The 72,089-nt window shown below is 34.5% G+C and overlaps 1 long non-coding RNA gene across 1 annotated transcript; it reads left to right on the top strand.

Annotated features, from left to right (window-relative positions):
- The first annotated feature begins 15,972 nt into the window (after positions 1-15,972).
- On the top strand, positions 15,973-48,725 carry LOC141275769 (uncharacterized). Its single transcript, XR_012324058.1, has 4 exons — positions 15,973-16,024; positions 28,124-28,253; positions 46,041-46,237; positions 48,452-48,725. It is a non-coding gene; the product is annotated as an uncharacterized lncRNA (long non-coding RNA).
- Positions 48,726-72,089: the final 23,364 nt, after the last annotated feature.

Raw genomic sequence — 72,089 nt, forward strand, 5'->3', positions numbered from 1 at the left:
GCAGTTTCTGTAATTTGCTTGGAAACTGAGTAGTGTGTTATGTGTGAGAAAGCTACTGAATTAAGGGTAGAAGTAAAATTTCAGATTTCACAATCATTGCTGATATAGCTCTAATAACTATACCTAAAATCACTGATATACCTCAATGTAATTCAACAACTGGATTGTGGTTGATAATCCAAGGAATAAAAATGTTGAACAAAATTACTCTAGCCCCATATAATTACTAATATTTTAGTGAGGCTAAAGTCCTGTTAAATACTGGTTAGGAGCACATTATATATATATGGAAGTAGGTACACATTCTCAGTCACAAATATAAAGACACTCACATAAGTAAGTGTCTTAGGTCGGAGGAATTCCCATCAAGTATAATGTGTAAAAAAGCTCACTCTTTATATGTTGTACTTCTCATTTATACTTGCAAATATTATTAAATAACTTTTTCACACTAGAGTGTGAGTTCCCTGAAGGTAAGGACATTGTCTGGTTCCAAAATTCTCATTGTCCTAAATACAGGAAGTGATTAATAAAAATATCTGTTCTCTAACTAGTCATTATTCTCCATAGCAATTTGTTTCCTTTTATTTACAATCTCTGTGAGTACTGAAACTGAATATGTTCATCTTTTTGCATTGTCTACTAGGACAATCAGAATTGGCTGGATATATGAATCACCTCTGGCAAAGAATAGAATATCTTATTATTTGTATTTGGTACACTTTCTCCTTGCCTTTTAATTTCTACCTTATTGCCTCTGCTTTATTTCTTCACCACTATGCCTCTTTAATGCAATCATTTAATGCACACACTCCCAATATTCTTTGTGGAATGAAGTACAGGTACATAGAAACATGAATAAAACAAATATACAAGCAGCAAATGATTTTAGTAAGTTCACCCTTGGTAGCATACAAATACAAAATGGTCTTATTTCTCTTCAGTCACTGGTTTCAACTAAACTATATTCTGTTCCTTAAAGACATCTTTGGAATACCTCATTTCCTCTCAGTCATGGTTAGTGATTTAAAAAATCTATCCCAGGGCTTCCCTGATGGCACAATGTTTGAGAGTCTGCCTGCCGATGCAGGGGACACGGGTTCGTGCCCCGGTCCAGGAAGATCCCACATGCCACGGAGTGGTTGGGCCCATGAGCCATAGCCGCGGGGCCTGTGCTCTGCAACGGGACAGGCAACAGCAGTGAGAGGCCCGCGTACCACCAAAAAAAAAAAAAAAAAAAAATCTATCCCAGCACAATCTAATTCAAGATTTTCGTTATCTATTTATCTTCCACATTCTCCCTTTTCCCACCCTCAGTACTGGCCTAGGCTTTGTCTGCGGTCCTTGGAGTGGAGAGGTGATAGAGCCTCATTGTTACTTTTTCTCTTTCCTCCCTCTTCTAGATCCCTTTCTCTTCTTGTGTTTTGGAGTCTGGGTGGAGGGAAGGAAGGGGAGGGGGCAAGCATCCTTAATCGGCCCTGCTGAAGTCCTTTTTTTGGCTATGCCCTGACAGTGCCCTCTGGTGTCAGGTGTGTGAGTTCTCCAGCAGGTCCAGCAGGAGTCCTGCCACATTTATGGTTTTAACTGAATGGAAGGTCGACTTAAATGCGATCTCTTACATTAGCTCGCAGCTCCTGCTCCTGGCAGCTTAGTGGCAATAAACTAAGTTGAGGTTGTCATAAGCTAGCTCAAGCTCAGCTGTCCACAGTACCATCTGTTAACTGAATACTCTTGTATTCTGGATGTATCACTGTAGGGGAGGAAAATTCTTTCCTCTACTCATCTTAAAGTTCAACTCTGGCTCTGTAACAAAAGACAGATTAATGAAAAGCATATAAATTTCAGTCTTAAGTTACAAGGAAGCCCTCTTAAGGAAATGAAGACCCAAAGAAGTGGCAAAATTTAAACGCTTTTAAAATAGGTTGAACAAAGAGAGGCAATTGTGGAAAAGTAACTAAAACGTATGGGGAGGCTAAAGGAAGGTAAGAATCATTTTCACAAGGTCTGTTTGTATAAAATTCTCTTAGTCTTAACATCCCTTCCCTGATAATAAGAATGTTTCTTTTCTCCTAGTATACAGAGGGCATATTTCATATGAGAGTTTTATCTCCTGTTTTCAGGAAGAAAAAAGGAGATGAGAACACTCTTCTTGCAGCTGCTGTCTTTCAAGTGCCTTTAGCTCAAAATGATTCTTGTACTGAAGTGACATACTTTGGAGTAGCATATTCTGCCACCTTTCGTCACATATCCCCACCACCAACTCAGATTTTTTTCTTGAATTCCTTTTTGTCCGCCTTGAATAGGGCTGGAGACAGAGCAACAACAGGCTACAAAAGCTTATGGGAAAATAATGTGGAAAACCCCAAATTCTATGAGAAACTCTTTGTGAGGCCCCTTCTCTTAGTTTCAAGAAAGAGAGAGGAAAGTTACCAAGAACCCAGGTTGCCCAGCAGTTTGCTTCTCCATTAGCTTGTCACTTTCTCTTTCAGGGTTGACCTTAAATTACTGGAAAGTAAGTGATGCTATCAGGGCTTGTTCTACTACTCCTTAGTCATTTCTGCACAGGAATGCCAAGGCACCCTGATGGCTATCTTTTGGATATGGAGGTAGGTAGTGACTTTTGTGATCAGCTTTGCAATTTCACTAAATATTTTGTATTTTATATTTCAATTTTATATACTTTATATTTGTTGAAATTCTGTAATTTAACATTCTGTTAAACTTTAAAGACATGCAAAATTAATATGGACTATATTGTATATGACCTAAAATGTAATCAAAGTCAGTGCTTAGGAGAGAAATTAAGTTAGAAATCATAAAGCTGACTTCCTGCTTAGATTTTTCAGATGAAACTTAAATTGAATTAAAGAAAAAACTGAAAGGAGAAAAACAAACAAATGTCTCCCTTGACCCCACAGCTCTTCTCATCACTATTTCTTTACTCTCATTCACAGCTGTAATTCTATACAGGTTACTAATTATGCTGTCTTCAGTTTTTCCACATATAAATATTTCCATTTATTGATAATTTTTATAAAATGTAAAGGAGCCTAAAGAGACTAACATTAGAGTCCATTAGGTCATTTTAAATATGAAAGTAACAAAACTTTGCAACTAAAGTTGAAGTACACTTTGAACCATACACACTGACCCATTCAAAACTACTCTGTTAATACTAAAGTTACCATAATCCTAAATTCGTTGTGCATCCATCCTGGGTTTTTTTTTACAATTTACATAGAATATATATATATATATATATATATATATATATATATATAAAATTGTATTATAGTTTGGGGTGTTTTTAATTGGATTATAGATATCTGAATTCCATAACTGTCCTTCTCTTGGGAGTATATTTTGGCATAAATATGTTGGCATAAATAAGTTAGGCAACAATAGACAACTGACACACCACCTATTAATATTTATTTCAAATCATTATTAATCTGCTCCAACTGTTGTAAGTTTCCCAACCAAAACTGTTTATTAATAAATCTGGTCTAAGCAAGTATATGGTATAATCCTTGACTGGAAACAGGTTTGTAATAATCACTAAGAATGACATTATTGGCATCCTGAAAAAAAAATAATGGGATTATTAGGAGTGGATATTACTCTGGTTATGTAGGCAATTTTCTTAGAGATACTAAATCATTAAGGTATTTGTATTTGGGGCTTCCCTGGTGGTGCAGTGGCTAAGAATCTGCCTGCCAATGCAGGGGACCCGGGTTCGAGCCCTGGTCCAGGAAGATCCCACATGCCGCAGAGCAACTAAGCCCATGCGCCACACCTACTGAGCCTGCGCCCTAGAGCCTGTGCTCTGCAACAAGAGAAGCCACTGTGATGAGAAGCCTGTGCACTGCAACGATGAGTAGCCCCTGCTCGCTGCAACTAGAGAAAGCCCTCGCGCAGCAATTTAGACCCAACGCAGCCAAAAATAAATAAAATAAATTTATAAAGAAATAAAAAGTAAAAAAAAAAGATATTTGTATTTACTTTGAAATAATTATTTAAAGATGTAGATAAAGCAAATACAGAAAAAGTTATAATTGTTAAATTTGGATGTGATGCAGCATTATACCATTTTATATACTTTTACTGTTTGAATTTTTCCTTAATGTTTTTTAAAATGTGCTGTCCCTCCTTCTATTGAAAATGATCTTCACTGCTTATAAATCCTGAGACACAGGCTAGTTTCTGTATTTTCAAACTGGAACATACTCATAAGGTGGCTCCATCCAAACTCAAATACAAATGGCTTATCATGAAATGCCAAGAACTAAGAGTGAATAAAATGACACATTTAACTTCCTTTTGTCTCTGATAGTAAAATATCTTTATCTTAAATTTCAATTCCTTGTATTCAAATGGAAGATTAAATCATATACATCAACTTCTGTTGCTTCCGTAGGTCTAATTTATTATGTTGTTCCCTTCCCCTATCCCAAATAAATTATGTTCGTGGTCCAATCAGACATAATGGACCTTATTCTCAGTGCTTTCAAATCATCAAATACCTATACAGATCTTCATATACACTGGATTTGGGTTAAAAAATACAATGTGATAGGGATAATATTTATCTCATATGCTTACACTAAGCATGAAATGTGATATGCGTTGAAAGTTTAGCCTAGTGTTTGGAATATAAAATGAACACTAACAAAGTAAAGTTATTATTTTCATGGTTAATTCTATAGAATTACTATGTGATCATTTGATTCATTTAAACAAATATTAATTGAATAATGACTATGTGCAGGTATTACTCCATATTCTGTTGCAAAATTTTGTAGTAATAGAAAGCTATGTCCTTAATACAGTTTCATAAATATCTATATATTAAACAGGATGTAGTAAGTTTAGAATAATGTGCCAATAAAGTATCATGAGGTTGTATTTGAGAAAAGACATTCCCAGAGCTCCATTCTGAACTGACTGCTTCTTTACCTAACTTTCTTCACCTCTTGGCTAAAGTGCCTCTGTCTTAGAGTATGTATTTTATTTGGTCATTCATTGACCATGTCTTAGTCATCTTTGATTCCCTAAAGCGTTGCATACAGAGCACAGGTGTTTCAATCCCAGGTGAGGAAGACAAGACTTTCTAAGTCCAAGTAACTATTTATTTTCTTGTCTATAGAACAAAATGGTTACACTAGGTGATTGTTAAGATGCTCCCGTGATCTAAGATTCTATTATATCTAAGAAATTGGAAAAAGCTGTAGTAAATGGAATAATCTTTAATAGCAAAGATGTGAAACTTGCCTCTACTCACTGATATATGGGTCACATTTATAGAGTCCCTTATGCCTTACCAATAAGATGAAGATAGACCCCAGAATGTTTCTTTGTTTTTGTTTGTTTGTTTTGTTTTCAGGATTAAATGACTTAAGTATTTGTGAAAGCAATTTGTAAACTATGTGATGTCAAGCCGATATTAAATCACATTAGTGTTGTTATAATGACATCTAGGAAAAGAGTAAAAGTAGACAGGAAATTGTGGGTATTATAGAGAAACCATGAGCTTGGCCAAGCCAACAAGCGTTATGCTTCTTTCCCAAGCGTAACTCTGGGAAAGAAGGCCTGAAATGTGTTACCTGTTGTAGAAGGCCTTGAATCCCAGGGTATAGAATTTTATGTAAGTGTGTAAAGGTTAATATTTTTTGGTTTGGTTTAGGGTAGATATAATCAGAGCTGAGGATAAAAATTATTAAGATGACAGTCATACACTTAGCAGGGCTGATTGGGAAAAGGAAACAAGAAAACTATAAGGACCTCTGGAGAAACAGAAATGTTCAGCAAGCACATGCATGTAGAAAAAATAAAAACTGAACTAAAATTTTGAAACTAGATAGGATTGAAAATTATTTTTACAATCTGACAATGAAAAATATCCTGGCCATTTTACAATCTGATAATGGAGTGAATGTAAGATTTACCAAAAGTTATGAATTATTATAATTTTATTGAACCTACATGAATGGATTATTAATTTTATATGATTAGAAAGGTATAATCATGGAAAATTAATTAATGGATTTCACTCTACTGATAGCATTCTCTAAACAAAGAAGCAAAACAGCTAGTATGCATAAATGAGCATTCTAAGTTCCAAGCCACAGTGACAAAATATAAATTCTACTGGTTTCTGAAAACTCATTAACTTGTATTTGATATTCTTCTATTTGTTTACTGAGGAACTGGACATCCCGCAGCATACTTAAAACTATGCTTTCTATTACTCAGCAAAGATCCAACAAAATCAGGCTTAGCCATTTCTAGAAAACAAAGTCACTTAAAAATAATTGTGAAATTGAAGAGGAGAACCGTCTTACTATTCACAGGATGCAAATTAGCGCTTGTAGTAATTTAACTGGTTAACCAGGAAAAATTATTTGTTTGGAATATTCTCATAAAATCCTATTATTTTTAAATATCCTTGCCTTGAGCAAATGTTATCTTTGAAAATATGCTTTTAAGTCACAAGATATTTCCATCACACAATTTTATGCCAAAGCTTTTTAGTGATTTTTTTAAAAACCTGTTTCTTGTCTCCCTCATTGAACAGTTTATATTCAGGTTATTCACTGTTTATATTGTCTTGCAGTTTTTCTTATTTTAGGCCTTTTTTTTCCCTGAGCTGCCCCAAAACACTGATGAAGATACTTAACTTTTCATCTATATCCATTGTAATTCAAAATAAATAAAATTAGATTCCAAACATTGCTTCTGAAATGCTATTTAAGAATTTTTTCATAAAGCTATAAACTAGTATTTATTCTTCACTGTTTGGTGACTCACATTGATTTCTTAATATACAACTTGTAGGTTAATAAAAAAAATTATACCTGAAAATGTTTTCAATATATCTTAAGTCAGTTTATGATATGGTTTAATTTTTAATAGATAATCATAATCTATGCAATTCAAGATTATTCAGAGCCACTTCCTTTTGGAAATTCAATCTTTGTCAATAACTGCTCAATCAATATTCTCCTGCCTTCCACGAATTTTATCTTCTTCCCAGGTGATATTTGGACTTAGGAGGCCTAAATAATACCAAAGATTTGGGGATATGTAGTGTTATTTTTGCTCACTGGCTTTTACTGACCCTATTAGATCTCACCTTTTTCTACTTGCCCCCTCTTCACTCAACTCTACCCACATTGGCCTCCATGCTCTTCTTTGTATCCTCTTAGCATACCCCTCCTCCTCCAGGGCCTTTGCATTTACTGTTTTCATGTTTCTTCCGCCAGATAACAAGTGACTTACTCTCGCACTGCCCGTAGGTTTCTCCTCAATTGTCATTTTATTAGTGAGGCTTTCCCCAAACAGGTTATAGGATACAAGAGCAAATGCTCCCTCCCCCAGCACCCTTACATCAGGATTTATTTTATTCCATACCACTCACCAAGATCTGGTGTTTTATCTAGTTACTTATCTGTCTATGGGTCAGCCTTCCCCCAAGGATGTAAGCTCCATGAAGACAGAAAACTTTAGTCCTGTTCTTTACTATATGCTTAGCACCTAGAAAAGTTTCTGGCACATAGTATGTGCTCAATAAACACTTGTTGAAAAAAAATGACTGAACAAGGAAGAAATTATAAATGAAAAGGATTTGACATGACTTTTGTTTCCACTACATCTGCTGTTTATATCCACAGACGTTGCCTCTTTATTTCCTCTTCCATAACATTTGCTCTCCACTTGGCTTCTGTGTCTTTCAGTTGTTCTGGACTGAATCATATGTGTTACCATTGTGCTCTAGGGAGGCAAAAATTTTTCAATGCCGATTTCCAGGTCCATGCTGCATCAGGGCTTCTGTAATTTTTAATAGATAATCACAATCTATGCAATTAAAGATTATTCAGAGCCACTTCCTTTTGGAAATTCAATCTTGGTCAATAACTGCTCAATCTGTAAGAGTCTTGCTCTCTTTTCAGGATAAATCTTGGGAAATTTACTCCTCTTCTCTGAGGTCTCCCCTGAAGAAGCTGCTGCTTACCTCACAAATCTCTCACATATAATCCCTCTGTACATCATCATCTAGATTCTCTTATCTTTTGCCATCCTTTTTAAAACTCTTGGTCAGAAAGAATTCATATCTTATCTCTTAGTAGGGAGAAAATATAGGTTGTCAGCGAATATTCTTTTCAATTCTCTGCTCTGAATTATGTGGATCTCTCCCTCTCTATTCAAAGCTCTGTGCTTCAGACCTTGCTTCCAGTCTATTTCTGTGACCTTGAGTTTCATGAGATATCCTCTGTGTCATTATAATACAATAAAACTATTTATTATTTATACTTATCAGTATAATGAATAATTAGTATAATGAATACTATTTATCAATTTATTAATAAAACAATATAATAAAATAAAAACCATATGTATCTCCTCCCAGAGATTTTTGTCACTTGCAGCCTAGAGTACTAGACACTATGGAAGTGTAAGTTATTAAGAGATAATGTCTTTTAACAACATTAAACTTAAATATCATTTAAGCAAATTATGAGTGCTTCTGCATGGCTTACCACATGACTGCAGGTTTAAAAAGCAACTACCATATTTAAAAAACAACCTCCAAGGTCGATTGTCTAATTCTTAATTACAACTTTAATGCATGTGTAATCTTGGGCATACTACTTGTGCTTTGATATATTCATCTGTAAACTGGGATTTTTTTTTATGGTATCTACTTCTTAAAGCTTGTTCAAAGACTGAAATATATGTGTAACAATCTTAGCATGGTACCTGGCACATTATAAGTGTACTATAGATGTCAGTTATTACTAACTGCTGAATATATATATAATATTATATATATATGATATTATATAAGAAATAAATATATACATATGCTTGAGAAAAATTTCAGAATTTTTAGAACTCCTATTCCTCCTTCTGTTGGAGCACTCACCACTGGGGTAGTCCTTAGGGGGACACTGAGCCTGAGCCACATTTTTCTTGGTCTTTTTGACCCTCAACATAAACAGGCACACAGTAATACACATCCAAAGTCAATTTAATAAGCAGGAATTGGGCTTCCCTGGTGGTGCAGTGGTTGAGAGTCCACCCACCGACGCAGGGAACACGGGTTCGTGCCCTGGTCCGGGAGGATCCCACATGCCGCGGAGCGGCTGGGCCCGTGAGCCATGGCCGCTGAGCCTGCGCGTCCGGAGCCCGTGCTCCGCAACGGGAGAGGCCACAACAGTGAGAGGCCCACGTACCACCAAAAAAAAAAAAAAAAAAAAAAAAAAAAAAAAAAGCAGCAATTATAAGAGGTACATTTAAAATCAAATTTCTGACACATACGTAATTAAAATCAAAGGTTAAAAGCTAACTATCTGTATAAAGGCTCGTGATGCTCTCTTAGCTCCAAAATTTAGATCATCTGCCCCCCTACCCTCACCCCTGCCCCAAATGCACTGCTTCTTCAAAGACTGGGGCCTAAACTGATCATCTGATTGCACTGTAGCCTCTGAAAGTCTCAGCATTATTATTTTTTGATAAAAATATTGTACTTAAGTTACCTTGTAAAAATGTATAAAACACCATGATGAAAATCTGTAAAATCTCCTACGCCTTATATCCTAGACAATAATTACACCTCATGATCAGCACATTGGAGGGAAAGGCAGAGGATAGGGACAAGTTTGACTATGTCTTTTTATGGTTGGGGCCTAGCGGGCAGTAGTGAATTTACTGCATCCAGACCATTCTTCAGTTATCTTGCGTTACAAATACAAATATGTTAACTACTACAGAAAGTCTTGTAAAAAAAAAAAAAAAAAAAAAGCATTTTTGTCTATGTATTGTGGGCATTGTTCCCACTGAAGATTATTAAAAGAAAGTCTAAGTTGCAATCTTTTTAAACTGGCCCCACATAAACATCAGAAAAGAGTGGCAAGGTTATCAGTAAGAAACAAGTCTCAGCAAATGGCACTCCAGAGATCCTCCTAAAATCTCTAGCTTGAGCTTCAATGAAATCAAACAGTTAATGGCAGTGCCATCACTGCCTCCTCTGAGCCAAACAGACCTATTTCAGAACTGCGACAGATGTGTGTATACCGGGAGGAGAGGGATGGCATCTGTGCTGTGCAGCACTGTATATTTTCCTTTGAAAACCTGAGTGTGGTCTGATTCTGACTCTGTTATGTTTTTGTGTTATGGCGCTCTGTCGACACTAGAGCACAATATTTGGAAAGCTATTGTTTCCACAGCTTGCGCTGATTTATGCTTCATTCTGTTCAGAGGCCTTTGTAGTAGCTCAAACCTGAATGTCATGTGTAGCAATGTACTACAGGATTGTTTCTCACTCCTTTAAGCCACATGCTATTAGATGATCTAAGATTGTTTTGTTAACTGGACTTGGATTATCATTTACAGAAGAAGTTTCAAGAGATTCAAATAAATGAAGGGAATTCCATCTAAAGCTGTAGGTATGAATGCATCTAATCTTCTCTAGCCTGGCAAAATAATAAAAGAATTGTGAAAGAGTATAAAACTTCTCTTAACAACATGTTCTTTGGGGCAGGGTTTAATGAAATACATGATTTCAAAACTATTTTCACCCTAAAAATAAATTAACTTTCTAAAAATAAATTAACTTCCTATAATGTTAGTCAATTTTCTTTCCTTCTTAGAGACGGTTACAAAAAAAATTATGCACAAATTTTTTTAGAAGCAAAGATAACACATTTTCTACACTTAAAAACATTACTTTGAAGCTAACAGGGAGGCAAGGAACCATCTAGACAAAGTCCTCAATTTCCAAAGGCTCATATTTTACAGAATTTACCAGTGTAAAAATCACACCCTCTCAATAATCTCTAATGAATTCAGGCAGTAAAATCAGTCATTTTACTGCTGTGATTGACTCTGCTTAAAGATTATTTCTATGAACCAAGACAGTCAATCCATAATTATCAATGCCATCTTTGTAAAAGGTGCTTTTCTGACCAAGCCCTACAGTCCTGCTTAGGGGATTCTGCGTGCACAAATCCAGAGAATCGCTTTTCTCTTCAGCTAAATCACCAGCTTTCAATTTTAGCTTTCCAAATATTTCTCTTATATGGCTGGCTATTTTATTTAATACCAGAATCTTTTATTGCCTTATGATCATACATTTTTCTTTATGCATGCGGCATATAGCGGTAATTAATAAAAATGTGTTGATTGAACAAAATCAGGTGCATACATGGTCAGTGAACTAAGACGAAATGTTACATGGTAGGTGATTTGTTGTGATCTCATGATATACCCAATGATAGTAGTTGAAATAATTTCCTGTGCCTAAGATGGAGCTGCTTTTGCCTGGGTACTATGTCAACAAACCAAAATTAGATAACTTGTGTGTCCCTGTAAATGCTCTGCTTGACCAGAAACACGGTATATCCAGTCAACCAATCCCCAAATGCCAGGCCAACTCAGGGCCTTCTCACCCCAAAGTTGACTATGTGGCAACAGCCACTTAAGATATTTTCTATTTTTCTCTTCCTTGTTCTTTACTTCTAAGAGCTTGCTGCCTTCTGCCCCATTTGCAGTTCTCCTAAAGGAGACCATCCATTTCTTTAATCATTTTTAACATAGTATTACACTCCAAATACTATACTCAAAACAAACTGCTTCCAATTTGATTTTATTGAACTGGGCTGAATACCTTTCATGAAAATATCAATAGTAGGATAGTCTGGATGGTTCTGAGGGAGAGTCATAGGAGAACTATTCATTAATAACCTGCATAGTCAACATGTGTATTTTATTCCATGTTCTAACTTAAAATTATCAAGATATTGTAAATTCAGCTTTGTTTTTATACAGTAACTTAACATGTTAACATTTTAATTCACTAAGTTTTTTAAAAAGTTAATTTATTGTCAGTGTATTAATGAGTAAGTTAGTATATGTGAAATAATAATGCAAAAATAATCACTACTAAATATTTACAACTATGCTAAAAATATTTAAATCCCTAAAATTAAAAGTTTAAAATGGTATGTCTCAATTTTCACATTTGATCAATATTCACATCTTAAAGGTTTTTTTAAGTATCTATACCATATATTGAATACAGAAAACATTAATTATCGAATATGTTCCATGTCTTTGTTCCTCCTTCCTACACAAGGTCAGGAAGAAAATCCTGGCTTGTGTATTAAAATGGCCAATCAAAAGCCTGGGGGAGGGCTTCCCTGGTGGCGCAGTGGTTGAGAGTCCGCCTGCCGATGCAGGGGACACGGGTTCGTGCCCCGGTCCGGGAAGATCCCACATGCCGTGGAGCGCCTGGGCCCGTGAGCCATGGCCACAGAGCCTTCGCGTCCGGAGCCTGTGCTCCGCAACAGGAGAGGCCACAACAGTGAGAGGCCCGCGTACAGCAAAAAAAAAAAAAAAAAAAAATGTCTGGGGAATATGAACATGGAGATTTATTGAACTAAACCAGTGGAAAGCAGCAGCCATAGTACATCAGTCTTACAACAACAATTAAAACATAATGTTTATAAATCTTTACAAGCCTTACAAATAAATGTGTTAAAACATTCCCACCATAAAAGGCAGTTAAGTCTTTTATGAAATGCAATCCTCTGTAAATGAGAGATCAGCAACAATAAAACAAGTTTAAAGTTGCCTTTACTTTATAATCCATTGGTTCTAATCTAATCTTAATGCCTTCCACCTGCTCCACAAACTGGGCGAAGCTTCTGCCTGTATTTGAGAACAATGAAACTTAATTTTTATGTTTTCTTCTTTGTAAGTTTTTAAGTCTAGTCTCCTGATAAATAAATGAATCTCCCTGTGCTGCACTTTCTTTGACTAATGAAAGCTTTTAATTTATATGAAATGTTTGGTTCATTTAAAAAGAAACAAAGTGGTTTAATTATGAGCATTTTTTTTAATTTCCCTCTCAATATTTTCAATAGTTTGAGCTTTTGTAAAATAAATATGTATCATGATTAAAAGTCAACCCAAACTGCTCTAAAAAGTAAAGTCTGTTAAAAAGTCAACCCAACTTTACATTGAAACTCAAAATTTAAATTTTAATTGAAAGTATAAAAAAAACTAATACAATATTGAATTCTGCCCACAATAAACACTTCTGTATAACTCAAGAGAAGGGAGTTTACTTTCTGTTCTGACAATGATTAAACTCTCAGGGTCTGAACCATGACAGGCTAATCCATGATCCAAGGAGGAAGATGAGAGATAGCTGGAGCTATCTACTACACCTGTAGATTGCTCTATTTCTTTGTCATTTTTTTGTGCCATGCATTTGAAACTCTATAATTATTGCACACAAGTATTGGATTGCCACATCTTTTTGATAAATTGATCCCTTTTCTGTTATTAAATGTCTCTCATTACTCTGTTACACATCTTGTTATAAAGTTTGCTTTTTTAGCTTTTAATATAGAATACTTCAGCTACCTTATGATTAGTATTTGCATGGTATATATTTTCATGTTTTAACTTTTAACCTTTTTGCGTCTTTATAATGCGGATTTCTTGTAGACAGCACATAAGTTGCATTTTTATCCAATCTGGCAAAGTGTCTTTTAATTGGAGTGTTTGGGTTATTTGCATTTAATGTAATTATTGACATGGTTGCTTTAAATTTATGATCTATGTGTTTGCTATTTTTCTAATCATTTCTGTTGTTCTGTATTTCCTCTGGCATTTCTTCTGAATGTACAGGTAATTTTAAGTCTCTCTTCTCAGACTCACTGGAAGTGGAATATCTTCCCATCCTTTGTGAGCTCTGGGAACCATTTATCCTGCAGCTCTCAGTCATTTTTGCCCATTCATGCAATTTCACCCTACATAAGTGTAACTTCATTTTCAGCAATAGATTCAAAGAGAATGCATATGCAGATCTTTGGAGATCTTTCTCTGAAGAGTTTCCTCCTCTCTGGTGTTCTGTCCCATAAATTCTAGGTACCTCTGCTGTCCTGAAATTGAATTTCTGTCTAATTCAGAAAGACCACTGTGTTCTGCTTCAATAACTATACTTGCATCAGAGTCTAGAAAATATCTTTAAGCAGGAAGGCAGGTGATTAGAGACCTTATCTTGTTTGTTTCCTACTCTTGGGGATCACAGTCCTGTGCTACCTGTTTTGTGGTATCTGAAAAAAATTGTTGTGTATATTTTGTATAGTTTTCTAGCTACCTAGTTTTAATACTTTACCATGGCTAGTAGAGGGAGTTCTCATTAACCATTCTGCAACAAGAACCTATGTAATGCATGTTACTAATAATTTTAAGATAATGATTACGCAAAGGAAAAATAGTACTGAAAAAATGAAGTAACAACTGAATAAGTTTTCAAAAGAACATTAACATAAGCAAAATTAGCCTATTATAAGTCAAGATGCTGGTTATCTTATGCAGTTAGTGGCAAGAAGGAAGCATGAGTGGATTTACTATGGTGCTGGTAATCTCTTCTTTTATCTGTGTGCTGATTACATGAGTACATTCATTTTGTGCAAAAGTCACTGAGTTGCACACTTTGAATATGTGAATTATATATACATGTGTACACATGCATATGTGTATATTACACATGCATATAATATGTGTATATTACACTATACAAATGACTAGAGAAAAAGTAAATTTAAAGGCCTTGCAGTGTATATGGAAAGAAATGGAAAAGAGATACACCACTAGTAAGTATATAACATTAAATGGCTGAAAGTATTTTGAGAAAAGTAACACGAAATTTCAGTTACTGAAATAATATATTAATAGAAAATTCAAATAGACACTGGAACTCATTAAGGGCTAAGGAAATGAATCAAGAGGACAGTGAGTTGCTATGACAAACTGTAAAATAGTCTACACACTTCAGTAAACTTTAAAAAGCATGTTGGAAGCACCTAAATAGAAATATTAATGGAGTAAGAACAGAGAGCAAGGACAATCTAAGGCATTTAAAATTAATCAGTTTATTGTGCAGGTGACATTTCTAGTCAGTAAAGGATGACTATGCACAAAAAAAAGAGTGACAGTGACCTGAAACATACACAGAATATTCTCAGATATGTAAGTTTTTAATTATTATTTCCCTTCCAGTATGTAGTTAGTTTTATTACTAGTGTGTGTGTGGGAGAAGAGTTTATTTCCAAGTTTACAGGCCCACTGAATTGAAGCCATGGCTCTTTTTATTCTATTGCAATATTTACTTCCATATTTTCATCTAGAGAAATTCTTTATACAATAGAAATATTTATCCTTTGGTTACAAAATATGTTGTTACTAATTTTTAGGTTTTTTTTTAATTGTACATATCAAGTTTAAGTGTGTAGGTATAGATATGTATGGTATTATATTTCAATATTTTGTATTCATCAATATTTTCACTCATAGTATCATTATTTTTTATCTCAATCATGCATCTGTGATCTAAATTTTATTCTTTTATGCTTTTATTTCTTAATACCTACATTTAACATTTTAAGCAATCTGGCATTTAGCTAGCTAATATAAGATGTGAAGTAATGATATAACCTTTTTTTCTTTTTTTCAGGATGCTTTTCATACTAAATGGGTTACAGTTTGAGGTAGTTTCCTAAAATGTAGAGGCCACCTGCAATATTACAGCCTAGCACCTTTTCTTTAGAAGGTAGTTAACATGTGCAGGTTCTGTGGAATTTCTACACAAAGATTCCTGGATGTAAAATCATTGCTATTTTTTTTTCTTATTTTGATTGTTTAAACCATGGCATTTTCCTTATCCTTCAAATGTTTTTGGAGTTTCTTCCAATGATCTCCCTGCTACATCACAGTGACTCTCCTCCATAAAAGAGGGGAAGTACCAGTCAGTGACCTCCTCTAACTTCTAACCTACTATTTTCTTACTTTAATAGGGGTTCTTTAAAATTTCAGGCTTCTGTGTAACATCTTCCCTTCTTGTCAGCAATATTAAATGCTATTTTTTTTGTTTCCTCCTCTTTTATATTTTTCCATCTTTAGTGATTGCTGTTTCCTGGGTACCTGGATACACCACTAATGGAGTCCAATTGAGGTAATATTTTTAGATTTATTTAATTACACCACGTCATCACAGTAGTATAGAAAGCAAATATAATTTTCATCTGCTATTGTAGTGTATTACTGAATTACAAACATATCCAGTAATTATTTCATTAGCTATTATTAGATAACTTTCTTTAACTTTGCATTTTGTAAATTTTCAGCTTATGGAGGAGTTGCAAGAATGGTTCAGACAGCCCCCATGGACCATTCATCCAGCTTCTGCTAATGTTAACATTTCACATAACCATTCTGTATTTATCAAAACTAAGAGAGTAACATTGGTACAATACTACTAACTAAACTACAAACTTTATTTGGTTTTCACTGGTTTTTCCACTGATGTTCTTTTTCTGTTTTAGGATCCAATCAAGGAGTCCACATTGCACTGTAATCAAAGCACAGTTCTCAATTCTGTGAAGTCTCTTATATCTTTGTCTTTCATGACCTTTCTTTCTTTTTTTTTATACTTTACTTAATCTAATTGTAACTAGGGATTTTGACTTATCAGCTCATTTTGCATATCTGTACATAAAAATAAACTGAATTTTTCTCAGGATGAGAGCTAAGCATTAAATTTAAGTTTCTGGCCACACCTCATGGCATGTGGGACCCTAGTTCCCCGACCAGGGATCAAACCCACATCTCCTGCATTGGAAGGCAGAGTCTTAACTACTGGACCACCGGGGAAGTCCTTAAGAATTAAATTTAAAACTCACACATTTTGACAGGATGCCATGCTTCCTTATTTTATTTTGACCATTGTTACTATATAAGCAGTCTTTCTTTCCCCCACCCTTTTTTGCCTTTCCATTCCTTGTACTCAATTTCAGTAGCTTTAATTAGCTTAGGATTTTTGTATGGTTTTAATAGTATTATTGTATCTGGTGTTTTTATTGTATGTAGCTTCAAACACATCTAAAAGTAGGTAAGTTGTAAATAAGTAGTTAATAGAAAAATTGGCCAGTACTGTAAGAGCTAGAGAATAAGAAGTTGGGAAAGGTTAAAAGGAATAAAGGATATCTCTCAAAGCCTATCTATTTCTAGCCTCCCCAGAAAAGCTAGGTAGCTGGGTTTCTGTTACAAACAGCTCTAGTTCGTTGGTTTACGTATAAAGACAATATATTCACAACAAGTAAGTAGATGGTTTTTATTTTTTTAATTCATTGTTCCACAGAACATATTCACTGATATAACCATACTTAAAATATATTTCTCTCTTATTCAAAAGGTATAAATATAAAACTATCTCATCTGCATTTAAAAGGTGATCTTTTTATCAAATTAGGAAAAAATCTTGTACATTTTAATACATATATTTATGATTGCAGCTTTTAGATCATTTGCATTACTTTCTTCCTTCTATATTTAATATGAAACTACAGTCTGTAAATTGTATTGAAATAACAGAACATATACAAGCACGTGTTAATATTCAGTCTTGCAAAGTAAATGTCAACGATATATTGTAAAGGTCAACGATATATCATGAGATGTGAATTAATCAGTTGAAATTGAGTTGTTATAGGGAAGATACTAACTTACTGTGGACTGCTAGATGGTGTCAAATAAAATATTTAAACAGTTCTAAAAATTCTTTAAAATCAAAAGTAAAGCTTGTGTTTGAATATGTGAAATCTTTGAAAGGATTTCTGAACTGTCTGCCCCAAGAATTAAAGGATTAAGAATACTTAAAAAGCATTTCTTGGAACTTCCCTGGTGGCGCAGTGGTCATGAATCCGCCTGCCAAGGCAGGGTACACGGGTTCGATCCCTGGTCTGGGAAGATCCCACATGCCGCAGAGCAACTAAGCCCGTGCGCCACAACTACTGAGTCTGAGCTCTAAAGCCTGCATGCCCCAACTACTGAGCCCACGCGCCGCACCTACTGAAGCCTGAGCACTCTAGGGCCTGCGTGCCACAACTACTGAGCCTGTGTGCTGCAACTACTGAAGCCTGTGCACCTAGAGCTAGAGCCCACGCTCTGCAACAAGAGAAGCCACTGCAATGAGAAGCGCATGTACCACAACGAAGAGTAGCCCCTGCTCACCACAACTAGAGAAAAAAAGCCCACATGCAGCAATGAAGACTCAATGCAGCCAAAAAACAAAGAATACTTTAAAATCATTTCTTAAAATATAAAAATAAAAGTAGAGAATACTAATAAGATAAATCAGAAACTGGCACAGCAATTAAACTCTTCTTGCCAGCCTGCAGTGTTTTCACTGAATTATTATAAACAGAATAGTCTATTCATCCATGTTTAAAAAAAGAAATACTATGCCTTAAAAATTAAGAAAGGTATCACAACAGTCTGCTACTTTTAACAATGTCCATACGTAAAAACAAACAAACAGTGCAATGTATGAGAATTACTATGCCAGGATTACTTTAAGTGTCTACATTTTCATAAAATTATTCATGGGCTTTCAAAAACTAGTGCCTATTTAGTCCAATTCCAGTTACTCCAATTAAGACCAGAAGGGTTAATGAAAACACAAGTTTACAAAGTATAACAGAAAGATCAGAACTCTATTTTAACTATAATTGTCATAATGTCTTTCCACTATGTCAGGTTTTACTTAGTGTTTGCCATGAAACACAGAAATATGCATATAGGTTATTTCTATTATTAGTTTGAAGTATGAAATGCAAGTTAAGTACATGGGCCCTAACATATACAGTCTGGGTTCAATCCTATTTGTTCCAATTTAGCTGTGTGATCTTAAGTAAATTAACCTAAATCTTCCTAATTTTCTCACCTGAGAAATGGGCATGACCATGGTACTTACCTCATTGCTCAGTTTTGGTGATTAAATTATAAAATATGTGTAATGTCCTTAGCATGCTTCATAAAACAATTTAAACATACAATACATAATATGGTAGTAAAAATAATGTAAATGAAAATAGTCACCAAAATTTTTTTTAGCAAATAAATCTTTACATTGATCTTGAGAAAAATTTAAATGAAATAGAAATAATGGCAAATAGATTAAACTGTCAAAATCACATAAACTGGCTCAATAGTAGTAGCAAATTTGACATGTTGCAAGTGTATCGTATTCGAGGTAGAGTATATGTAACCTCACTCAATACAAAAAGCAAAGCTTAATTGGCATTCAATACATAAATAAACAATTTTATAATGAACTAATTGATAGGTATATTAAGGTTCTCCAGAGAAACAAAACCACTGCAATGTGTTGTGTGTGTGTATATGTATGTGTATGCGAAATAGAGAGAGACAGAGAGAGAGAAAGAGAAAGAGATTTTAAGGAATTAGCTCATTCAATTGTCTGGGCTAGTCCCAAATCTTCAGGGTAGGCCATCAGGCTAGAGACCCAGGGAAGAGTTAGTGTTACAGCTTGAGTCAAAAGACAGTCTGTAAGCAGTGTTCCCTCTTCCTTGGGGACCTTAAAGTGTTTTCTATTAAGCCTTTCAACTGACTGGATGAGGCCCACCCATATTATGGAGGGCTATCAGCTTTAAAGTCTACTGATTTAAATTTTAATCTCATCTAAAAAAAAAATCTTTACAGAAATATACAGACAAAATACCTGGGTACTGTGATGTACTCAAATTAACATACAGAATAAGTCATCACAATAGGTCAACCCAAAATTGCTCTTTAGCAATACTCATTCATTTCTGAAGCTAGAAAACTGATCACCTTCTCCTTCTCCTCTTGCCTTTATGAATACATAACCCCCTTGCCGCCTTCCTTCCCCTTCACCCATTATATCCAAGAAATAAGTAAGTTCCCTTGGCTGTAAACTCTCCCACAAAGATTGCCCGAAAAATATTTTCATCAAATAAATTTGAGTTTATTAAACTTACATCAGCAAGGAAGAATGCCACCTTGAGTCTCAATAGTCTCAGAAGAGTCAAGTTATTTAGGAGTTATTTAAGAGTCAAGGTATTTACAGAGTTGGGGTCTAGGTTGAAGGTGAAAGTAATTATTGGTCTACAGAATTACTTTCCTGGTAAAGAATTTTCTGGAATAAATCGTTAAGTAATGTTGACACAAGTGGTCTGGATTTTCAGTTCAGTTATGTCTCCTTTACATTCTCTTTCTTTTCTGCCCCTAGTCATCATCTACATTTCTTCCTCCTCTCCCCTGGATGCTTAAAAATGCTTATGTAGGGACTTCTAACCTCCCATTCAAACCTACTTCTACAATATTTTCTCCAATTTTTTTGAAGAAAAGTAAAAAATGCCAAACTTATCCTGCAATTCTCACAGTAAATTCATTGACTGTCTCTAGTCTCCAAGTCACCAGAAATAAAAATCCAAACTCATGACAATAGTCCTCATTGTTTGACCTGGTTTATTTCTTCAATATCTTCCCCAGCCAAACATCTACATATGATCTTCGCCCTAGCCATGACAAACTTACAATTTCCCCAAACTCCATGTTAATTTCAGGGAGATTTACTTTTGGGATCCCACTACTTTTCCCCAAAATAATGACTTTTTCCCACCTGAATAACTACTAAACCTTTAAAGCCTACTATAAGCCTCTCCTCCTCTTATGAAACATTTCTTTGATTAACCCCCATCAGTTAATTTCAGACAGATTTGCCTTTGGGATCTTGCTAGTTTTCTCTGTAATAATGCCTTATAGTTTTCCCTATAATAATGCCTTTTTTTTTCCCCCACCTGAATAACTACTAATCCTTTAAAAGCCTACTATAAGTATCTCTTCCTCTATTAAACATTTTTTTGATTAACCCTATCAGAGTTGATCAATCCATTGTTTGCTTTACTATTGCATCTAGGGCATAGGTCTTTTAGCTGTTACATGTAATTATTTATGTTCAACATATTTATTTTATTCTATTTAGACTGACAGCATCCTGAAGTACACAGCTCTGTATTTCTCTTTCTGTCCTCAGTCTAGCATGTATTTGGCAAAGAGTAGGCACAAAATATTTGTTGAATAAATTATCAAAGGGATCTTTATAAAAACAAATTTAATAGAGTGAATTCTTTTACTGGTAGAAGGTCTCTAAAACACATTTATCAGTAACAAGATAACGCAGATATATGTGAGTACATCTGTATTTTGGGGATGAAAGTGATCAAATCTATCCATTATATTCACTCTTCAAGGTCTATACTTTTATCATATCATATTCATATTTCCATTTTATATTGGAAGATAAACTAGAAAACAATTGTTTCAATATGTTATATAACACATTATTCTGTCCAAAAGAAGAAAAATCTTCCCAGATGTAGGGGAAGTTCGAGACTTTCCTTTAAAGAAAATCTAGATTACAAAGCATACTAATGAAGCCTGATATAAATTCAGATATTTTGATAACCTATCATATGCTAGAGTTCTAATTGTATGTTTCATATAATCTTAAGGGTCAACTTGAATTTATAAACAATTGATTAGTCTATATCATTGAGTGTTTACTATTTGTCAGGACTGCAGCTCTGTGCTTTGCAAGATGTATCTATCAACAAAACATCTAAAAAGCTTCCTCAAAAGTAATCTTTAGATATATTTACTGTGTCTGTGTCTATGTGTCTGTGTGTATATGTGCATTGATGTTGGGTGTAGACAAAGAGTACAGCTGACCTTTGAAGAACTTGGGGGTTAGCATCGCCAACCCCAAACACAGTGAAAAATCCACATACAAGTCTGCAGTCAGCTTTCTATATCCATGGCTCTGCATCCACGAATTCAACCAGCTGCAGATTGTACAGTACTGTAGTGTGGATTTATTTAAACAGATCAGCTTACAAGTGAAACTGTACATTTCAAACTGCTGTTCAAGTGTAAACTGTATATTGTGAAAGAGTTAGAAACATGCAATAAAGGAAAGAATGACCTGAGGAAATTAAGCCTAGTTATAATCCTTTTAACTTATAAAATTTTAATTGAGTTATAATTCATATACATAATTAGTTTCAGGTGTACAAAATAGTGATTTGATGTTTTTATAAATTACTAAGTAATCACCATATATATATATGGTATGTTATATATAATGTATACAGACACAATGCAATATTACTCAGCCATAAAAAATAACGAAATATTGCCACTTGCAGCAACATGGATGGGCCTAGAGAATACTATCCTTGGTGAAATAAGTCAGACAGAAAAAGACAAATATTATATCACTTATATGTGGAATCTAAAAGATGATACAAATAAACGTATATACAAAACAGAGACAGATTCACAGACATAGAAAACAAACTTTTGGTTAAGAAAGAGGAGAGGGAGAGGAGGAGCAACAGATTAGGGGTATGGTATTAACACATGCAAACTACTATATATAAAACAGATAAGCAACAAGGACTTACTGTATAACCAGGGAATTATACCCATTACCTTGTAATAACCAATAATGAAATATAATCTGCAAAAATACCGAATCACTATTTTGTACACCTGAAACTAACACAATATCATAAATCAACTACATTTCAATGTTTAAAAATGATGAGAGATTTAAATTTAAAAGAAAAAAAATTATCACAATAAGATCAGTTACCATCAGTCATCATACAAAGTTGTTACAGTATTACTGACCTTATTCCCTATAGGTACATTATATCCCGTGATCTATTTATTTTGTAGCTGGAAATGTGTACCTCTTAATCCCTTCATCTATTTTGACCAACACTCCATCCACCTCCACTCTGGCAAACACCAGTTTTTTCTCTGTATCTGAGTCTCTTTTAGCTTTGTTTTATTTTCTTTGTTTTCTTTTTTAGATTCCATATAAGAGACACCATATGGTATTTGTTTTCTCTCTCTCTCTTCACCTTCTGGGACCCCAATAGTGCATATGTTGTTATGCTTGATGTTGTCCCAGAAGTCCCTTAAACTTGCCTCATTTTTTAAAAATCATTTCTTCTTCTTGCTCTTCTGATTGATTTTCACTAACTTCCAGATCACTGATGCATCCTTCTATTTGCTGTTGATGTCCTTGTAGTGTATTTTTAAGTTATTTTATTCTTCACTTCTGATTGGTTCTTTCTTATACTTTTTAAGTCTTTGTTGAAGTTCTCACTGAGTCCCTCCATTCCTCTCTGGAGTTTAGTAATCATCCTTATGACCATTTATTTGAACACTTCATCAGGTGAATTACTTATCTTTCATTAGGGCTTTTTTCAGGGTTTTTTGTTCTTTTGTTTGAAAACTATTTCTCCGTCTCCTCATTTTGTTTGACTGAGGGCTCCCATAGAGGGCTCTGAGGGCTCCCATAGAGGGCTCCCATAGAGGGCTCCAGCAGTGCCCTGTCCAACTGGCAGAAACTCTAGGGTTTGTAAATGGATTTCCTTCTTGTATAGTCTAGGTTCCCTTTAAACTGCTGGGGGTTTTGTTTTGTTTGGGATTTTTTAAATTTTTTTTTTCTGTGTCCCAGGGCAGGTAGTCTGCACTCTAGCCCCTCAGCTATATGCCTCCCTACTGCAGGTCACTGCATTGAGGTGGGGTTTCCATGGATACCATGTCTCCATCTTTTCTACCTGTTTCTATGTGTCCTTCTATATGCAATAGCTGTTCAATCAGCTCTCGAGTCTCCTTCAGGAGGAATTGTTCCATACATAGGTGTAGATTCAGTGTGTCCATGGGAGGAGATGAACTCAGGGTCTTCCTACACTCCATCTTAGACCCCTCTCTAATCATTTTTAAACATTAGGGATTTCTTGTATATGTGACAGCCTTGAACTTTTTTCACTGCCATCTCACATTTTAAGAGATACTGTTAAAAAACATACTCCCCAGTTATTTCCAGGCATCAGAAAACTACATTTAAGTGAAACAGTAAAGTATAAAAAGATTATTTCTAAGTTTTTCCAGAAATTCAGGCCTAGTTTCATTAGGATCTACATGAGAGTAATGAAAGTGAGACTGGAAAAGAAGAAGTGCAATTTATACATATTGTAAATGATAACCAGCAGTTCCTTGGGGGCTGAAAGTGAAGGAGGCATTAACTATGAATTTCAGCATTTGATCTGGAATACTGGCATAACACCTACAGCATTTACCAAAATTATATAAGAAAAAAATCCCTTTTGTGAGGGAAAATGCTGACTTTGTTTTTGATATTATGAATCTGAGGTGACAAAGATCCTGCATTAGAGTTTTCTATTGTCAAAAATGAAAATAAGACTGAAGGTTAATTAGTAGTAGTAGCACATGCAAAAAATATTTCTATAAATGCACAGTCTGAAAACGTGAGAGAATATTTCTCACAGAAAGAAGAATAGGAAAAGAACAAAAGACCATGCCTTTGGTCTTACAAGATTCCCATGATTGGGATCAAGGTGAAGAGGAGGAGGTGGTGAAGAGAAAAAGAAGTGTTTAGATAAGAGGAGAAACAGGGTACTGCATTGTCAGTGAAACAGTAACATAATAATACTTAGGTACTAATATAGGACTTAAATTCAGTTCAAAATTTTCTCAATTAAGAAACGTGTGTGTGTGTGTGTGTGTGTGTGTGTGTGTGTGTGTGTGTGTGTGTGTGTGTGTGTGTGTGTGTGTGTGTGTGTGTGTGTGTGTATATTAGGGCAGTTAAGATTTCTATTCTCATATTTCTATAAGATTAGACCTGAAAAATAATCCACATTAAGAAACACAGGTTTAAGAACAGTGAGCTTTTATAAACACGAGTGTTTATAAATCATGCTTATTTTCCACTCTTGTGTAAAAGTAGAAGGTAAAATAAAAGCCAAAAAGATGGAATGTGTTTATGGAAGGGTAAAAATACCAATGTGTATTACAGAGAAAGTACCAATGTGTAATAGAAAAGTACCCATGTGTAATAACTCTGATACCAAATTATCTCAGGAACATAGTGAGTTTCTATACCACCTGAAGCAAATGCTTTTGGATGAACTATCTGACTAAAAACCTAATATTCATATTTGTATATTTCCATGAAAATTTGATATTTAAAATGAGGAAGAGTGGTAAAAAAAAGCTCATTGACTTTCTTCTCTAAACCTGACCAAACTATTAACGAGCAATCAGAAAACTGGTCTAAAAACCATTGGTCAATAGAAGAAGTGAAAGTGGTTTTAAACCAAAGCAGAGCAAAACGTGACAAAGTTGATAACTCTTACATAAAAGTTTTGCTCTAACAATTCAGCTAATTCCCTGGCTATATCAACTGTTACTTATTGGGCATTTACTGTATACAAGACACTTTGCTGGGCACTGTGTGGCTTACAGTGAGTGGCATTTCATTCACAGTCCCTTCCACAAGAAATTTACAGCCACATTGAAAAATAAGCCAAAGGCATTTATAAATGTCAAGGATTTAAATCTAGAAGGAAGTTTAGTGGACATCTATTAAAATTATTTTCAGAAGTCTCAAAAATATTAAGTACAATAGATTCTTAACTACTTGCAGAGTTGGGCTTATTTTTATATGATCTTCCTTTTCGTTAAGAACATTTAAAAATAAATTATGAGTTAACAGTATTAATAATACTAAAAGTAACAACACAATATGTATTCTAAGATGACACATGATTAACTCCTAAGGTAATAATATGTAAAACCAGTGCTGTTAGTTTAGGAAAGGAAAAAGAAAACATAATAAAAAACCTTCAGTGCAATAATGAAGATATAGGTTTGGGTCATTTTTGAGTTGGATGAAATTTCACATTTTACCTTTCAAATTCATTATTGTTTGCTGTTAAATTATGAATAAAACTTAAATGGAAAATCAAATCATAAAATGCAACTGAAGATAAAGAATTTGTCATTAAATCAGTCCAAACTTATATCAAGAATACAAAGATTTTTGAGCAGATAAAAATTTTGTACAACAGTATTTTAAACAGTCTTTCACACATGCAGGGAAACATCCCCGTTCAGGGATGTGTGCTTTTATCACAAAGAGTTAGACCATAAGCTTAGTCCACATGCCTTGTACCTCTCCATACTTGTACATACATTATTTGGTATTTAAGTAGCACTTTTTTGTGATGAATTCAATGTGGTCATTAAACCTTATTCAGTTTTGAGAAGCAGCTTCCATTTTTGGAAGGTTTGTGCAAAGCTCACAATCTTGTTAGGCATCTGGAGAGAGTGACACAGAAAAACTGAAGAATATGATAGAAATATTATTAAACATTCTGTCTCACTGGGGTCAGAACTTTTTTCTCATCTACACAGTATATACCAAACAGATGGAGTGTGAAAACAAATCTGTGCTGTGGGTGGCCTTATCTTTTCAGCCAAAACAATCCATATATACCCACAAAAGACATGTATCCAATAAGTCCTCTGAAAAAACTATTTCAGGGATTTTCCTCAAAATATTTGTCTAATTTCTTTCTAACATTCAACAACTTTTCAAAATAATCTAATTCTGGAAACTACTGTTTTAAAAAAGAAAATACTGGCAAAATATTCAGCCTTATTTATATTATTAAAAACATACTGCCATCTAAGTGTCCAACAACAGAATAGCTAAGGAATTTATGTTTCATGAAATTGACAGACTTAGCCAACTATCAAAATAGGGTTATGAAGAAAAATGGAATAGTGTTTGTCCTGTAATATTAGGTAGGAGAAGTATATATATGATTTTACGTATATTGTGATTATAACTGTGAAAGACATACATGGAATTATAGGAAAGCTAGAACTATGATAAAAAAAGAAACTGTTGGCTTCAGTATAATTTTTTTCTTTACAAACATAGTTTATGTTGCCATAGTCTTCTCTGTATTATAACCGAAACTATAGTTAAATTTTATTTTTTTTTATTTTAAAAAACATTTGGCTTTTGTCTCAGCTCCTCCGTTATTTTTCTGATCACAGCTCTTGTACCACAATGAGCTGACCTAAGTAAAGTGAATAACATGTGAGTGGATTTTAAGCCTGTTAACACTTTGTCTTCCAACTGGACTATTGTTTACGAGTTATGCTTGTCAAGATCTCTAGTTCATTAGAGTGTTTTGCAAAGACTACTTGTTACAAACAATTAAAAATATTTAATGCCTCAAGAAATGTCATTGTAATTTGCAAAAGGCAGTTACTGGAAAAAACAGATCTCATATGAAATTTTAATTATAAGACTGATACAAAGTTCCAAACAAATGTCATCTATTATGCTGTTGGCCTTTTTATGGCCTTCAGATGTAGCGATTCAATAATTTATTTAGTAAGGGATGTTTGCAAAATTCTGCAAGAGACATTAGGAAGAATGTGAAATAATATCAAGCTTTTGTATAAATTTGATTTTGTACAACATTAATAAATAAAGCCAAATTTTTGTTTGTTTTTCAAACAACTTTTTTCAAAAGTGTCAAGGAAATGATACCTTGGAGGGCTTATTCATCTCATATAAATGGACTGCCATGTAATTAAACCAAGATTACAGTATAAATAAGTGCTTTTTATTCTAGTATGTTCATGCTTCCTCTCAAAAGAAAAAATAAAATACAGAACCTGTGTAGTCCCAGGACCTTCACCCACTGGTGTTAGTTCCATGAATTCCATGAATATGTCATGTTACATGGCAAAAGGGACTTTAGAGATGCAATTTAAATTACTAATCAGTTGATCATAAAATAGGGAAATATGAATTATCCAGTGGACCTAATCTAATCATATGGACCCTTAAAAGTAGAGACCTTTCTCTGGCTAGTAGGAGAAGGAAAAAGAGAGATTAAAAGCATGGAAAGGATTTATCTCCTGTGGCTTATTTGACAGTCAGGAGGACCACATGGAAAGCATGAGGAGGAAATGAATTATGCCAACAATCATTGACTTTGGAGGTGGACTACAAGACCCAGATGAAAACTGCAACCCTGGCTGGCACACTGATTTTAGCCTGTTAAGATCCCGAATAGAGAGTCCAGTCAAGCTTCTTTAAACTTTTCACCTACAGAAATGTGGGATAATCAATGGGTATTGTTTTAAGCCATTATATTTTTGATAAATTGTGGTAATGGCAGAAATAGGAGTTAATACAGTACCTGTCCTCCTGAGCTTGCATAAGGAAAATGGAAAAGTAAAGAAAGTTATACAATTAAATTTAATTAACCTATACCTTATTTTTCTCTATGATTCTTACTCTTGTTGTTTCCCTTTCTTTCTGAAGTCATCAGAGGACAACTGGCAGTATTATAGTCCCCCAACCAAGGACAGTTCTCTCAAGATAAATGCACCTGCTGAAAATCAACCCCATCAAAACTTTCTTTTTCTTTAAGTCTGGCACACTAGAGAGAAAGGTAAGAATTGCTTCTCAGATTTTTCCGGTTGTATTTCCATTTCAGATTTGGATACATGAAGAAACGTCTCAAAAGTAATGAATCTGAAATGAGGTGTTAAAATTCGGGAACATGATTCTATTGCCCACCGTATCAAACACACTGCTATTCTGCCCTCTTAAAGGAGTAGTTATCCATGAAATCCTCTCTATGCATATCTTTAATATGAAATCATGATCATGTATAATTGTCTGAAGTCAAATAAATAAATATTTATTTATTATTTTTATTTTATTTAAAAATTATTTTTTAAATAATTTTATTTATTATTTTTATTTAAGAATTATTTTATTTATTTATTTATTTGGCTGTGTTTAGTCTTGGTTGCTATGTGTGGGCTTTCTCTAGCTGTAGCGAGCAGGGGCTACTCTTCGCTGTGGTGTGCGGGCTTCTCATTGCAGTGGCTTCTCTTGTTGCAGAGCATGGGCTTTAGGTACGTGGGCTTCAGTAGCCATGGCACGCAGACTCAGTAGTTGTGGCATGCGGGCTTAGTTGCTCCTCGGACTTAGTTGCTCCTCGGAATGTGGGATCTTCCCGGACCAGGGAATCGAACATATTTCCCCTGGATTGGCAGGCGGATTCTTAACTACTGCACCACCAGGGAAGTCCTGGGTGAAGTCATTTTTAACATTATTTTATAATCTGTAAACAAATCTATATGATTGTATTTTAGATACAAATAAGAGAAAACCCAACTCAAACAGGTCAAACAAGAGAGGAGTAAAATTGATTTCACTGCACTTCAGACCAGTTGGTCTGACTTCAGACCAGTTCAGCTGGGTTCGTGTCTCTAAACTTTTGACTCTCTCTCATGAATGCTTTATGTATATTTGGTTTTCTCCAGGTGTTTGCTGCCCTCATGACCCCAAGGTGACTCAAAAATTGAAGGTAGATTCCTTCTACCTCCCTGAGCATATTTGTTTGGTTTGGAAATGTCCTGTATTGATTAGCTTAAGGTCATGTCACTACCTATCTCTTATCCCTGTGATAGGGTCTGGGGTGTGGGAAGATTACTGTTACAGGCTTACACAAATCAAGACCCACCCAACAGATGAAGCACTATGGGGGAAGTGTTTAGTAAGACTGTAATCTAGTCCACCACTCTTGCCAATCTTCTAGGAAAATTTGAGAAATTTAGTCAATCATCTAAATTTTGAACTTACCATCACCCAACTCTTGAACTTACCATCACCCATACCTATTTTCTACTTTTTGTTCAGTTTGCTCTTACCCACCACAAGCGGTATTTTATTACTATTTTACTCAACTGGTAATAAAAATTTCAATCTAAAATATCATTCAAAACTCTGAGCTTTCTTTAAAGTTAAATATCCTCTCCTTGTGTAGCTTGGACCAGCTTTTGGCTGCAAATTCACCATAGGAAAAGGGTGTATGTGGTTGGTGTCTTCTCTAAATTTTCTAAAAAGGAAGAGGAATGGCCTTATTTTAAATTGACAGTGCCTTAAACTGGGTTTGTACTCTGTGGAGCTAGTAAGTATTTCAACATGATTTTGTTATGGAATATTTTCAAGCAATCCTCAGAAGGTCCCCACTAGGCTCCCCATCCTGAAATTCTTTTAACCCTGGAATCCTTTTATTTTCTTCTGGTACTAATTTTTGGCTCCTTCTTCAGGCTCTAGAAGTTCACATCTAGGCTTTTGCTGATAGAGTGCCTTCACCTTTCCAGGAAGCATGAAGGATAGAAGACCATCCCAGAGTCATATGGGACTAGTATATCTTCCATGAGAAATGGTCATGCATACCTGTATGCTACAAATTCTGGGAGTTCAGCCCAATTGATCCCAGCAAAGCAGCATTCTAAGGGTTCCAAATTCAAAGTAATTCTCCAGACTGTCTCTAGTCATCTTAAATTTCTTTAGCAGGAGTGAGATCTTCAGAGCAGTGCGTCTTCAATCTACATGAGACTCATATTAAGTATTCTGAGTAGCTTAACAGAAGTCCCACCCTCACTTTCTTTGAAAGGTAGATACTACCCCCAACAAAGTGGGATGGAAAAGGGGCTTACAGCCCTGCTTTTCTCAAAGATATCCTATTCACAAAAACCTACTTTATTCATCTCTCTCATTCTTTTTACATTCTCAAAATGTGGTAGGTGGGAAGGGTATGTTCTAGGATGCTGGAGTCATGAATGAGTAGCAGGCCGTATCCTTAAAAATCTGTGCATTACAGATTATACATAGCATTGCATGTCAAAGCTACTGTACCTAGTTGAAATGTCAACTTTTATGTCTTACTGTATTTGTGATGATTAACTTCAATAGTTCTGATTTACTTACCTTTCATATTTTCATTGTGAAATATACAGATGCTTGTTTAAAAGTGTGTAAAGCATTTTAGAACAATCTTCATGAAATTTTAAAAACATATTCATTAACAGTTCAAAAACACTTCGTGAACTAAAGATCAGTGTTCTTTTGACAATTTCAATGTTTCATTATAAAGATAGTTTTGTTTACAAATTCAATATCTATTACAATATTAGTATAAAATAAGCTTTGTATTAAATTATCTGGGACATATAAACTATACTACCAATATATTCATTTACAGCATTAAAGTTAACACTTTTTGATTTACATGTGCATTTTGAGAAGAATGGGGCTAGTGGTAAAAAAAATCATAGACTAACAGTGATTTAGTTGTTACTCTTTTCTAACATTTCTGGCAAAGAGTAGGTACTCAAAGAATGTTTTTGAATACAATGACTTAAAAGAATATCTTAAAGGTATAACAGATTTCTGCCTCAAGTTATTTCAACACACACATTTTTTTCTCATTCTCATCTTCTCCCTTCTTAAAAGAAACCAATAAATTTTTCAGGTCCATGGTTCGCCGGAAGAAGGAAATCATTGAATTGATCACAAATATTAGTCTAAATGTACTCAACCCCATTTAAACTGACACTAGCCGAATTCATTCAGAATGTAAATTCTGTAAAAGTACAATCAAAGAAAGACAAGAGAATCATTGCTTTAAAAATGCTGAATATTTACATGCATTTTAATGAGACTTGCATTTAGATGAAGACAATTAAGAAAGAGACTCTTAAACAGGTTGGAACTCAATAAACACTTCTGAAACTTTTTAAAAATGTAATTTGCTTTTCAGCCAAGTTCTTCCCTGGCAGTTTCTCTATCAGTTCTGAGCAGCATATTCAGTGTAGTCAATGAGCCAATTCAAAGATATTTCAGGAACCTAGTTTGTGCTTAGAGGCGGCATTTCGATAATGAGAACTTCTAGTCTACACAAGTGGAACTTATTAGGGAGAGTATTTAAAGTGGCTTGAGCAGGTAGAACTATTTGTACTTATTTTCTGAGCTGCCAATATGTTAATCTAACATCTGGTGGGGAGGGGCAACTTTCTCTGTTCTGCCTCTAAACTTATCTTTGTTTTTGCTTTTCTTATAGAACTTACTGTTCTTTACATAAGTACATTGCTAATGCATATACTTCCCGAGATAGTATTTCCTTTCGTTTTGATCACCACAGTGTTAGTAATTATGGTAGGCCTTGCACATAGCACCTCTTTAATGTATACAGAACTGAATTAAACTTCTGAATTGTATTATATTCAAGCAGCCATGGATATCTGCTAATTTCATGATTTTAAACAACAAAAGTAAAAGCAATAAGAATAATAATAGCTAATATATTATTGAGCACTAAAAATAAGTCACCCACTATTTCAATCGCTATGTATTAACTAATCCTCATAACAAATCTATCAGCAGGCAGATTTTTTTTCTTGCTTACACAAGTAGAAGTTGAGATGATATGAGATTAAATGACTTTTTCTTGGTCATGTATACAGTAATGGGTGAATTCAAGATTCAAAATCAAGCATTCTACCTTCACATAATTTGTATATGGAAATAAATATTAAAGTAAGAGGCATTTCTGCTTACTGTTAGGATGGAATAATTTGCAACAGAGCAATGCTTACATACATACCAACTATAAAAGCTAAATAAAACAAAGAAATAATTTACTTAAAACATCAGAGAGCTGCAGAAACAGGGAAGAGTAGAAAGGCTAAGATTTTGGAAAAGAGAGATTCCTGAAGGGGAAAGCTTATTATTTGCAGTTGTTTTTTTTCCCGGATTATGTGCTAATTCTGGGCATGGGCAAGAGGCTGAGAGTACAGAGTAAACCTGGACAGAGGACTGTACCTTCAGATTAGAGAAACCAGGAAACTTGAATCAGATAGAGCAATACTGCTTAAACTTAAGACACCTAATATACCTAAATGGTGTATGTACATTGTTTTTTAAGACATAATATTATTGCATACTTAATAGACTAGAATATAGTGTAAACTTAATTTTTATATGCACAGGAAAACCAAAACGTTTGTGTAACTTGCTTTATTCCAATATTAGTTTTATTGTGGTGGTCCGGAACCAAACCTGCAATATATCTTAGGTATGCCTGTATATGTATATCAAAACATCAAGTTATATACCTTAAGTCTATACAATTTTATTTGCCGTTTATACCTCAAAAAAAGCTGGGGGAAAAAGAAAAGATATTCTAAAACTATTCCCTAAATAGTGCTTTAAATTGAGTATTAAATAAATGTTTGAAGAATACAGAGTTTTTCTATGAGAACTAATTCAAAAATTTTATTTGTCAGTGAAAGTATGTCTCTGTACATAAACACAGTGTATATCAATATTCTGGCATTTGTAGTAAAAATGAATAAATATGTGTGGGTAAGTTAAAAAAAGTGGTATCTGTTAAAGATGTTTCCACATAATTCTCCATATGTTTTGGTCTATGGCTGGGGTTAGGTGAAAAAGTTATCTTTAAATTTTAGGTATTACTCAAGGTCCAACATCTAGAAAGTAGTATTAATACATTTGTGTCACACGCAAGTACACATAAAAGAAAACTATAATATATGATTCAAAACATTTCATGTGATGGAATTTTAAAGCTGTTTTCTTCTTAGATTCTGAGGAACAATCCATTTAAAAACAGTAGATATACAATTATTGAATATTTAAAGGTAGTTCTAGGGAAAATGAGGATCACTCATTTCCTGAATCGGACTATTTTTAAGTCTACAAGTTTATAAATTTCTAGAAATCCATCCTAACTTCTCCTTCTATACCCTTTTTCCTGAGGTGAGCTCATTCATTCCCAGGGCTTCTAGTTTTAGTCATCTGCAAATAACAACCGAGTATTTATCTTGAGCCTTCACTTTTCCAGTTGACTACTTTGCAACTCCCTTTGGATGTTTTGATACATCAAAGACATCTAAAATTCAGCATTTCAAAACAAAACAAAACACATCTCAGCACATTTCCCCACAAAACATGGTCTACATGCAACATTACTTTATGAGCAGTTGCCAAATATCTATCTACTTATGCAAAAACTATCTCCTCCCCGCCCCCAACCTTATTCACAACCAGTTCAACACCAAGAATTTCTGTATTATCTCTTATATATCTGTTGAACTATTAGATGGAGTTTTATAAGGACAAACTACACTTAATTTTGCTCACTAATATATTCTCAAAACTCTGTTTAGTACCTAATGCCAAAGAAGTACTTAAATGTTTGTTGGATGAATAAATGACATATATAGACATTTTGGTATACAACAATCAGTAAACTTACATAATGTTTCTATCATTCACGGTCAAGCAAGAGAAACAGAAACCAGTATTTAAAATGGACATTCAGAATGGCTTTCATCAAAAAGACCACAAATAACAAATGTTGGTGAGGATGTGAAAAAGAAGGTACCGTTGTACACTGATGATGGGAATGTAAATTGGTCCAGCCATTATGGAAAACACTATGGACGTTTCTCAAAACACTAAAAATAGAACTGCCTTATGATCCAGTAATTCCACTCCCAGGTACTTATAAAAAACAAACAAACAAACACTAATTTGGAAAGGTACACGCACATGTTCATAGCATCGTTATTTACACTTGCCAAGATATGGAAGCTTCCTCAGTGTCCATCAACAGATGAATGGATAAAGTAGATGTGGTACATATAAACAATGAAATACTACTCATCCATAAAAAGGAATAAAATTTTGCCATTTGCAGCAATATACATTGACTTGGACAGTATTGTGCTAAGTGAATACAGACAGAGAAAGACAAATATTGTATGATATCACCTATATGTGAAACCTAAAAAATAAAACAAACTAGTGAATACAACACAAAGAAACAGACTCACAGACACAGAGGACAGACTAGTGGTTACCAGTTGTGGGGGGGGGGGGGCAAGGGAGGCACAGGGGATTAAAAGATACAAACTATCAATACTACATATGAAATAAGTAAGCTACAAGGATGCATAGTACAACATAGGGCATATAGCCATTATGTTATAATAACCATGAATGGAATACAACCTTTAAATATTGTGAATAACTATGCTGTACACTTGAAATTTATATAATATTGTACATCAAGTATACCTCAATACACAACATAAAAAAATAAATAGAGGGACACGATGATAGTGAATTGGTTACACAGTTGACAGAAAATCTGAGAAGCTAACTAAGAACAGTAAAGAAAATTAGAGATGTCGAAGAGAAGAAGCTGCTAACTCCTAGGCTAGAGGAACAAAAGGAGGAGGTAAGTTTACATAAATAGAGAGACTAGTGTCATGAACAGCATCTGGATATCACAAGCGTATTCTGTATGTCCTGGAGCCATAGAGGAAATATAAACTTTTCCAGAGATGACAGGTGAGGCAAGGAGATGGGGAGACCTACCACACCATCTCCACCTGATGCCTGCTAATATCCAAATAGCCTAAAGCAATATGTCACAGGATCTAGGGAATGTAGCTTCCATGTACTACTATATATTAATACAACATAATAATAATAATATTAAGAAGAAGAAGAATATGTATGTATGCACAGAACACAGGAGAACACAGTGAGGTAAGGATGAACTTAACATTAAAATAGTCTAAAGACTGGCAGGTTGTCTACCTATATGAGAAAAAGTCTGAACTCTTCACTGAGCACCTGGACAAAAGTCATTTAAAAATGTTTGATCACATGAACTATAAAGAGATATATTTCTCTAAGTACAATAATTAGTATTGAAGTCCATAAAATGTTATCTGAAAACAAAACAACAAGTAATCATTCACACTAATATTCATTAGACAACAGATGGTGTCTAAAAGTTTTGTCTTTCACTTAGTTAATTTGTTGGGCATCAAACTCCATACTTGGCAGAGAAAGACAAATACCATATGGTATCACGTATACGTGGAATCCAAAAAGTCATACACAGAGAAACAGAGAGTTGGAATGGAGGTTATTAGGGGCAGTAAGGTGAGGAAAATGGGGAGATTTTGGCCAAAGGGGACAAACTTTCAACTATAAGATGAGTATAGTTCTGGGAATCTAATGTACAACATCGTGACTATAATTAATAAAACTACATTGTACACTTTAAATTCGCTGAGAGAGTAAATCTCAAGTGTTCACACCATACACATACACTAAATAGTAACTATGACAGATGACGGATGTGTTAATTAACTTGATTGTGGTAATCATGTCACAACATATATCAAATCATCATGTTATATACCTTAAATATATACAATTTTACTTATCAATCATACCTCCATAAAGCTGGGGAAAAAAGATCTCTGATGCCTTTGACAAAAACATAACTTATAACTTTAAATCTATTTTGTGTCATTGCTTTATCTCTTTTCTTTCTCCTCTTCTTACTATTTTCCATAGTCAACTTTTACAATCAATTTTTTGCATGTTCCTTTTTCCTCTTGTAACTCTCCCATTCCAGTTACTCTGTTGATCTTAAACCCAGGTTATATCTACCTTTTGTATGTCCACACTGGCTTGAGCAAAACACAATGGCTTTGACTGGTCTAACTTTGACTAGCCTCTCTTTAAAGTCATGGCAACTAAGGTAGCTCAAGGATCTTTAACGGTGACCAGCAATCATACTTTCTCACTCCCCAATATCAGATGTAACCATTTAATCCCCTCCCCTGAAAACTCCAACCACTACTTCTCAACACAAATGCTCAGTTTATTACCTGCCTGCTATTTTATTGAGAGAAAAAGAAACAAAGTTGAACTTCAATAGACTCCCACTCTCACAGCTACCCACACACTCTTACCTTTGTGTGGTAAACTACCCACACTCCTATCTATTGTCAGTCTTTCTGTGTGTCTATTACACAATTTTGCAACTACAAGGCAGAGGGATTACCTGATGTTTTTGTTATATCATGAACCTAAGTATATTTAGCTATTCTATTTGAAGTAATTGCCTAAGATATCAGATATCAGAAGAATGTGATATTTTTGTTGTATCCTTTTACCACTTTTAAGTTAGAATAATCACTTTAAAAACTCACTTTAATTTTGAATTAAGGAAAAATAATAAAAATGTAGTATTCTGTGAACAGAAGTAGGACTTAATGCAAATACAGAATGCCAGTTTCTGACCATATCTTAGGAAAAAATAATAATAAAACTAACCATGTCTGTCTGCCTACATGAAACCCTAACATGGAACACCAGATGGTTTCTAGATACACCTAAGGGAGATGGAAAAAAAAACTGTACTCCAACCATCTTGACTGGTTTAGGATTATAAATCTCCCCTTCATCCCCCCAAATTTTCACTAATAAAAATGTCATCAGATGGGAAACATATTTTTTTAAGACTCACAGAGAAAAAATTTTAAGTATTTCATATAAATATAATGATATAAGAGTACACTTCCACACCTCAATCAATCCTTTTTTAGATGGCATATAATCCAAGTTCATTTTTAGATTCAAGGAGTGTTGTTGTGATTTCAGTTTATCAATAACATCTCTTCACTTTTAGGAAATATGCAATTGGGACTCATGCAAAATCAAACTCTCTGTCCATGAAATTCTTCAGAGTTTATCTTGCATGAGAAACTAGGAAATGTGCTATAAATATTCATAAGCTGGCAGTTACCCATTGCTGAGATATATTTGAGGTATGAAAATAAAAGCTCATAGAAAAATTCAACCTGATTATTTAAAACTGAGGCAGGAACTTTTCTCAGGGCTCATGCATAATTAATGTGTTTATTTTAAACAGCCCCTTTTAGTCTGTTATTTTCTGTTTTATCCAGTATTAATGTAAAATAATTTCATGTAATAGATATTATGCCTTTTATTGAGTACTCTGCTATATTGATCTTTTTGCTTGGAGGTTGTGATAAATAGGAAAATATTTTTTATACACCCTGTCAATACTTAGCAAAACCTCCACATTGTTATTTATCATCCTCACTTCTTTATGTGATGTCTGCCAATTTTCTAGTTTTACCTAAACTTCCAATTTACATTTATAAATTTACCAAAATCAAGGTTTTTGTTATTTATCAAAAGAAATACTTATTTAATATAGAAAGAAAATAATTCAGAAATTGTCTTTATAACTTTTTATAAATATATACATACCAGGTGATTGAGAGGATTATCACTTTTTTGAAAAGCACTGAAAGATATTGCTATAATTATCACATTTGGAGTACTGCAGGATTCTGAGTTCATTCCCACTGACTCAAAGGAAACTTATGCAAATGATACAAGTAAATGTTGCAATTCCCCAACTAAACTGAGCAATATAAAAAGGTCCCTTATCACTAAGAAATTAAAAAATTGTCTAGAGGCTAGACAATTTTAAACAAAACATATGCATACTACCATATATTGTCATTTTAAATATGAAAAATAAAATATATGACCAATGTATGTTCTTTTTATTGTATCAAAGCTATTCTGAAGATAATTAATATTATCTTTGGTATTCTTATTTACAATTATCACAGTCTCAGAATTACTCTTATAACTTACATTAATAAAAGAGTTGGACTTTCGTTGCACAAGAAATAATTTTCTCTGGCAGGAAATTTTTGAAATTAGTATGCATATGTTATGTTAATAAACCAATTTAGTAATGCTTTGGAGTGGAATGTTTGAAAAATGTGACTATTACTTTTGTCTCACTTAACTTCTAGGAAAAGAAAGAGACCATTGTCTATATGAAAGTGGTTGAAATAAATCAGATCAACTCTGGCTATTTTTCATGACTGTACATCTTAATATGACCCAGAAGCATCAGATCAATTTAAAAAATTTCCTTAAGATTGTTTCTAGGATATCAGACAGTTTAAATATGTTCTTCCATATTGAATCTAGTCACATCATGTAGACTTAGCAATCATCTTTTATATCCAGCTTGTTTTTAATTGAGGAAAAATTTCTATACAGACCATGAGGGTGCAATTCAAGTTCTGATATATATGTACTATATAGCTGTGTAACAACTCTCCCTACCAAGATGTAGATGATTTACATCACCCTGAAAATGTTCTTGTGCCTTTCAGTCAAAGTCAAGCCCCATCAGTTAATACTCTTCTGAGTTCTATCATCATAGATTAATTTTGCCAGTTTTGAACTTCATATAAATGAAATTATATAGTATCTACTCTTTTCTCTCTGGCTGTTCTCACTCAGTAAAAACGTTTTGAGATACAACGAAGTTATTACACTAGTAGTTTATTCCTTTGTGTTTGTGTAGTGAAGAATTAAGCTGTGGTCTTTGCCCTTCACTCCTGAGATGATGCCTAGGTCATTAGAGTGTCACATAGGTCAGGAATATCTTTGTTTGCATGAGGGCTTTGGCTACCAGACAGTCTATCAGCATTATTTACAATGGGAGCTTTGAGTCATGCAGTATCAGTTTTTTCCAGAAGGACTGGAGAATAAATTTATCAGCCAAACCTCTGGAAGGGCCAGAGATGGCAGGATGTGATCAAGCCCCAATAAAAACTCTGGGCACCAAGGTTTGAATGAACTTCCCTGGTTGATAATACTCTTCTGTTTTATCACAAATCAGAACAGGAAAGTAAGCCATCCATGACTTCTCAGAGAGAGGCTAGTGGAAGTTCTGTGTTTCTTGGACTCTGACTCTGTACTCTACTTCCCTTGGCTAATTTTTTTCAGCTTTATTGGGGTATAAGTGACACATATAAATTGTATACATTGAAGGTATACAATTTTGAAATTTTGATATACATATATATTGTGAAGTGATCACCACAATCAAGCTAGTTAACATATCCATCAACTTCTCACATAGTTATCTTGTGTATGTGTGCGTGTGTGTGTATGTGTGTGTGTGTATGTGTGTGTTGTGTGTGTGGTGGTGAGAGCACTTAAGATCTACCCTTTTAGCAAACTTTAAGTATACAATACTGTATTGTTAATTATAGTCACGTTGCTGTACATTAAATCCCCAAAACTATTCATCTTGCGTAACTGAAATTTTGTATCCCTTGAATAATATGTCCCCATTTCCCACACCCCTAACCTCTGGCAACCATCATTCTGTGCAGTCTTTCTATGATTTGACGATTTTTGATTCCACACTGAAAGTGAGATTATGCAGTGTTTCTCTTTTTGTCTGGCAATAGCTAAATACAAGAACACGAAAGAAGCTATACCTTTTTGTTTATAACAGCATAAAACACAGCATCTAGTAGTAGCCTCTCAATAAACATCAGTAGAATAAAGCATTTATTTAAATGCTGATTCAGAAGGATCGCGTACCCTGCCCTCATTTCTCACAGGACACTATCTGGGTACAAATAAAGGGGTGATGAGATATTACAAACACAGAACTTTGAGGTCAGTTATTTACTTAGTATCTTAAATTTTCAGTAAACTAGGTTATGGTAGCCAACATTATTCTCTTCTGCAGGAAGGATACCTATTTGGTCCAGATACACATATATATATATATATATATATATATATATATATATATATATATATATAAAATTTATCTCTCAGAAGATAGAAGGTAACGGCATGGATAAAAACTGCTCTGCTCTTGAGGATCATCCTTATCTTTGGGCTCACAAATTTGGGCAATTTAGAAAAGTCTTTGTGTGACTGGCACTAGCTTTGGCTTTCTTTGAGAATTTGGCCCATCAGCAATAGTAGTATCTCACACTTCATGCTAGATATATCAGCACAGGTGCCTACCTCCCAATTCTACGGACTTAGCCAAACACACATATCTTGCTGAAAAAGTATCTAAGAGCAAACATGATCATGACCATGACTCCAGACCCTGATTAAAACACAGATGAGCACTGGATCAAAGGACAGACATGCTATGGTTCTAGCAGTCTAATACAAAGCACTTGCCAATTCTCAACAATGATTTCTAGCAAAGCTGGTAGGAATATTTTCAACTGAGTGGCATAAAATCAAACATCCAGTTTATAATGGGAAAGAAGATAGGTACAGAGAGAGTTATTGATTTATGCTGATGGCACAGCACTAAAATACCTATCCAAAGCCTGCAGCCTTGAATTCTGTGTAACCTGTTTGCATTCCTGAAAAGTTCTGGACCTTATCCTTATAAGGTCACATCCTTATCCTCTGCATAGCTCTAAAATTATTCTCTTATTACTTAAAATAATTTGTGTGACTCTCTGTTCCTTCTGACAAAAAGCACTTAATTAAAATACTTTTGCATGGAGCTCACACTTACCTAGATGACTACTCCTACATTACTGACACCCTGGTTATAAACTATGATGTGATTTCTTTGTCCCTTCACTTCAATTTTTCCTGAGTCATAATTAAATCTTTTGGTATTAAAGAAAAATATCCCATTTTATTTATTGAGGAGACCACTCTGTTGTCATCTGCATCCCCAAATTTGTGCCTCGCCCCCAACGCATCTTCTTTAGAAATTCTCTGCATCACTCTTCCCCAATCCCTTCCTTACTTGGTGAATGTCTTCTTATTTCGTTATTGCGTTACCTCGGTTAGGAATGTATTATATTCTTTTGCATCTGAAATGAGAATCCTCTTCTGTCCAATGTTTTTTTCTCAAGATATTATCTGTTTACCATCACATTTCTTAAAAGAAAAATCTAGATTCATGTTTTCTAATTCTTCGGGGAGCATTCCTGCCTCAGTTCTTCTGAAATATTGCTCCTACTCAACTTCTCTGTTATAAATTCTCTTTCATATCACTAATGACCAAGTATTCACATATAAAATGCCTTTATTTTGGCTTTGATTGTACATAACTATATTGAAGTATATGATACAACTGATAATGTGATTTATCTTCTATATATCCATAACTTATCCCCAAGGGCCAAGGGCAGGGACAGATGAGACAGAATGGAATAGTACAGCATCCTATGGGGACAAGGATAAGAAATATATCCTTTTTCTTGTTTCTTAAATAACAAGAAAATCTTCTGCTTGTCTCAAAGTTTGGTGTTCTTATGTATTTTATCCTCAGAACTCTATTTTTTCACTCTTTATCCTCTGAATGTATATCTTTTGTGTGTTAACCTCGGGAAGAATCTTAAGAAGACAGATTGCTGCTAAACACCAAACTTCTGTGTGCATTCTTACAAACCCTTCTCCATTCTGCTGTATGTATCAGGAGGCTAACCTATTCGATCTACATTAACGAACTCACTTATCCTACAGTTTATGGTTAGGTTTGGCCGATAAGTATCACTAACAGAAGGTTAAGGAATATAGGAAGGTAAAGTTCCAGTACGTATTCTACTGTCTTTCCTCCAATGTTGGTAGCAACCCTAGACAGGCCATAGTTTTTATCTGTTGGTCCTCTTTAAACAGCTGTTTTACTCTGAATTCTGGGAGCAATTTCCTCTTCTTTAGAGTTAGAGGCATGAGTAGATTTCAGCTATTACTAATCCTGTGGTTAGTATCTCTTCTAGTTTTCATAAACACTTTATTAAACTCCTCTCATATTACCCAGTTAAAGAATGCCATCTCTTTCTTCTCAGGGCACTAACAGATATATCCAAGAATTTTAATTTTCCGTAATGTTTTTGGGTTGCTTTCTTTTCCACGTCTACCCCCGAATGATAAGCAAATTCTCATTTCTCTTTACCGTAACTCTGGACTAATAAATGCATCTTAATCACCTGAGCACCTTGACATAAGTAGTGGAAGAAATGAGCCAATGGTAGAAAATGCCCTCTGTTCCCATTTTGATCTCCATTTACATTTATTTCACTGTTCTTATGCTCACCTGGCTCTAATATTTATGAATCACACCTTTGTATAGTGTTTTTGCTTTTGGCCACATAAACACATCTCTGTTTTTAAGAAAAGACACTTTCTCCCTTGCCCAGCCACTTGGAATTCCACTGATAGTTCTAGTTTTTGCCATCTGATTTCTACACAAGTAAAAGGGTTTGGTCAGGCTTAATAATCAGCCCTCTTTTCTCACCATATACACTCTCCCTTAGCAGTTATATACACTTCACAAATTTAACTATCATCTCTTTGGATAACTTTCAAGTATATGGGACATGTTTAACTCTTTCTTTGGTTCTTTCTCTAAACTCTAATTTCTTCATCTATCTATATAAGGTATTCATTACACAAATAATAAATCAATTCATGTAAAGAATATAGTTCCAGCCCTGGTACAAAACTAGCATTTGATTAATGACAGCTAGTAGTAGTAGTAGTATTTACAATGGACATTTAATGAGAATCTAAATTCCACCACACTCAAAACTGAATCCATTATCTTCTTCTGCAAACTTACTCTTCCTGAGTAGTGGACACTGAATAAATTGGACTGATAATCAAGCAGAAGTAATGGTCTTTGTCTTCACTGAAGCCAAAATATTTAGCTGGATGAAACTCCACACTCTCCTTCTTTACAAAGATCTCTAGACCCTCTGTATGAATGAAATAGATCTGATGTCTCACTTCCATCTGGTGGGGTGGCAGATAATCTGCCTTAACCTTCAGAAAGAATTACATACATTTGAATGATCCAATTCACAAGCTTAAATAACATATTTTTGGGTAGACCAAGTCACAAAGAGTGGGGCTATCTCCAGGGTTCATCTCCAAATGTAGCCTTTATTACATGGTGGAGCAGGGTCTTAGGTCTGGGATTATCAAGACAGAGACCCATACTGGAGGAGATATTCGTTAAATTATTCTATTGTAAAGATGAAAACTTGAATTTTCCTAGAGATGGCTTAGTTATAGGAAGACTATAGTCCATCTCTTTGCTCTCCTTAATAAGCAATGGTCTAGAAATACGTGACAAGCAGGTTGAATGGAAACTTGGAAATCATGGAATGGTTTTAAAATACTTCCATTTGAAGGGAGGACAAGACGGACTTGGTGCCATGAAAGAATGGCAGGCTATATTATTGATAATTATGCTCACAGTCTTTCCCAATTTTTACCTTTATAAAAGTCCTTCTACCTAGAATTCCCTTCCTCTCCAGCTAAATTTTTTCTGTTTTTTGAAACTAGTTCAAATCATTATCCTCCTCTAAGAAGCCATTAATGATGTCCACAAATAGGACAAATCTTAATAAATTCACAAAACTTTGTAATTACATTATAGATTGTCTCACAACTTACTTGTACTTATGTTTCAATGATTATTTATTTAGAATCTGTCTCCTCTTCTTATCTGTGTCTTCAGAAATCACATTAAGTTCCATTAATCCAGAAACAAGTAAAATGTCAAATGTAGATACTCAAAAGAAACTTGTTGAAATGAAATGCACTTTTTATCTAATATGTAGTTCTTTATAGTGATTCTCGCTTATGATAAAAAGAAATTTTTGTCTTTGTCCCTTATTTGTATGTTATTTTTCATCATAACCCTTTCTAAAGACAATTATAAGAACAGAGACTGTTGCATCATTATCCTAGTGATATTCCTTAAATATCTGATCATAAGGTAGTGCTTCTGGATAATGATAATATAAATCTACGTAAGAAATCTAGCCATCTCTAACTCAATAAAGACATACACCCACCTATGTCTGAATATATCATTCCTTCAAATTGCAGTCCACAGGAAGTAAAAGAAAGTTCTCACAAATTAGAGTGAATAATACTTTTTTGAAATTATTTACATAATTCTTACCAGATTCAGCTGTCAGGATGATTTTCAAACAGAAATTCTTCACCTTTCATATATTTTGAGCTAGCCTATTTTATATAATGCATAACTTTGCTCTGTATTTTTAAAAATACTGTACGTGTATTTCATGCTAGAATAACATTTTCAAAGATGCAATATAGAGTTTTTGGTTTTAACTATCATCATATCTGCAATATTATTTCAACCTAGTAAACCATCATACTCCACCCATTTTATAACTCCTTAATTTTTTACACTAATAATTAGCACTTTGAAAATACACACAGTTTTTTTTTTGTAGTTTCTTCTCTTGTCAAGTCACTGACCTCAGAGGATGTTACGTTTATTATTTGAGTTGCAATTCACAAGGGCTCTTCACAATTAGAAAATTAATAACATGAAGAGACCAACGAAAAGCATGCCCTACTTCCTTTTAGTATATATCTTGGAGAATAAACCAATTTCTTTACATTTAACTTAATCAAAATTGAGATATTTAATTTTTAGGAAGGACAATAAGATATCTTAACTCTGCTTATAGTAGACTTAAATGTGTCAAGTCATGGAATTTGATAGAATCTCTTCTCACAAAACAGGTAAATTATCGATGGAAAAAGCCTTCTTTTGTTTGCTAATAAATGATTGCTAAAAATAGTGAATGCTTCATATTTTTTCTAGAATCATTAAAGCACATCCATACACTTTCCTAGGAGGGATTATTGCAACTTTTTTCAACTTGCTTTCTGTGCCTACATGCATGTGCTATAATTTAAAAATATTATAATGTAGAAAATCGTATCAAGAATAATTTAATAAACATATTGAGCTATATCAAATTCCTGATTAACTCTAAGCTAAAACCTCCATATTTCTAAGATCTTTGAATTCTAAAGCAGTTTGAAAAAGTATCCCTCTACATGGAATGAAAATATTTAAAAGGCAACCAAAAGATGACATTCTTATATACTTTAATTAATTAAATTTCTGAGTAGAAGTAAAGGTACACCCTGACCTGGCAGGGATTCAGCAAAATTATACTGAGCTTCTAGGTGCTAGATACTAGGAATAGGATGGTGAACCCAAAACGTGTAGAGTTTATATTCTAATGTGAGAGACTGACATTCAACAAACAACAGGTGCACAACAGTGTACAGTCTGAGAATTTCAATAGCCATTAACATCAGCCCTGCAACTCAGAAGCACATGCAGAAAAATAAGTTTTTTTAAAGTTCAACTTCCCTACTAAACTCTAGACTCACATCAAACTGCCTAATCAAATCTCCGTTTGACTGTCAAATAGATCTTTCTTACTGGATACATCTAAAACTAAATTCTGTGTTCTCCCAAAATCTGCCTTACCCACAACTTTTCTCTCTGCTGATATACTGGATGTTGTACTCGCTGCCAAGATCCCTCACAAGCACGGAGGCACTCATTCCCCCAGGCGCTAGGAGTGTTGGCTGCTTAGAGATCACAGCTGAGTTCTTCTCCCAGTGTTTCCTGATGCAAATGTATGGAAGCTCATGTGGCAAGATTATGCCCCATTTCCAACAGTAGTTTACATCCAATGAATATTCAATGTAGGGATAACAAGGCCCAACACTCTTGCCTAAACTTTGGACAACTCAGAGGGTCCATCTTAGCTCCAGAATTACTAGTAGCATCAGCTAAGGCCTCTGTTGTAACTGAGTCATATTTCTAACTCTGCTCTACCCTGCTTCCCCTTATTCCTTACAGTCGTTCATCTCCCACGATAATCCACCTGGGTGAAATCTCCATTTCTGATTCTGCCTACTGGAGATTTTGACTGAAGAGAGTTGGTCCGAAGTGTGGTCTTAGAAGCAGACTGTAAGATGGGATTTTGGAGCTGAATCACCAACTGACTGACTGGCATGAATACGCTATCACTGGTGGTAGAGTACTGATAGCCCCTGGTAAATTCTCGTGGTGACATTGTTATATATTTCACAGACATAAAATAATCTTAGTAAAAGAGAACACAGTCTTGCATACAATACATCAGGTATTTGAGAAATTAGAGAAAATACTAACTATATAGGACAATGAATGCACTGGAGGAAAACAATGAAGAGCTTAGGGTAATTACTCTGTAATTTAAGGTGAAGTGTAAAAATTAGAAGACTTTCTTGTCAGTATATAAAAAGATCCTCTTCTCCCGGAGCTAAGGAACAGAAGAAGTTGAGGCCAAGGGACAGAATGTCATTATAAGGATAGCAGAGTTTCAGAGAAGGTTTAATTCTCGATTCAAGCATGAACTGGGATGGAAGGTAATCTGCAACTTGGGATGTACACATCTGGCTAAATGCACTTGAAAATCTGCAGATGTGACCCAATTTCTGACTCTTGTTTAACAATAATCCAGAGGTCTCTTCCTTGCAAGACCACACGTGCACTCCTGAGGATATACTCCTTCCTTCCTTCCTTCCTTCTTGGTCACTAGACCAGTAACTATGGTTGAGTCACAACATTTCCCAGGGAGTGCTGAGCTTCCCGTGGTGAAAGGGAATGAATTTTGAAAATGATGAATATAGGGCAAAGGGATAGGAAGTTGAAAAAAGGAGAGTTTACCAATAAAGGAGCATTCTTTGCAGTATTTAACTCTGTAGAAAGGACCTCAGAAAAATGAAATTAATATGCTGCTGCTAAGTTGGGGTTTGGAAACTGGAAGCTTGCTGAAAGGGGTGTCCCACCTTAAATGTTGTAGAAAGACCAGAATAGATGTGGCAGATGGTAGAGACAACGATAAAAAACCACAGAGAAGTGTGCATACTAGAGTGAATATACCATATAACATCAGAAAATTTCAGCCAATTATCTTCTATGGCACACCCTAGAATATACTATTTTCCAAAGCAATAAGGTTCTCCCCTGTAGACAATAGCATCTCTGAAGGAGATGCTGTTATTGAACTGGGCTCACTGATAGCAATGGCATGATAGAATCCTGAACTGATAGAGACCAAGTGGTAACACTTAGCCTTCAAAGAAAAATAGGCCCAATGATAACAAAGAGTGGAAACATTTGAAGGCAGCAGGCAGGCCTAACTTCAGAGAACTATGGCGACAATTAATAGAGGATAGGTCAAGATAGATGGGTAGCCAACAATAGATCACCACAGTAATACAACAAAAAGAAATCAAGGATGAATAATTGGGATTTCGAAGGAAGCTAACCCAATAAAAAGTCTATGGAAAAAAAAAAAAAGTCTATGGAGCTATCATACCTCATTTCATTCCTCCTACTATAAAAAGAAGACGAATAGTAGCAGACACCACTGATCAAGCTTTGCCACATAGAACCCCAGGTGAAGCTGCTATGGCAGATGTGGAATCTGCTAGAAAAAAATGAACAAAGACTCAGGTACATAGTATGGGGTCATTGATCTGGCAAGTACTTTCTTTTTTACCTCTGAAGAAGGAGAATCAGAAGCAGTTCACAATCAAATAGGATGAAAAATAGAGCACACATTTACAACTTTACTCCAGGCTAAGTTAACCCTTCTGCCGTCTGTCATAATATAGTCCAAAGAGACCTAAACCACCTGGACATTCTGTAGAATATCCATTTTACCAATAACAGAACATTGACTGGATATAATGAACAAGGAAATGTCAAATAAATTGGAAGCCTTAGTAAAACACATACTCCTGAGGAAAAGACATAAACACTATGAAGTTTCAGGGGCCTGCTGCATCAGTGGAGTACTACGGAATTTAGTGAACCTCAGGATGCTGGGATAACCTCCAACTTAAAGCATATATCATCGCATCTCACACAGGCTAATAATTAAGGAGGAAGCACAACACCTGACAGGCTTCTCTGGGTTCTGAAAGCAGCCTATTCATGCTTGATGATACTTCTCCAGCCATACATCAAGTGACAAGAAAAGCTGTTTGTAAAAATTAATAAACAGAAACCTCAATTAAATAGAGGTGGGAGACCAAAGTGTGGGGGGGGGGGGAATCTCACACCCTGTGATAACAGCAGAGCCCAATGGAAAAAGAAAGATTCCTCTTCTTTCCTGACAATGACTCAGCCAATGAAAAGCCATGGGCTCTTTGTTTATTATGACCCTCCCAAGTACCTTTTTCTCTCTATAAAATCTTTCTCCTTCCCTTCCCATGCAGGGACTTGAATGTGGCTCATGTGGTTGCAGACTTTGAATTGCAATTCTCTGCTGATTCCAAATAAACTCATCTTTGATGGAGAAATATCTGCAGTCTATTTGCTTCAGGCCAGCAGCTCCACAGCATGAATGAATTCTGCTGCAGGTCCAGCCATGGTACAAGAAATCCTGCCACTTGGGTCATATGACTTGGCAGGAATTATGGCACTAAAGGTACCTCTGATGGGAAAAGGTGCTATTTGGAGTTTATGGCATGCTCCAATAGGAGAATCAATCACAACTTAAATAAAATCTAAATTCTTACAATGGCTTATGAAGTTTTGCATTATCTGTTCTCTGTCCTCTCTCTGACCTCATCTTCTGTTATTATTCCCTCAACACTATTCATTCCAGTCACACTAGCCTCTGTGTTGTTCCAGGAATGCTCCCAAAACAGGGAGTTTGCTAATTTCCCGGCTGCCTAGAAGGCTCTTCTCCCAGATGTCTGCACAACTAATTCCCTCACTTCCTTTAAATATTTGCTCCAAGTCACCATGTTAATAAGGTCCATCTTGTATCACAGCCTGCACTCTTGCTCCAACATTCCTTACATCCAATATTCCCAATCTCTAGTATCCTTCATTATTTTTCATTTTTTAAAATAGCACAAGGTCTTATATCTTCAATATTTTACCTATTTTTAGGTATTTTTACCTGTCTTCGCTTTCTTGTTTTGGTTTTTGTTCGTTTGTTTTTGTCTCTCTTCACTGCTAGAATATAAGGCAATGATTTTTATTTTGTTTACTGACAAATGCCTAGAACAATTCCTGGCATAGAGTAGGTGCTCGATAACTTTTATGGCATGAACAGGGAGAAGAGAACAATCACTGCTCTGATTACAATAACCTTTGAAATGATAGTCCTTTTACTTCAGAAAAGTACTGAAGGCAGGGATGAAAAATAGTACATACATCTGAATAATTCCTAAGGGCATCTGTTAACCAGAGTGGAGACAAACAATTCAAACCTGTGAGGAGAAATTGATACAGTTGGTAAAACAATTATACGCTTAATTAGTCAGTCCTCTGAAACCTTGTTAACATATACAGAGTTTCTTCTCTATCTACAGCACAACATAAATATTATTGTTCATAGCAATAACTTGAGATTCATAAAGGAAATGCTGCTAAAATACATTCCATGTGTACTCTTAAAAGTTTGGAGAAGATAATACATTTATTCATTATTATTCATTTTGTATAACTGAAAGCAGTTTGAACAGTAAAAAAAAAAAAAAAAAGCATAAGTGGTTAATTTCTCAGTTATTTAGAAAATCCTGATGTAGATTAGCACCCTGGCCAGTGATTCTAAATAAAAGAGGAGATGCACAATGTCACACTGTGAAATCTCAATTATCAGTGTGTAGTTTTTCCAGTCTGTGGATTCTGCAGATTATGTACCATGTGTTTCAAATCACAGAGCAACTGCTCTGCACTACACAGAACATTTCTGACTGTCAGATTCTGTCTCCATCTCTAACCTCTGCCTATCCAGGTGCTCCCACGTGTGTAGGTTACCACCTGCAGATTCTGGAATTGGCAACAGTCTAAAACTAATTCAGACCCAGCTGAATCCATAGGAGATATTTCCATCCTGAGGCAATAACCTAATAAAATCATTAGTCCCACAGGGGGCCTTAGGTACCATCTAATCATATGGCACATAAGCAGAGCCCTAAGTGGGCAGGTCTGAGTACCCAATGAGTGGCATAGAGTGTTGACTTAAAAGGCTGAATTTTTCTAGTCTCCTTTAAACAGAACATATCTGTTTTACTTATATTTCCTGAGGTTCCACTTGAGACATTTTTTTCAACCAGAGTTTCAAAGATTTTTTTTTTGTTAATTAAAAACACCACCAAATTTTATTCTTTACAGATAAAGAATCAAAATTCCAGAGAGTGGAAAGAGCCCCATGACTCAGACACAAATGTTCTTTTGTTTAATTCATGCATGAAACCATTTTTTTATACTATAGTCTAAGTATTGGAAAGGTTCTGTAAATTTCCTGAGGTTAATGATACAGAGCCAATGTAAGTGGTGGGAAAGTCTTTGGAATTCAAAGTTTAAAAAACGTAAAATCAAGGGAGCTTTACGTTGTAAAAACCAAAACTGAGAGGAGGAGTAGCACAATGCCTTGAGGATCAATAAAAGCAGAGTTATTAAGCTATATGGGCTACTCTAAAATCTGCATCTCCAGTTCTTAACTTTCTTTTGGACTCCAGCTGTCTCCTTGACCTCTCCACTGGATATATAAGAGGATTCTTAAACTTTAATGCACCTTCCTCAAGAAAACTCTTATTTATCTCCTTCAAGTTCTTCTCCCTCAGTCTTTCCCAGCTCTGTAATTAAAACTATAGACCCAGAACTCAAGCAAGACATCTAGTGTTTTATCCTGGTTTCCCTCCTTTCTTAGTTCCCTCATTAAATATATGAGTAAATCCTCTCAGTACTATCCCAAAACATAGCACCGACATTTTTATTTTCTCATTTTCACTAACCTAAATCTAGTTCAAGCTACCACTTTCCTGCAAGTGACCACTGTAAAGGCATTTATAGCTATCACTGCTATTATTCTGTCACCTATTACTGACATAGCAGCCAGAGAAATCTGCTCTGGCCATCTAAAGTGATTATTCAGTTATTCTCAATTACCTCACTTTATTTTAATTTTCTGGATTGTACTCATCATTATTTGATATTTGTTGGCATTTACGTATGTGTTTCATGTTCACCTGCTTGTAGTACTTAATGAAATTGAACATTCAAGGGTCATGTCTATCTCATTCTCACTAGCATCTAGAATATGGCCAAGAACAGGATAGTTGCTCGATAAATATTTGTTGAATAAACAACAAAAAAAATCAAATTATGTGACAGTATATCCACGGCTTGATGCTTTTAAATTCCTATTTTCTAATTCTTCTGTAACCATGTTGAGTCTTTCTTAACACGACCAGCTTCACCAATTACAACATGAAATGTGCAGAGTTCAGAATACTGCCAGATAGAGTATCACTTGTTTTCAGTCCTACAGTGGCTGATTATACAAACAGTGATAATTAATGATGTTATTTTTTTTAACAGGAAAGGAATCTTTCCCAGTGACCGCCTTATCCATTCTTAAGTTTCCTTTTTGGGAGGAGCAATACATGGTGTAGATAACATTAATCCCATTTATATTTGCTTTAAGATTCCACATCTTTTGGGTGTACTTTGGTTACTTCTTAAATTATATTTTACATATGTTAGTGGTAATTTTATTTTATTTGAACAGCACATCTAATGATGTCATGAAGAGTCACTGTCCATACTGGCATTTGGAACCTAAGCCATAGCCATTTGGGGAATATGTCCAGAGTTAAGAGAAAAAAAAAAAGCTAAGATTAAAAATAAATTTTGTTTATGAGTAAAAATTAAATCTGCTACATTTTAAGAACTGTTTCATCAGTTGACCACACTACTTCCAGGGATTAAATCACCTGCTCAGTTTCTCACAGCTATCCAGTGACTTACTTGGAACTGGAAATAAGAACCTCAATTAAAACCCAGTGCTCATTACACTGCATTATCTGCTCTATACATATATCTATTCATTAAAGCCATTTCATGATCATCCTCTATATTTTAGGCAAAGTACCTAATACTACAGGATACCCCAGAAACATTGAAATTAACACAGTTGTCTACAGCTATGGAATAGTTAAAGAAAAATACATTTCAAAGTTTGCTTGTTACTGGCCAAACTGCTTGGCCTCATGCTGACTCCCTGAACTTTGCATCTCACTACCTTGGAAAAATTTCTTCCTTCCTACTTACTCTTACTCTTACTTTTACTCCCTGATTCAGTGACTGCTTGCCAGACAATTACTCCATTTACTTAAATATTTTGTTATATTCTTGATATAATTATATTTAATATTCATCTCAAACCAGTAAGCTAGCTATTATGAATCTCATCTTTAGGTGATGAAACTGAGATTTATATGTTATACTTAGTAAGAAGCTGAGCTAGGTTTGGATCCCCTATCTCTGCAGCTTATGCCTCCACACGTTCAGTTACGCCATGCTGTCTTATTATTTTCCCTTCATCTTTAATACTTGAATGTTTCCTAATTTTTAACTTCATTCATATTTTTTAATCTTCAATCTATATAAGAATTTTGGTCTCTAGATTTGCACTATTTTCAATATAGGTTTTTAATTTTAAGTCCTTGCCCAGGAATTATTTTTTCCAGTCTTTATCTATAACCTTTCCCCCACAACCAAAGCTTGGGACCAAGTGCTGCCACTGACATTTATCCAAAAGGTATTTTGGGTGTACCAAGAAATAATATAATTTTAGTATTAACATACACAAAAATAATTATAAAGGTGAATGATCTATCAAAACACATTGAAGTTACTTTTATAATACACATAAGTGACTTGGTTCCACTGACAATAGTTGAGATGAAGGACCAGCACAGAGAAAGATTGCCTTTCTGTTCTAAGATAACCTACTGTTAACCATTATTATTGCTATTGTAATTGTGATCACAAATATTGAAAGCATCACTGATACTCTTTTCCATAACAGACTTGTCAGGTTGTACCTGGTGAATCTACTCTTTAAGATCAACAAGAAAAGAAGCCCTGCCCAGCCTGTCTCCAACTTGGTGTTTATCATTGCAGAGAGTAACAGAAATGGAGTTTCTATGCTTATATCTATTTTATTTTCAATTTATCCATGGCTTTCAGGTGAACCTCAATATTTGGCTTTCATGACCTTCTATTTATTTTGATTTTTTTTGGCATTAGCTTTGCTAATTAATATATACTTCCCCATCTTAAACCTCCTTGGCTTCTGGAGACAGTTCTAAACATTGACTTCAGGCCTCATGCATTGACATGAAACATCATCACTCATAGTCCCTGCTCTCCTGAGTGAGAAGAGGGAGATGATTCCATGTTAGAATGGTGATATTTGCAGTGTGACTTAGGAATTATTTTCTCTCACATTTTGAGGGCAATGGGAGGGAACCTCAGTCTTATAAATAACAAAGAGAAGAGGCGTCTTTATTTTGACATGTTATGAACATAGTAAGTAGTCAGTAAAACAATTCACTCTTTCTACTTGTTTTTCCATTAGGCAAGTGCTCTGTGTCTTTAAATTTTAATGCATTCTTAATATAGTAAAAAATTAAATAACTACAGCAACAAAAATGCTCGTACTCACAGACTCCCTATATATCAATAGATGCAGGGGATAATTAAAAGTTCAAGGAATATTCTTTTGAATTATCTCTTATCTCCCCATATTCACTGATCTGAATAAAATGCCCTTAAAATTCAGTTGAGTCTGAAAACTCATATAGCGGATACTAAAAGTAAATAAATAAATACGTCTTTCAGTCTTTCTCTTTCCAATTTGAGTTTGCTGTTAGTTAGACACAGAGTCAGAGACAAGTATAAATGTATTTACAATAACTGACTTATGAAAAATGCACAGGACAATTTCACTTCCCCTTTTTAGAAAACTGTCAAATAAACACATCAAACTGAAGACCCAGGTCATATTATTTTAACAACACCTATTTGCGACTTATCTTGAATATGTTCAGTTTCACACCAAGTGTCTGGATAATTCGACAGCCCACATACAGAAGGTTTCTGGCCACATAAAACACACAGCCAGGACGCATTTCCTGTTCACTTTTAGAAGCAATTTAAGCACTGATTTTAATGTTTAAAGAGGGTTTGAATTCCAGATACCCAGATGCCTAATTTTTATGCTGCATTTTATTTTTTAATGCTGCATTTTTATAAGAACGTGGTTCGATTTATGAGTTCCTGTGAACAAGTTCTCAATTTGATTTTCGGAGAAACAGACAGATAAACTATAGGGGCCCAGCTGTATGTGTGTTTTAAATGGTGCCTTGTTATTGTGAATTATCTTCTGGTAAATTTCATGATCTTATTATTTGTTTGACAATCAGTATATTACAGACACCTGCAACTTATTTTATACTTAATACCTAGACTGATATATTTACCTAAAGTAATAATATCATAATATGAAGCAAAAATATTGAATTTTACTTTATCTTTTTCTCAAATTGTATATTATACAGAGAATTGGTATTAGGAAAATTACAGTAAAATTTTAAGCAAGGACATCTGTGAAACTGGAAAACAACAACTGAGTTCAATTCTAACCATGTTCCTACATGAATGTTAATGGAATCTAACTAGAAACCAAAATTCCTATTCCATTAAATCAACTATTACAGTGTAAGGCTCAATGTTTCAAGCTAGAAATCACACCACAATACGACTGATGAAGGAAAGTTCCTGTTAACTTCTCATTCAGGGCCTTGAAAACATGAATAGAAACTTGCAAATCTATTTTTGGATTTCCCACAGAGTTTGAATAAATATCAGATTCAGTACAGTAAAACAAGTTTCTAATGTTCTATATCCATTCCTGAGCAGACATCAAAATCCAAATTTTACTTTGTAAAACTACTTTATTTGGTCTTTGAAACATATATTGTGGAAGTATCAAAGGAAATGTCAATACATAAAGGCACAATGCCTTCCAGCATATGGCAGAAATAAGTACTAAATGCTAACACTAACTTGCCTGGCATGCACTGGGGCTATGGCTCCTAACTGCCTCTACTCTCAGATCAGTTTTGGAATTTGGGATAACCAATTAGTATATTCTTAAATAGTTATATTTGATCTAGATATGGAGGCTTAAATCTGGACCCAAATGGTTTCTAAATGTAGTAAAACCACTTAACTATATATCAGATTTTATATTTTATAACAGAAGTAAAAATACATTTTATATACATGGAAATATTATGAGAATAACATTTAGAAAAAAAGAGGTGTATTTCTGTTATTACTTATTCAAGGAATCTATTCTTATAATGGCATCTTTTATCCCAGCTAGAAGATATCTATTTCTCTCACTGTCAAATATCCCAGTGGTCCCTTTCAGAGAAGAACAAAAGCAATATGGTCTAAAATATTATGAAAAGCCATTTAGATCATGCTATGAACGGAATTTTAAAAATCTAATTATACAGCAGATATAGTATTGGGGAAGAGATTTAATAAACCACTATTAAATATTGGATTTCTTGTGGCAATTCTTTTCTTGTACATTACATAATTGTTATGGTTTTCAAATCTCCACATACACTTTCTTATTTAAAGCCCATAAACTCACAACAACCTTTTCAATAGTACAGTTACTAATACTACTAAATTTTAAAAATAGATAACCTAGAATCAGAAAATTGAAGTAATTTGTCACAAACAACCAAGATTTATTATAGACACTGACTGGGACACATTCTCCTCTTAGAAATAAAAGCTACAAAACAATCTTAAGATCTTTCAACTATTTTTTTTCTCTTTTTCCACAGTTTTAGAATAAATTAGAGTGACTAACAGCAGAGTCGTTAAGAAGGGGGTCAGCTAAACAATGATGTAAACTTTGGCACCAAGAACTCTTCTAGTAAACTTGGAAAAAGCAGACCAAAAATGTAGAATATTCTTTCTTCTAGCAAACCTCTGACTCTGCTTACAATGTAAATGAAGAGGGTGCAGAAGATTCTCCCAGCATTATTCTCTGGTTCACTTCATTGCTAACACACCAGGTTCTGTATGCATAATAATGAGTGTCATTGGCAATGGATTTTGTATATTCTATAACCACAAGAAATAAGTCAAATCCTTTTAAAGCCTATGAAAAAGTAATGCTTAACAAAAGAAGCATAGAAATTCTGTTATTCAGTCCTGGATTTGGTTCATTTGTTCTCCTTTGTTATTTCAATCTGGTAAACATTTTCTTCATGCTCCTGCACTTATCTACTATATCATGAATTTATTTTGTCCTCTTAATTTAAAACTGAACAGTGTGACATTCTCTTTAGGTCTGATACAGTGTTGCACAGGGGTTTTTTTTTTTTTTCAGTTATTTTGCTTATTTCCTAATATTGGACACTGTTATTTTACATTTAATCAAGTCAATGTGAATCCAGAACATGAATATTTTATAAATACATGCACTGAAAGTAGATTTTTGAGAAAGTCACAAGGTAGGCATAATAAAGAAATTGTGTAATTTAACACTGTCCTTCACATACTTCTAGTCTCAATGTTGAAATAGCCTTAGTCCCTCCTACACTATATTTACCCATGATTCTAGGCTGATTTAGATGCACATCCATTCAACGGGGACTCTTTCATATACTGCTGGCAGTTGTTTAATACAATAATTTAGAAAAATATCAATATGGAATTTTTTATTCAAGTGCTAAAAAACAAGCTTATGTTCTTTAAATCAGAATAGACACTTCTAGGCACTTAAGTCATGGAAATATTCTGAACCACAAAGAGGAAAGCTTACCCAATGTTTATCTCAAAATTATTCATGTAAAATATTGGAAAGAATATTAATGTTCAATATCAGCCAAATGTCAAGTGCATTATAAAACATCTAAAATAATGGGTATAAGGACTATTTAGTCACACAGGAATCTAGTCTAGTGGTTAAGAGTGCAGGTCTCATTAGACTTTCTGAGTTCTTCTACAACCTGCACCCACAAAATATCTTCCACAAACTACTAGTTGAGTAGTTTGGGAAAAGTTCTTTCTTTTCCTTTTTTGCTCAGCCATTAAACAGGGATGGTAACTACCTCACAGGTTGTTGTGAACACTTAATCCTTGCAGGACACTTCATCCTGTCCAACATGTCCACTGAGAAATGTGGTCCATGATTTGTTAAACAATACAAACATTTAACTTTGCCAAAATGTCTTTAATTTGTCCTGTCATTGCTTTTATGTTTGTCTTGTGTCACTTCAATAAATCTCCAAGTTGAAGGGTGATGCACTACCATCAGCTTTTGAAATTTGTTATGCCAGCCTTCCACTGCATTGTTCATCCTATGATTGCTATTCAGTACTGATGTATAATCAATAAGTTTCTGGTTGAAATCTTGGAGCTTCTTGTTTTCTTCTCTCTCTGCTACACCTTTCATGGACTTATACTGTCTCAACATAATACAATAGGTCATCTAAATGTTCTTCTGCATTCTCCACAATGTACTTAGACGTTTCAATTATATCTTCCAAAGCCACAAAAAAATGGAAGTCCAAACAACATGGATGCACTTACATGTGTTATTTTCCATTTTTATATACTCACATGTTAGAGCTAAATAAGATATTTTTCACCACAGTGATTGTGAAAAGTGAAACGATCGACATTTACGTGTGCATTTAGTAAGAATAGTCTAATTGCATTCATATTTGCAATCTCAAAATCCATCATGCATAATGAAGGGTTAATGCTGAGATTTCTTTCTTATGCAAATGCAAATACTTTTTCAAATTTATATCTGTAAGTGTCTTCTGGCCTTTTTATTGTTAGTACATAAATCAGTGGCATACTGTAAACCAATACTACACAGTGCACATACATAACTGAGTGAACTGTGTTGGTGCCATTGTGAAGGTGCCATCGCTAAATAGTGTGGTATTGGCACTTAAACATCAAATATTGTCATAAGCTGTGTAAATAATTCTTTCATCATCTTGAGCACTGGAATCATGCATAAAAAATGCTCCACATCTGGTCACTATACACTCCTCTGGAATTTAAATTCCGTGCAAAGATTGTTGTCTGTTTTGAATTCTATTTACTTGCTACTTTAATGAGTTTCTTTCTGCCCTTCATCATGAATATCATGGAGAGTTCTTTGAAGTAACTGTGATGGTACTGCGTTTGGTCCTTCTGCCTGTCATTTCAACCTATTCAGTCTTCCTTACTTCCTCTTCAATACCAACTTTGTGCTGATGTTTTCCTGGACCATCTAGAATGATTGTAATATTATCCAAATCCTGACTAGTTGTACACTGGACATTGCAGGTTCCCCTCTCTTTACAACAACTGTACCTTTTACTCCTATCTCTGTTAAAGAAATAGAAAAGGTAACAAAAGCCATTATAAGGTAGCATTGGCTTTTCTTTTTGTGAGTATACTATTTCTGCCATATTCCATTAAGAACTTTCAAATAAAGATGTCCTATTGACAAGCAACAGAAAAATGGTTATGGATGGATGGATGGATTGCCTAGGTAGGAAAAACCTTACTTATGTCTTATGGATTCAACTCCAGGTTCATCTGGACTGAATCAGCTAGTAAGTAGGTACCAGCCAGTGATGGTCCATGCTGATTAGCAGGTATGTGTGGGAGTCACACCCACTAAAACCTCTCTGAACAGCAGCAGACACTTATTGTGGTCTACTGCTATCATACCTTTATAAGACATCAACTCAAGGGAAATATTGCCCATTAACCTTGGGAATGATTGTAGAAGGATTAATTAGATGTCCAGTATCACCCTCAAGGTGTCTATTACACTCAACCACTAAGGAGTAGGAGAGCCATACCCATTCTCACTCCTCCCAAACGAGTGAGACTCTCTGTAAAGTGTTTACCTCAATGTGCTTCCAGCCCATTTTACATAGCAACTTGACCAAGTTCCTCCTTTTAAACTCTACACTTATTGAATGATCAAGCCACATCCAAACAAATGCCCAGCAGCATATTAACACATCATGCATTGTGAGATCCTGTCCTGGACTTGTTGTCCTGTGTGCATTTCTCAAACTGTAGGACTCTTCCTCAGTATATATAGTTAATATAAATTACACTCTTCTGCAAGATTCAAACCCTGACCCATCTACTTAGCCCTACATGTGATTACCAAGTCTACCAAGGCAAGAAAGGTTATTATTGGCAATACAACCACAACACAATTATTGGACCAATAAAACATAATAGTATTTATGTATTAATCCTGTCAACAAAAAGTATAAATAAATGTTAGGGGCTATTTGAACCCAGGGATGTTTTCTAAGCATGGACATTTTTAACAGGCTCAAATATTAAGGACCATTTGTCATGGACCAAATATGCTCATGGATGTTTTTGATAGGACCAAACTTCAAGGACATTTTGGCATAGACCAAATGTCTCAATGGACGTTTTAGACAGGACCAAATTTCAAAGACTTTTTGGCATGGGTCAAATATCTCAATGGATGTTTTGGATAGGACAAAATATCAAAACCTTTTTGGCAGACCAAATGTCTCAATAAACGTTTGGACAGGACCAAATGTAGCTAATCCGTTTAATAAATTAATGCACATTAAGCTCTTTGACCAGTGTTTGGAAGGTAATTAATGCTCAAAAAAGATGAGCTATTATGAGGATTTTATTTTAACTCTAAAGTAATATCTTAACAACTTTGAAATAAACAAGAATAAAACATTAAAATAATTACTAAATGTAATTGACATACAATGATAATATACCTTGATATTACCAATGATGGCTTTATTTAAAATTTATTAACTTCATTTTTAAAAATTTTTTAAATATATTTACAAATAAACCAATATTTTACAATAAAAATTAGAATTGTGAAAATATACTTAACAATTAATGTAAATGATAAAAACCATCACCGATCACTGATTTCTAGATCCTTTGAAAAACTGTGGAAGCAGACTTCCTACAAAACTATTTCAGCCACACTAGCTGGGTTACACTGTACTTTAAAAAACAGAACAAAACAAAACAAAAAAATGAAACGTTATCTCGAACTAAGGGGTTTCAAACAACAAAGGTGTATTTTGTGTTTTATTACATGTCTATCACAGGTCAGCAGGTGGGAAGAGAGTGCTCTGCTTATCTTAGTTTCTCAGGAACCCAGACTGATAGAGCAACCACCATCTCAAAGTTCCATTGATGGGCAAGAGTAAGAAAAGCTCTAGACGACCTTGTACTGGCAATTAAATCGTCACACTTCCTGTAACAGATCATGGATCAGAATTTGTCACATGATGACACCAAACAATGAGAGACCCTTAATGTGGCCAAAAGGATTTTTTTATTTTTTCATAAAAGCATGCTAAGGGCTAGGAAGTTAAGGAAAATGTCCAGCCGTCTGAGATTTAAATGTCAATTGGCTAATATTCTATCATGTCATAAGAATACCAGTCTTACCTGTCAAAATGAGGTGCTCAGTAAAACTGAAACAAGAGTAATTACAAGGAGTCAAATGATCAAAAAGAGGCTGGTACACTTCAGATTTAATTAAGAGGTCAAAGGAAAAAATTTCAATATGCCACCAAGTTCTCTACACTTAAGAGTTTAGTAGCAAATGTCTAAAATCAAGCAGGGAAAATATCCCTCCCCCCAAAATAACATAAAAAGCAGATGAGATAATGAGCACAGTATGAAGTAACAGTAACACAAATCTCCCCAAAAAGTGGCTGTTTCTGTCTCAGAGCTATTTTAAAAGGGCCAGGAACAATCTCCTCTTTCTTCAAGTGCCAGAAAATTTTATTTCCATATTAGTAGATTGAGAATTAATTATTTGGCATTGTTGGATATGTAGTTTTAATTTGTAAAATAATTTTATTGTGTTGAATAACATAAGATTCCCTTGAATTTGACAATTCTGAACTAAAGGTTTAGATTAAAATCAGTTCTCTATTCCCCTTCTCCCCGCTCCATTAGTAAGAGTTGATCACTCACTCCCACCTCCTGTTTTCATTCAATTTTCTGTAACCCATGGTCTCATTGTCTTTCTTCTATGTTTTTAGGGTCTCCTTCTCAATCATTTGTTTATTCCCAAACCCTGCAAGTTGTTGGGCCCAGAGTTTATCTCTTCAGATTTTTCATCTACATTCTAATTTCTATCAAATCTTTGGTGAACTCATAATTACTTTAAATATACTGAAATCTCCTAGATTATTATCTCAAGCCCATAGCTCTCTCCTCACCTAGTTCATGTAACCAACTTAATTACTCAACATCTCCACCTGAATATCTAACAGAACTATTAAACCAATATATTGAAAACTGAGCTCCTGACTATTCCACTACCCCACCTCCCAACGCAAATCTATTTCTTCATCATCTCTGCAAAAAACAATTTTATTTTCCAAGTTGCTCAGGGTGAAAAACTCAGAGACAATATGAAGCACAGTAAATTATTTGGTAAGTTACAAAATCCTTGCTTTTTAGGTAGATCACTCAAAGGTAGTGACATAGAGCTTAGCATAAGCAACTCCATTTCGGCCCTGCTGTCTTGTTTTCAACATCTACTACTATCCTCTTGGCTCACTTTGACCTCTTAACTGTTCTATGCCTCAGGACATTTGCACTTCTGTTTCCTCTACCTAACATGTGCTTCCTTCATAGACTTGCATGGCTGACTCCCTCTCCACCTTCAGATATTTAATAAAATGTCACTTTTTCAATGAAATCTTCCCTGACTGTTCTATGTAATTTTGCAAACCCAGTATTTTCTTTTATTCAACTCCCTAACCTCCTTCTAAAACCCCTCTTATTTTTCTCTTTAGTACACATCACCATTTTTCATACCATTATGTTAACTATTCCTTGCTTTTTGCCTAATTTTCCCACTAAATGAAAGCTCCTATAGGCAATGATTTTTTTGTTTGTTTTGTTCATTGTTATAGCTCCTTTGCCAAGAAAAATGTTGGTATATATTGCTCTTCTGTGTTGACTAATCAAATTGATTATTTATAGTCAACAGAAATATTCTGAACTGTGATGGGAATACAGTTTCTTTACATCTTATTTAAAATTTTATATTTGATTTTAGAGTGTTTATGAATATTTATTTTAGCTGCTTCCATAGTGTTTGAATTTATAGACAAAGAATAATTAGTTAACTCTATCAATGAGGTTATAATATTAAATCAACTTGCTATTAACTAAAAGGCCTCAGGTTTGGAACTCTTGAAAAGTATAAAATAACAAAAAAAAACAACTAAAAAACACAATTGATACATTTTCTTATATTATTGAAAATTTTTTCTGTAGTGTTGTACATTAGTAAAATGTTGATCAAAAATTATGTTGTTTTACACAAATGTTGAATTCCAACCCAGAGGTGACTCATTTTACCTTATTTGGTTCTAAAACAAGTATGTATGGCACACATGGTAAAAATTTCCCTTCATAATTTTATAAATAACCCTTGAAGTATAAAATCTAGCCTGTTGAGTGATATTCTATATAAATTAATAATATATAAACTGACTTGTAGTATTTAGCAGAATACATATGCAAAGTCTAAGTGTTTAAAAATATAGCTATAAGCAAGTGATCATATATAGCTGACTTCAGTTAAAAAAACATATGTTGTAATCCCACTGTTCAGATACGGGATATTCATAATCTAAAACACTTGGATTATTTCCTAGAAATTTTACAAATGATTCAGATCTCTGAATATGATTCAATCGACTAATATAAAACTTTTAGTTAAAATAATAAAACATAAATTTCTGCTAAATGACAATATCTTTAAATGACATAAAGAGTTTAGTAATCCATTTTGTATAAATAATGATTTAAAACTGTTTCTATAAAACTACATAATATTTAATTTTTATCATCAAATTTTTACATCTGACCACCAAAATTGATTTTAGTGTGGCTGATCACATCAATGCTTATTTATATGCAGTATTTTCACAGATCTTACTTGGCAATTAATAGGGCCCTTCCACAGAGACAAAAAAAAATTTCATATTCAATATTAAAGTTGTTTAATGTAACTATATTTTCATTAAGGCCAGTTTAATAGATCATTGTTTAATATGTTTAAAGAATTACTTAAATAAGTCTACATGTTTTAAGGTATTTTCTCTGGCTAAAATTAATTTAAAAAGCTATATTTCAAAAGGTTGTGAAATTTGCATTAAAAGACATTAAAATCACAGGATCTTATTTCATTATGTAATGCGTTAATCTTTTAAAAGCAGAATTGGCATGTTAGTTCCTTTATAACATATTAAAGGATTAATAATTGGCCAAGTTCCTTTATAACATATTAATCTGAAAAGCCACATAAATTGTACACTTGCAACTTGGCACCTTAGAGTATCTCTCCCAGTCCAAATACTGTTATCCAAATAGTGTTCCACACAGACTTAAAAACTCATAAAGATTTTTAAACTCAGTTGGTGGTCCCTGCATCTTCCGATGGCTCCATTCCCCATATATTAAGATTGTAGCCAAGGTAATTCACACAGAGAAGAGTAAGAAACCAATATATGCAAAGACCTATGTCAGACTTTATCCTAGGAGAATTATATACACTATCAGTTTAAAATCTTCATGAAAATCCTTAGAGGTAGTAAATTTACTCTGATTACACAGGTGACTAGATTAGAGACAACTCACCTAAACCAGGCTGCTGGGGAAAAACCTCAAGTCCTGACTAGGTTACTTGTTTCAGTGTTTCTACCATTAAGAATAATAACAGTAAAAGTGATTCGGTACAAGGCACTGGGCAGTATGGTTTACACACTTTATGCTATTTATCTATCTCAATAACCTTAAAAGATAAGTGCTATTATTATCCTCATTTTTTAGAGAATGAAACTGAAAGATTACATAAATTTCTCAAGGTCACAGAAACAGAAAATGGAAGTGTCAGCACCTTTCACCTTGCTCAACCTAAAAACACAGCTAGTGGGTCTACCTCCCTTAGAAGCAAAAGTGCTTAATGGCTAACTCAGAAGATTCCAACTACGTGAACCTGAAAATTATAGGAGAAAAACAGCCCAGGATTTTTTACTGCTGTGTGACCAGAGGAATGCCACTTTCTTCATATTAAATAGGAACAGAAAGAATTCATTCCTTAAAAGATTATTGTGGGGTTTAAGTAAGGAATTCATTTAATGTACTTAGCACAACATCAGTGAGGTACCCGCACCCCACCCCTTCCGCCAGCAGAGGAGTAATAAAAACTCTTTCCGCATCATGGTGAAGCCTGAAGACAAAGTTGTTGTCTTAAGCTTTGCCACAGATTCCTCCCTAAGTGAACCGAGCTTAGAGTTACATAATTGGTTAGAAAGCATAAATTCACCAGGGACACAGCACAGAGAATAATAAAACAAAACCACAGAACACCAAGAATGTAAATCATCTCATAATGATAAAAATACCAACCATCTGGCTTTAGAATTTCATTAGAAACTTTACTAAAGAATGTATCTCAAATAATATCTCAATTGCATTTTATAATTAGGAAATCTGTTTTTTATTTAGTAATATAATTTGTTAGTATAACTGAAAAGTGAACTTATCCGTTTATTAATTTATATGACAATTCCCCATTACAAATTGACTACATAAAGCAAATGACAGAATTTCAGACAATAGTAATGAGTTTCTGAGACAAAGAAACCTTAATTATTGTTTTATTTATTCATAGATCACCAAGTTCCAAATATATTTAACATTTAAGCCTTCTTATAAACTATGTGAAACAAAACAAAATGAAATAAATTATGTGTTTATGAAAACAAAAACTTAAAATATTTCAAATAGCTTTACATATGTGACACCATACTTATTTTGCTGAAGGATTAATTAAACTTTTACTGAAAACTAACCACTCTATGTTATGCAATAATTTTCACAGAATATTTATTTATTATATTATTTTGGCTAAGTTGGTTTTTATTCTCAAAACAAATTAATAATTGAAACAACACAAAAACTCTTCTGCTTTTCTATCTGATAAGTAGTATCTGTTTTGTTTTTTACAGTTGAAACTACACTTCCATGGCAATAGAAATTTTAATGAAAATTTAATAAATATTTATTGAGTTCCTACTAGAGCAAGACATTTTGCCAGATCCTGAGGGAGATAGAAAGGTAAATGAAATTTGGTTTATGATCTCTAAGATTTTCCCATATTATTTGTCAGGAATGTAGGTTATATAATGTGATGGAATAGAAAATTAGATTGAAAGGGAGGCTGGGGCCAGATCATGACAATTCTTCCATATTGTGATAAAGATTTTGTATTTATTTATACCATCAGGAGGTTTAGCATCAGACAGACCAAGTTCTTTTGTTGTTGTTTACTGAAGCATAGTTGATTTACAAGATTATATTAATTTCAGGTTACAGCATAGCGATTCAGTATTTTTAAAGTTTATACTCCATTAAAAGTTATTACAAAGATAATGGTTATAATTCCCTGTGCTATACAATATATTTTGTTTCTTACATATTTTATACATAGCAGCTTATATTTTTAAATCTCATACTCCTAACATGCCCCCCACTTCCCTCTCCCCACTGGTGACCACTAGTTTGTTTTCTATATCTGTGAGCCTGTTGCTGTTTTGCTATATACATTTGTATTATTTTTCAGATTTCACATTTAAGTGATATCTTTCTCCGTCTGACTTATTTCACTAAGCATAATATTTTCCAGGTCCATCCATGTTACTGCAAACAGCAGAATTTCATTCTTTTTATGACTAATATTCCATTGTATATATTTACCACTTCTTTATTCATTCATCTGTTGATGGACACTTGGGTTACTTCCATACCTTGGTTATTGTAAATAGTGCTGCTACGAACACTGGGGTACATATATCTTTTCAAATTAGTGTTTTCATTTTTTTCCAGATATATACCCAGGAGTGTAATTGCTAGATCATATGGTACCTCTATTTTTAGTTTTTTGAGGAACCTCCATACTGCTTCCCATAGTGCCTGTGCCAGTTTACATTCCCACCACAATACTTCCATCTGGTCAGCAGTGAGATATTGATAAAGTCACTGTAAGATACTCTCAGATAATGTCAAAATGGAGTTGATATCAACATTCTTTTAGTGTTTTGCAGCTAGTACTTTCTCACTTTCCCTTGGAACTTTCCACATTCCTAGAATATGGGATCCCTCCATCTATTTACTTTATCAACACCTACTCTTTTACTCTTCTTTTAGAGGTCAACTAAAACTTTACATATTCAGGACATTTATTGATATCATTACATCCATGATGGATCAGTTCCCCTTTTAAAATTTATAGCACCCCTTATTTTTCCTAACTTATGTTTCTGGGGCTTCCCTGGTGGCAGAGTGGTTAAGAATCTGCCTGCCATGGCAGGGGACACAGGTTCGAGCCCTCGTCCAGGAATATCCTATATGCTGTGGAGCAACTAAGCCCGTGCACCACAACTACTGAGCCTGCGCTCCAGAGCCTGCGAGCCACAACTACAGAGCCTGCATGACACATCTACTGAAGTCCGCATGCCTAGAGCCCGTGCTCCGCAACAAGAGAAGCCACCACAGTGAGAAGCCCGCACGCAACAACGAAGACCCAACGCAGCCAAAAATTAAAAAATTATGTTTATGTAATTCATTATATAACAGAATTTATAGCCGCCAGAGGGGCTAAGACAACTTTCATTTGGCTTACCATTCATTTTCACTGCTTAGACTAATAACTGCACATAGTAAATAAACAATAAATATTCAGAAAATAAAAAAAGAAATGCCAACTATTAAAGCCCTAGTATAAATGTATTTTGTTTTAACACAATTGAGTTTTGAAAATCTATGCTGAAGAATAATAAAGTTAATGAGATACATTTCTCATTAAAAAAGATAAAACAATTCAGACATAGTGTTAATTGTGAGACATATCTAGATTTCACATATAAATTGTATACTGTTAATGTTAAAGTAGACTAATGTGTGAAAGAATACTAACGAAATGATTGTGTATCAAGTGAAATATAAACATTAAGAAGCTCATGGCTTGGTATAATGAAACCTAGCAAGAAGACAACATTTTACCTGAAAAAGCAAATTACTAAGATAATTTTCTTAAACTGCAATAATGTAATAACAATAACAACAGTAATAATAGAATAATTGCTGTTTATAAAAAGTAATTGCCATATCATGATGTCCAGATCATAATTTTCAACCATCACAAATTAAATAAGTAAATTTCCTGGTCTCTGGCATGTGGGATTTCTTTCCTCAGATTTAAAATATAGCTTTTAGATTGTCTCTATACAGTAGGAAAAAATGAGAACAAATTTTAAAACATTAAGCAAACCATCAAAAATATTTTTTACTCCTGTGAATTCTTAGAGAACATTTGTGTTCCATTTGGATAACATTTGAAAAGAAGATAACATGCTGAAAGAAGCTAAACTAGCAGCAGAGTTTAATCCTGAATCCACATTTTAGAGTTAAAATCAACAGGGAAATATAATAACCTATTACATCTTGGATTTTAGCATATGAAATAACACTTGGGAAGCATCCAAAATGTTTTGAGGAGGAAATAAGGTGAGGAAATGAGAAAACTCATATTTTCTCTGATTTGCAATCATAAAGTCTCCTATGAAATGTTTATCATTCAAACAAGATTTCTCCCCCCTTTTTTTTAAATGGACTGACTTGGATATTGGTCAGGGTTCTAAAAAAAGGGAATGATCATTCTTTCCATACCAGCTCACCCTACCAGTATCGGGTGCCCCTTAAAAACACTACTTTAGAAAGCATCTGATATAGACTCCTTAAAATCAAGAAATCTAATTTGCCAGATTAAAGGTGAGTCATTTCTCTGTGCATATCTTATCCAGTGTGTGAATTTTAAGGTGCATAAGTAAATTTTAAACATAAACTAATCCCACAAATATTCAATCATCAGCACCTACTATATAAAAATCAGTCAAATTATCTATAGGACTCATTTCATTCATGTGCCCTTCACTCATGAAAATATAATCAAGGATTGAATGTCCTTGAATTTACTATGGAATATTTCACATGAAAGCTATTCTTTCTAAAATCCTTGTTTTGACAGGTGACAGATAATTTGAATATTAAAGTGATTTTAATGTGATGATGTGACTAATTGCTTTAAATCACTGCAAAATTATTCTTGTTGGCTAATTTATAATGAACTACTCTTTGTCTACTTATATTATCATCTGACATCTTGCAGCCTCCAAGAATTTGGCTTACTCTTTTCTTTTAACATCACTTTCTGTGCCAGTGGATTCACCTCAGTTTTTTTCATTTTCCTCCAATTTGTTGACTGTGAAAAGTGCACAAATAACCTATTCCACAGGAATTCTAGCTGAGAATAAAGATTCAGATGTGATTAAACAAAGAAAAGTTGGCCAACAAGCCTAGCTTTTTCCTAGGCATCTTTTCTAATTTTATTTGTAATGTTCCCTTGTGGAATCTTCTGGACTTTTTCTTATAAATCATCTACAGTATAGACAATCCTGTCAAGATTAGATACCAGATCAACTTACTTACAGTTTTGGCTGGTAATTTTTCATTGGCTTTTCTGTCCCTTCAGGAGCCAACCTGAAATATTTTTTCATCAGGTAAGAAAGAGGTTTCAAATAACTCTCTAGACCCATTTCACATTCACAAGAACCAATAGTTTGGTTCTTGGCCTTCCAGATGAAGAATCACTTCCTGTTTTATTTCAAAGTTTATTTCCCTGACTTGTTAAGATACCCTACACTTGAAATCACTTCCTCCCACCCAAATAGAAACATTTTCTGAAAATCTCTATTAATCTGAACCATTGCCTCTGGACTATTTACTGTAACTCAATCACTGATTATATGCAATCTGAGAGAGTCCAGGGTTCACATACCAAATCCCTTTTTCTCTTTTTCTATAACAACTTTATTAATATATAATTCACATGCTATAAAATTCACCCATTTAACTATACAATTCAATATATTTTTTAAAATTTCAGAGTTGTACATTCATCACCACTAAATTTTAGAATATTTTCAACTATCCAGACCCCCAATCTGCCCATCTCCTGGTCTCCCTCCTCCCAGCCATACGCCACTACTAACCTACTTCATGTCTCTATAGCTTTGCCTATTCTGGACATTTACCTTGATTTTTTTTTTTTTTTTTTTTTCTGTGGTATGCAGGCCTCTCACTGTTGTGGCCTCTCCCGTTGCGGAGCACAGGCTCCGGACACGCAGGCTCAACAGCCATGGCTCACGGGCCCAGCCGCTCCGCGGCATGTGGGATCTTCCCGGACCAGGGCACGAACCCGTGTCCCCTGCATCGGCAGGCAGACTCTCAACCACTGCGCCACCAGGGAAGCCCTACCTTGATTTTTTTCATGGAGCAACCCACCTCAGCAATTTTCTCCACAGCAGTGTGTCAACCCTTTTACCGACAGAGAGCCCTCCACTGTGTGCATAAACTCTGACTTACTCAACTGAGCCCCTACTGATAGAGATTTATCCCATTTCTACTCTTTTGCTATTATATTACAAAGAGTTCCACTGAATAGCCTTGTGCATACATCGTTTGGTCTTTTTTCTACTGCATGCATCTATGGGATCTAGTCTTAGAAGTGGGTTGCTGAGGCAAAGGGTAAATGCTCATCTAATTTTGCTAACTATTGCCAAATTACCCTCAATGGAATCTATACTATTTTGCATTCCCATCAGCAATTTATGAAAGCACCTGTTTCCCCACAAGTCTTCGCAACAGAATATGCTGTAAAACTTGAATTTTTGCCAATCTGATAGGTAAAAAATGGTAATTCAGTGCCATTTTTAGGTGAAATTCACAGAACACAAAATTAACCATTAAAAGTGCACAATTCTGGGTTTCCCTGGTGGCGCAGTGGTTGAGAGTCCGCCTGCCGATGCAGGGGACATGGGTTCGTGCCCCGGTCCGGGAAGATCCCACATGACACGGAGCGGCTGGGCCCGTGAGCCATGGCCGCTGAGTCTGAGCATCTGGAACCTGTGCTCCGCAATGGGAGAGGCCACAACAGTGAGAGGCCCGCGTGTCGCAAAAAAAAAAAAAAAAAAAAAAAAAAAAATCGCACAAATTCTGTGGTATTTAGTACACTTACAACATTATGCAACCATCACTCTATATCTAGTTCCAAGATATTTTCATCACCCCAAAAGAAAACTCCGTACCTCTTCAGCAGTCACTCTTCATTCACTCTCCCATCCTCAAGCCCCACTCACTCCCCTGAAAACCACCAATCTGCTTTCTGTCTCTATGGGTTTGCCCATTCTGGCTATTTCATATATATGGAATTATACAATATGTGACCTTTCTGTGTCTGGCTTTTTTCACATAGGTTTCAAGATTTATTCACAATAGTAGTATGTGTCAGTACTTCATTCCTTTTTAACAACTAATTAAGAATGTGTATACCAAGTTTTGTTTCTCTATTCATCACTTGATGAACATTTGAGTTGCTTCCATCTTTTGACTGTTGTGGAGAGTGCTACTATGAACATTCTTCTACAAGTATTTGTTTCAGTATCTTTTCAGTTATTCTGGATCTGTACCCAGGAGTGGAATTACAGCGTCATATAGAAATTTTTTACTTTTTGAGGAACTGTTAAACTGCTTGCCAATGCTTCATGATTTTATATCCCCACCAGAAATGTATGAGGACTCCAACTTTTCCACATCCTCACCAACACTTATTTTTCTCCTCCTCTTTTCATTCTCCTTCTCCTTCTAATTCCTATTTTTTTATTCTTATTTTTATCCTCATCATCAGAGCCACCCTACTGGGTGCCAAATAGTACCTTATTTTGGTTTTGACTTACATTCCCATGATTAATGATGTTGAGCATCTTTTCCAATGTTTGTTGAACATTTGTATATCTTCTTTGCAAAATGCTGGTTCAAGTCATTTGCCCACCTTTTCTTTAAGGTTTTTGGATGTTTATTCTCTTACCCTTAAGAGGAATCACTCTCCTCCACAGACAAAACTCTTGATTCTCTCTTTTTTGTTTTGGTTTGTTTGTCTATTTGTTGTAGAGTTGTAAGCATTCTTTATGTATTCTAGATAATAAACTCTTACCAGATATGTGACTTGCATATAGTTTCTCCTGTTCTAAAGACTGACTCTCCCCTGAGTTGATAATGTCCATTGATACACAGAGTATTTAATTTTGATGAAGTCTAATATACCCAATTTTCTTTTGTTGCTCATGCTTTTAGTGTCATATCTAAGAATCTACTGCCATGGATTCATAGTCAAGATCATGAAAATTTATACCATGTTTTCTTCTAAGTGTTTTATAATTTTAGCTCTTCTATTTAAGTCACTGATATATTTTGAGTTGATTTTTATATATGTTGTGAAAGAAGAGTTCAACTTCATTTTATTGCCTGTCTATATCCAGCCAATCCATTATAATTTATTGAAGAGATTACTCTTGGCCATTGAATGTTCTCAGCAACTTGTTCAACATTATAGGGTCATAGATGTATGAGTTTATTTCAGGATTCTCAATTCTACCCCATTGGTTTAAATTTGTATCATTATGCCAATATCATATATATATTTTTTACAGTAGCTTTGCAGCAAGTTTTGAAATCAGGAATTGTGAGACTTCCATCTTTGTTATTCTTTTTCAGTATTATTTTGGTAATTTTAGGTACCTTGCAATTCCATATGAATTTCAGGATCTACTTTTTCATATCTGCAAAATAGGCCACTGGGAATTTTGGTAGGGATTGCACTGAATCTGTAGATCACTTTGGGGAGTTTTGCCAACTCAACAATATTAAGTCATCCAATCCATGAACACAGAATGTTTTTCCATTTTATTTAAGTCTTTAATTTCTTTCAGCATTGTTTTATAATTTTCAGTATACAAGTTTTTCACATCTTTGATTAAATTTATTTCTAGA

The sequence above is a fragment of the Tursiops truncatus genome, chromosome 11 (genome assembly GCF_011762595.2).
Source record: "Tursiops truncatus isolate mTurTru1 chromosome 11, mTurTru1.mat.Y, whole genome shotgun sequence".
In the NCBI taxonomy this organism is placed as follows: Eukaryota; Metazoa; Chordata; class Mammalia; order Artiodactyla; family Delphinidae; genus Tursiops; species Tursiops truncatus.